This window comes from Leptidea sinapis, chromosome 2 (genome assembly GCF_905404315.1).
Source record: "Leptidea sinapis chromosome 2, ilLepSina1.1, whole genome shotgun sequence".
NCBI lineage: Eukaryota > Metazoa > Arthropoda > Insecta > Lepidoptera > Pieridae > Leptidea > Leptidea sinapis.
This window is the reverse complement of record NC_066266.1, coordinates 20,581,903-20,653,991: the sequence shown is the minus strand read 5'-3', so window position 1 is coordinate 20,653,991 and position 72,089 is coordinate 20,581,903. Positions and strand designations below refer to the sequence as shown.

Sequence of the window (72,089 nt, the reverse complement as noted above, 5' to 3'; positions counted from 1 at the left end):
ATATTCAGACGAGATATTATTGTTCGGAGACGAGACAAAGTTAAGTTAGAAAACATTAAGAGTCAGACAAAATTCAAAAACGCACACAAGCTCTGTCAAAAGCAAAAGTGGAAATGGACTGGACACATTCTAAGGGGAAATGAAAGAGAAATGGACAAAAACCGTTACAGAATGGTATCCAAGAGACGGGAAACGAAGGAAAGGTAGACAGATTAGAAGGTGGGGGGACGATTTTAAAAGGATAGCAGGACCCGACTGGATGAGAGTATCTAAAGACCGAATAGGAACACCAGGAACAGACAAACTGATGATACTCGGCTAAGTCCAGTTAGTAAGTCTTTTGTGGGGCGATGTATATGCTTTTACAACAAGATCCCAGAAAATGTTCAAAACAAAAGTATTACGTTATTCAAAAGAATTGTTAAAAAACGTTTGTGTGGTAAAGGTTACTATAACATAAATAACTTTCTTAATGATACCACAGATTAGGAATGGAGTGACCGCCCTCAGGCTATTAAATAATAAGTTTAATTGTACAAAATATTGTGTTATAAGTAATAACTTTGTAAACATATTTGTTCGATGAAAAAAAAAAGCCCGCTGAGTTTGTTGCGCCCATTCTTCTCAGGTCTGAGGCATTCATTTTGGAATGGGTGGTAGTTTTTTGACTTTCAATAAGTGATGTCACATCCTATTTTGAATAAAAATATTTGAATTTGAATAAGGTGGAAGTCTTTAGAGGAAGCCTTTGTGGAGAGACAAATTACTAGTTAAGCTAATCTAAACTTTAAGTCACTAGTAATAATAAAGGCTATTTTATTTTATATTATGTATATTCATTTCAACTTTTAAAAATTCAAATTATTTTATTTACGGTACGTGTGGATTGATGCAGTGGGAGGCTACTTTGCACAGGATGCCGGCTAGATTATGGGTACCACAACGGCACCTATTTCCGCCGTGAAGCAGTAATGTGTAAGCATTACTGTGTTTCGGTCAAACTAGTCAAATTACTGGGCAAATGAGACCTTAACATCTTATGTCTCAAGGTGACGAGCGTAGTTGTTGTGCCGCTCAGAATTCTTGGGGTTTTTCAAGAATCCTGAGTGGCGCTGCATTGTAATAATAATAATATTGACACACTTTTTACACAAATTATCTGCCCCAAGTTAAGCATATATAGCCTGTGTTATGGGTTACCAGACAATGATATATTTAATACAATATACTTACTTAAACAAACATAAATTCATATAAACATACATAAATACATTTAAACATCCATGACTCGGAAACAAACATCCATATTCATCATATAAATGATTGCACCTACCGGGATTCGAACCCGGAACCTCTAGCTTAGTAGGTAGGATCGCTAACCAACCACTCGGCTATACAGGTAATGGGTAGGACGTATCAATTACCATCAGCTGAACGTCCCGATCGTCTCGTCCCATATTTTCATTAAAAATAAACGAATATTATAATATAAATGGGTTGTTTTGACATGTTTTCTTTTCGGGCTGGCCTCTTAGTGTTACAAAGTCATGGCCTATTGCCCAACACACATTACAACAGCCAAGGTGAAATGAAAACATTAGGCAACTGTTTTATATTTAGCCATGTCTTTGACCTGTCCGTTTCAGCCATTTTCTACTTACACGTTAACGGATTCAGGTCAACTTTTAAATATTTATTGTTAAGACGCTTTAGTTATGGATAGGTTACGTTATAACTAAACTATTAAACCTGGCCTGTTATCATCGGTTGGCTTACAGCCGTTCTCTTATCTACAGATAGAGATAAATTACTACCTTCTACTGTCAGAAATTAACTGTCAATAATCTGAAGCTGTCCCAATATACCCGAGAAGTCATTCTTATCGCCTTATATTGGAACGCGTGAATTGCAATTTCCATACAAACTTCTATCGCTGGTAAAGCTGTACGTCGTCCCATTGACATACAGCGTGTACGGATAAGGTGAGTTACCGTCGATAAGTTTATTGGGACAGAAAAGTCAACGATAGTTACGATTTTTATCTCAAGTGATAGACAGACTGAATATTGGGAACGGCCGTAACAGACACACTATCTAGACGTATAAACTATCAAAGCTTTTAAATTACGTTTCTCAGCGCCTACCGTTCAGAATTTTATCAGATCTACAAAATTTCAACTAAATCGGGCCGTTTAAAGTGAGTCAAAATCGCGCCCAAATGAGTCGGTTACAAACAAATATACATATATATTCACCTGTGTGAAAAAAAAGAAGCCCTCTGAATTCTTGCGCCCGTTCTTCTCTGGTCTGAGGCATAGTTTTTCTAATGCGTGGGAGTTTTTGACTTTCAATAAGTGATATCATATCATATATAATGAAAATGGTCCTTATTTGAGGCTCAATCACCCACTGATCGTTCGACATGAAACTACCACCATTCTATACTTATTTATCGAATTCCAACGTTCCTTCATTTACTTTTAAAATTCACCGAGCGGCTAGTTTTGAATAAAAATATTTGTATTGCATTATAAAGGCAAAATGCGGCGAGGCAACAGTGTTTACAAATACTCAATAAGTACCCACGGATTTTTTCTCCCTTAAATAATCAATATCCGGACGACCGAGCCTTGCTCGGATTTTTAAGAATGTACAAAACTTGAACAAAAAAAAAAACTAATAGGACATCTGGATTCGAACCGGGGTCTTCTGCTTTCCGGATCACCCAATGTCCCATCTGAGCTATAATAGTCTTGTATATAGTGGCGAAATTTACCTTTGTATTCTAATGTTATTGTAGCTGTCTCTCATTCAAACATTGATAAAACCATTTTTATTAAATTGAAACCTAGCTAGATCGATTTATCACCCCCGAAATCCCCTGCATACTTAATTTTATGAAAATCGTTGGAGCCGTTTCCGAGATTCAGATTATATATATATATATATATATATATATATATACACAAGAATTGCTCGTTTAAAGATATAAGATATATGGCCACTAATACTTATATAGTACCGTTTTTACACTTTTTCACAACGCACGACGGCATTTTTAAAATATTTTATTGAGACGCAAACTGATCTGTCACGGACGATGACAATAATTCTCATAATGGCCGCCTATCGTCCTGTAGTAGTGTAAGTGTGCGTGGGGCTATGTATTTACACGTTAATCGGCTTGTTTTGGTGCTACACTGTTATGTAAGGTGACACGGAGTCCTTATTTTTTTATCTGTACTATTTGCCCGTACCTCGTCAATTACTTAGCTATTCTTGATACAGGTATCAAAGAGAAGCGAGGTTATAAGCGAGGTTATTCGTTTATGAATTTGTCAATAATAAATCATAACATCAAAAATTACTTCGTAAAATATGCACCCTGCTGTCGTAATGAAATTGTTTCACAGCAGAACTGTCAAACCGTGCGTCAATTAATTCTCTCATAGAAATTATGTATGGACACATCAAAGGAAAAACAAATTTATTATTTATATTTAATTTAGCAGCATTTTCCTATTTATTCACCTTTTAAACCTTCTCTGGACTTCCACAAATAATTCAAGACCAAAATTAGCCAAATCGGCCCAGCCGTTCTTGAGTTTTAGCGAGACTAACGAACAGCAATTCATTTTTATATATATATATATATATAGATTGTACTTATACAGGGTGGTGTTTTAAGAAGGGATCGGTGATGGCCAAGTCGGAATCTGCGAGACTTGGAGAAAAGTCGTGAAAGGAGTCATGCCCTCGATTTATAAGAAACTGATAACTGCATATTTAGTTTTTTAAAATTTCTTGAAATTTTGACGATCCTCGACCCGGAAGATTTTCCAAAAGAATTACAACTTGTATTATTGGATCAATTGACTCTATTGCTGATAAGGATCAATCATTGCAAAGATATGTATTACTAAAAATGAAAAGAAAAAAAAAATCCGTTATTGGTTTCATAAAAATCGAGGGCATAGGAGTCATCCTTTCCCGACTTTCCTCTAAGTCTCGTAGTTTCCGACTTGGCCATCACCGCCCTTCTCAAATAACCACCTTGTATAATATCATTTATTGAAAACTAGTCTACGGCTGGTAGGTTGGGCCCATGACGTCAGATTTATATTATTAAGGTATACTCGCGTCATACATAAGACTCTTCTTCAAATATGATCGCCTGGTACCGAAACACTGTATAATGCTTCCTATCTCATTCTCTCGCTGGCTGAATCCTATAAGTTACCTAGTTTGTGTTTCTTTCGTCTCGCTTTTTCGTTTCATCGAGTTTCAAATAACAATAATTCTAAAGAAGTTTCACTTCAAAAAGTAAAAATAAACCGAACCAATTTTAACCCTCCACTTTGAGGATGTAGTTGTTTTACACCCTGTGTATAACTGCGCCCCGGTTCAAGAACTTTAAACACAATATTATGACACTAACTTAGATTAAGGATTGGTCTCTGCTGCGCTCCAACTAGATACCGCACTACGTAAGAAGAATAGCTTTTCTATTCCGGCAACTATTAGACGCTTGTGTGCGTGGCATCTTGACACTCACTGGCATCTTTCAAATTTTGTAACATACGCTTCGTGTTATTTTACATTGATATTAATAAAATACAAAATACTTACTGATAATATGTGATCCCAGTGTCTTTCTTATTTCTTGTAGTATTATTTATACAAACTTATACAAAGTAACCCGGCATTTTAGTTAAATTATTATTATCAAAGTTTAACAGAACATGTGGAACGTCGACGTCACACAGTATTAGTTGCCGCACTTTGCGACTACGCCTGCGGTATCTAGTTGGAGCGCAGCGGAGACCAATACTTAATCTAAGCCTTACTTTGACTTCCTCGTGTAAGGCGTCTGAGTATTTGACGTTTTAGTATTATTTTTTTGCATCACTTTAATTACAATATTATCTATATATATAATGAAAATGGTCTTCGTTTGAGGCTCTTTCACGCCTAAACCACTGATCGTATCGACATGAAACTACCACCATTCGATGCGAAATTTATCCTAGATGATTTGTGGCTACTTTTTTCCTTATTTATTTATTGTTGTTTATATATTTTCTATATAGAAAGAGACAATCCAATATATTCCTCCTATCAGAAAGTGTGTGCATCTTAAAATGTCGCAAACGTTATGAATATAGCGACACTTTACAAGGAAAGGATAAACGAATAACCTCGCTTCTCTTTGATACCTGTATCAAGAATAGCTAAGTAATTGACGAGGTACGGGCAAATAGTACAGATAAAAAAATAAGGACTCCGTGTCACCTTACATAACAGTGTAGCACCAAAACAAGCCGATTAACGTGTAAATACATAGCCCCACGCACACTTACACTACTACAGGACGATAGGCGGCCATTATGAGAATTATTGTCATCGTCCGTGACAGATCAGTTTGCGTCTCAATAAAATATTTTAAAAATGCCGTCGTGCGTTGTGAAAAAGTGTAAAAACGGTACTATATAAGTATTAGTGGCCATATATCTTATATCTTTAAACGAGCAATTCTTGTGTGTGTATATATATATATATATATATATACTTTTTCACAACGCACGACGGCATTTTTAAAATATTTTATTGAGACGCAAACTGATCTGTCACGGACGATGACAATAATTCTCATAATGGCCGCCTATCGTCCTGTAGTAGTGTAAGTGTGCGTGGGGCTATGTATTTACACGTTAATCGGCTTGTTTTGGTGCTACACTGTTATGTAAGGTGACACGGAGTCCTTATTTTTTTATCTGTACTATTTGCCCGTACCTCGTCAATTACTTAGCTATTCTTGATACAGGTATCAAAGAGAAGCGAGGTTATTCGTTTATCCTTTCCTTGTAAAGTGTCGCTATATTCATAACGTTTGCGACATTTTAAGATGCACACACTGTCTGATAGGAGGAATATATTGGATTGTCTCTTTCTATATAGAAAATATATAAACAACAATAAATAAATAAGGAAAAAAGTAGCCACAAATCATCTAGGATAAATTTCGCATCGAATGGTGGTAGTTTCATGTCGATACGATCAGTGGTTTAGGCGTGAAAGAGCCTCAAACGAAGACCATTTTCATTATATATATAGATAATATTGTAATTAAAGTGATGCAAAAAAATAATACTAAAACGTCAAATACTCAGACGCCTTACACGAGGAAGTCAAAGTAAGGCTTAGATTAAGTATTGGTCTCCGCTGCGCTCCAACTAGATACCGCAGGCGTAGTCGCAAAGTGCGGCAACTAATACTGTGCGACGTCGACGTTCCACATGTTCTGTTAAACTTTGATAATAATAATTTAACTAAAATGCCGGGTTACTTTGTATAAGTTTGTATAAATAATACTACAAGAAATAAGAAAGACACTGGGATCACATATCATTAGTAAGTATTTTGTATTTTATTAATATCAATGTAAAATAACACGAAGCGTATGTTACAAAATTTGAAAGATGCCAGTGAGTGTCAAGATGCCACGCACACAAGCGTCTAATAGTTGCCGTAATAAAAAAGCTATTCTTCTTACGTAGTGCGGTATCTAGTTGGAGCGCAGCGGAGACCAATCCTTAATCTAAGTTAGTGTCATAATATTGTGTTTAAAGTTCTTGAACCGGGGCGCAGTTATACACAGGGTGTAAAACAACTACATCCTCAAAGTGGAGGGTTAAAATTGGACCACCACGATTCTGCACTGAAAATCTCTAAAAAATTGTGGTTCGGTTTATTTTTACTTTTTGAAGTGAAACTTCTTTAGAATTATTGTTATTTGAAACTCGATGAAACGAAAAAGCGAGACGAAAGAAACACAAACTAGGTAACTTATAGGATTCAGCCAGCGAGAGAATGAGATAGGAAGCATTATACAGTGTTTCGGTACCAGGCGATCATATTTGAAGAAGAGTCTTATGTATGACGCGAGTATACCTTAATAATATAAATCTGACGTCATGGGCCCAACCTACCAGCCGTAGACTAGTTTTCAATAAATGATATTATACAAGGTGGTTATTTGAGAAGGGCGGTGATGGCCAAGTCGGAAACTACGAGACTTAGAGGAAAGTCGGGAAAGGATGACTCCTATGCCCTCGATTTTTATGAAACCAATAACGGATTTTTTTTTTTCTTTTCATTTTTAGTAATACATATCTTTGCAATGATTGATCCTTATCAGCAATAGAGTCAATTGATCCAATAATACAAGTTGTAATTCTTTTGGAAAATCTTCCGGGTCGAGGATCGTCAAAATTTCAAGAAATTTTAAAAAACTAAATATGCAGTTATCAGTTTCTTATAAATCGAGGGCATGACTCCTTTCACGACTTTTCTCCAAGTCTCGCAGATTCCGACTTGGCCATCACCGATCCCTTCTTAAAACACCACCCTGTATAAGTACAATCTATATATATATATATATAAAAATGAATTGCTGTTCGTTAGTCTCGCTAAAACTCAAGAACGGCTGGGCCGATTTGGCTAATTTTGGTCTTGAATTATTTGTGGAAGTCCAGAGAAGGTTTAAAAGGTGAATAAATAGGAAAATGCTGCTAAATTAAATAAAAATAATAAATTTGTTTTTCCTTTGATGTGTCCATACATAATTTCTATGAGAGAATTAATTGACGCACGGTTTGACAGTTCTGCTGTGAAACAATTTCATTACGACAGCATGCATATTTTACGAAGTAATTTTTGATGTTATGATTTATTATTGACAAATTCATATAAAAACATAATTTTATTTATTATATACAGAACAAAGTCTGCCGGGTCAGCTAGTTTTATATAAAAATATTTGTATTTGCATAGTTCTAGAAACGTCTAAAACACTCGTACACAACCAGTCGCCTCATAGCTATTGGCAAAAACTTATCAATGACTACGTAACTTCCTATTTCGCACTCATTCAAACAATATTATATTTTAATACAACAGAGATATGATACAAAATCTATCGCCGGCTATTCTTGTATGTAGGGCCTCCGAACGAAGGTTGACTGGTTTTTAAGAACCAACGGACTTCATTCAATAAGTCATATTAAAATCCAGAAAAAAACTGGGCGACGTAGAATTTTATAATAATAATAATAATATTGACACAGTTTTTACACAAATTATCTTGACCCATTAAGCATATTATATAGCCTGTGTTACGGGTTACAAGACAATGATATATTTAATACAATATACTTACTTAAACATACATAAATTCATATAAACATACATAAATACATTTAAACATCCATGACTCGGAAACAAACATCCATATTCATCATATAAATGCTTGCACCTACCGGGATTCGAACCCGGGACCTCTAGCTTAGTAGGTAGGATTGCTAACCACTCGGCTATACAGGTCGTCGTTTTTTTGCACTGAAAACCACAGAACTATAAAATAACTAGAATTTTCTTTTATTAATGCGATTGTTACGCATTTAAATAAAACACTTTTTAAGGGATTAAAACGCGTGTAGTTGTAACTTGTGATTTTACCTTGTTCCCTTGAAAACGTGATCTGAAAAGTCCTCGAAACTTTAACTAATCTATTCATATTAAATGTAAATAAAATTGTAGTGACTGTTCGTAATATTGAAATAACCGTTTTTTACTACATGTAAATGAACATATATACAGTACATATACCAAAATAATTTTTTTTCACAATTTTTGTCTGTCTGTCTGTCTGTTTGTTCCGGCTAATCTCTGAAATGGTTGGACAGTTCCGCTGTGAAACAATTTCATTATAACAACAGGGAGCATTTTTTACGAATTAATTCTTGATGTTTTGAAATATTATTGGCAAATTCCTATAAAACGCTTTTTTTTATAATGTACAGAACAATGTCTATCGGGTCAGCTAGTCTATATATATAAAAATGAATTGCTGTTCCTTAGTCTCGCTAAACATCGAGAACGGCTGAACCAATTTGGCTAATTTTGGTCTTGATTTGTTTGTGGAAGTCCAGAGCAGGTTTAAAAGGTTTGAATAAATATGAAAATGCTCGGAATTGAATAAAAACAACGATTTTGATTTTCCTTCGCTGTGTCCCCCGTCGTTCAGAAATCAATTTAAAATAATAGTTTAAAATGAATAACTAATTAGAATTTTTATATATTTCTAACATTCTCAGGAGGTGAAAATAAACTTAATTTTAGGCAAATTTATTGAAGTAGGCGTAACTTTGCGCAAATCCATAATTATACAAATGATTTGAGTTTTCTTTAGTGTTAATTCCGCCAATATTTGTTTTTAAACAATTCGACACGTGTTTCGCCTCTACACAAGGCAACCTCAGGACGTGTTGTCTCTGGCACAACACTCGTGCCAGATTTTGGCGAAATTAACACTAAAGAAAACTTAAATCATTTGTTTAATTTTAGGCAACTATAGTAGATTATTTTTATGTAGTAGTGTATTGATAAATCTTAAGTTTTGCCAAAACATAAAATTCTGAACCTAACCACACCAGTTTATTTTATACAAAAGTAAAGGTCTTTTATTTATCGATTGAGGCAGTACGCAGTCTGCCGGGTCAGCTAGTTTGAGATAAAAATCGTAACTATCGTTGACTTTTCTGTCCCAATAAACTTATCGACGGTAACTCACCTTATCCGTACACGCTGTCTGTCAATGGGACGACGTATAGCTTACCAGCGATAGAAGTTTGTATGGAAATTGCAATTCACGCGTCCCAATATAAGGCGATAAGAATGACTTATCGGGTATATTGGGACAGCTTCAGATTATTGACAGCTAATTACTGACAGTAGAAGGTAGTAATTTATCTCGATTTAGATCGGTTCAGTAGTTTTCGCAGCATAACCGAACGAAAAAAGTCTCCAATTATTAATATATATTTCACGATCAATAGGCAACAAACAACAAAGGAGAGAAACAATTGATAACGTAAATTATTGAACTGCACAATACAATAAAATGTTTACAAAGGTGTTCGCGAATATTACGCGCACAAGACTTTTTAATATAGAAGTACCGGAAGAGCTTAAAATCGCAACATAGTAAAAACTGTACGTTGAATATTCTTTTAACGCCGTTCCCAATATACTATCTACAGATAGAAATAAATTACTACCTTCTACTGTCAATAATCTAAAACGGTCCCAATATACCCGATAAGTCATTCTTATCGTCTTATATTGGGACGTGCGAATTGAATTGACAGACAGTGTGTACGGATAAGGTGAGTTACCGTCGATAAGTTTATTGGGACAGAAAAGTCGACGATAGTTACGATTTTTATCTCAAGTAAGAGACAGATTGAATATTGAGAACGGCCGTTAGAGAATACTTGTTGTACATATTATTTTCTTATGGAAAACGAGGACAAACGATCGTACGGGTCACCTGGTGTTAAGTGATCACCGCCGCCCACATTCTATTGCAACACCAGAGGAATCATAGGAGCGTTGTCGGCGACAGAGAACACATACATGTGCGTATCGTCCCGGAAACACCGCACACTCGCAGTAAAAACGCTGTGATCACTCGCTACGCGCGTGATTCAATTCTAGACTACTTCGCCAATTCGTGATTTAAAGCCAGCACTCGCAGCAAAATATAACTTTGCTCACTTGTTGAACAAATAACTATTTCATTTCATTTTTCTTATATTCTCTTCCGCTACCAATGAGATACATCCTTACTATTTATTTTTTCAATTATTAACATTTTCAAATGCTTCATTCAGCACTGGTCTACGACCAAACAACTGAATAGTGCAATGAATATCCGGAAATCCAATAGAATGCTAATAAATTTAAATACCGCGGTGTAAAAAAGAGATAAGTCGTTAGTACGCCATCTAGGGGCTTGCATAGGAAATAAATGACACAAAACTTACGTTATTGCAAATTAAAATTTTATTGAAGAGAAAACATAGTGTTCTTAATATTTGTATTTCATTTTTAACATATTCAGATGGAGCATATACCGATAAGCAAATTAGGGTGTTGATAAGCAACTGGGTCAAACGTTGGCGTTCTAATCAAAGGATTTCTCAATTTGGACATTTTTAATATTAATAATGTTGTAAATTGATAAGAAATCAGACTACACAATCCACTTCCAATAATGTAAAACTAATATAAATGAAGGTTTTCGCAAGCATACAAGATTTTATAACAAAACATTACTCGAACGGTTGGCTCGGTTGGTTAGAGCACCGGTACAGAACGCCGAAGGTCGTGGGTTCGAGCCACGCATCGTTCATAAAATTTTGTTTTTCATATTTTTATTTGGGTCACCTGATGTCAAACGATCACCCACACTCTACTAGTGTTACACAGTTAGTTCTACAAGAAAGGTGTACAATTTTTAAACTCATTCAAGTGTGCCCTGTCACCTTAACACATAATAATGTAAAGTATCAAATTTCACTAGCTACGGCACCCTCATGGCAACCGAAACACAACACATGCACATTATTGCTTCACGACAGAAATACGAGCCAACATCTTGTTCCAAGAAGCCTCACAAGTGAAATACATATGTACATCAAAACGCAGCTTCAACAAACTTTAATACAGTTGAAAATTTATTGAAGTAGGCGTTACTTTGCGGAAATCCATAATTATAACAAAACAAATGATTTAAGTTTTCTTTAGTGTTAATTCCGCCAATATTTGTTTCACGTGACTCCTTTTTAGTCTTTTTAGACTAAAAAGGAGTCTCGTGCCAGATTGTGGCGAGACAACACGTCCTGAGGATGCCTCGTGTAGAGGCAAAACACGTGTTGAATTGATTAAAAACAAATATTGGCGGAATTTACACTAAAGAAAACTTAAATCATTTGTTTAATACAGTTGGAGAAATTCAAATACAATTTCAAATATTTTTACGCAAAATATGGTATTATCACTTATTGAAAGACAAAAAACCCATACCAAAAAGTATGTACACCTTCCACCATGTTGCCATTTAAAAGAATGGCCTCAATAAAACAATAATTAATTGAAAAACATTACAGTTTATATATTATGGATATCAAAATGTTGCAAATTGGATCACACAGGGGGTACAGCAGATGTTGTACAGTCACTGAACTGTAAATAATTGCCAAAAATACACTGACCCACCAGCTGTTATGACAAACATCTGCTATTTTTTAAGTATGATAAATAAGTAAGTTGGCTTGTTTAGTAAAAGTCTGACAATTGCTTACTATTAATTAATTCGACAACCTGTATAGCCGAGTGGTTAGAGATCCTACCTACTAAGCTAGAGGTCCCGGGTTCGAATCCCGGTATGTGCAAGCATTTATATGATGAATATGGATGTTTGTTTCCGAGTCATGGATGTTTAAGTAAGTATATTGTATTAAATATATCGTTGTCTTGCAACCCATAACACAGGCTATATATGCCTAATTTGGGGCAAGATAATTTGTGTAAAAAGTGTGTGAATATTATTATTATATTATTATTAACACAGTCTGGTACCTATTATGTGGTACAATACTGGTAGAACCATAATATTCAAATTCAAATATTTATAATATAACTTATCGAAAGTAAAAAATTACTAACCATTCCAAAAGGTATGCCTCAGAACTGAGGAGAATGCGCGCATTAAATTCAGCAGGCTTGTTTTTTTACAAAAATATGATTACAATGTAAAATCATACAATAAAATTTAATATTTGATAGCCTCAGGGCAGTCGCTCCATTTCCAATCTGAGGTATCATTAAGAAAGTAATTAATGCTATAGTAACCTTTACCACACAAAAATTTTAAAAACTTCTTTTGAATTTTATAATACATTTGTTTTGAACAGTTTCTGGGATCTTGTTGTAAAAGCATATACAACACTCCACATAAGACTAGCTCGACTTAGCCAAGTAGTAGGCATTATACGTTTATGTTTGTTCCTGGTGTTAACATTATGGTTATGACAGTTTCTATCAAATTCACTTATGTGCCTATATTACATTATCAAGAATATATTGAGAGGCAACAGTCAAGATGTTTGCAAGGTAACAGTCATTTGTGTGTGATTTGATTGAATAATTTATTGAGCAATCACTGTTAAGGTGCGGCCTAAATAGGATTGTAAACGCTACAACCAACCCTACAATATTTGTGTTGATCATGTGGCTAAAAGCTGCAAATGGGCATTTATTTTACTGGTTTTCTTTTGTTTATTCGAAATTCACATATGAAATTGAAAAATTGTTCGGTTTAAGTTTTAGAAACGTACTAATTCTATTAATTTCTTCACCGAAAATTCGGAGATGTTTGACACCAAGGTTTATTTTTGGGAAGCAATTTCTAAATTTTTTATTGGATATTTCAAATTATATAGTCCACATATTACCCATCTAGCAGATAGACTCAGCTCTGCGGCATATGCAGTTAGAAAGATTAGAGAGTACACGAATGTTGCGACCGCTAGATTAGTGTACTTTAGTTATTTTCACAGCATCATGACGTACGGTATATTACTATGGGGTCATGCTGCTGACATTGATATAGTGTTTGCTCTGCAAAAGAGAGCTGTTCGTGCTATATATCAGCTTGGTTATAGACAGTCTCTCAAAGAAAAATTTAAAGAAATAAATATTATGACTGTTTATTGTCAGTACATTTATGAAAATTTAATATATGTTCACAAAAATCGTCACCTTTTTGCTCTTAATAGTGATTTTCATTATTATAACACTAGAAATAAGGGATTGCTTGTAACTAATTCTAGTAGGCTTCATAAGATACATAATAGCTTTAAGGGTAAATGTATACACTTCTACAATAAAGTCCCACCCACTGTTCAGGCATTGTCTGTAAATAAATTTAAATGTTTTATAAAAAAATGGCTCTGTCGTAAATCCTATTACTCCACTGCTGAATATCTAAATGATCGGACAGCCTGGGACTAGATTGTGATTATTTTATAGCAACTGTACAATATTGTATATTTTTATTGAAAAGAGCGCAAAAAAAAAAGAATGCTGGGAGAGTTTCTTGCGCCGCTTCTTCTCTCTCAGAGCGCCATTTGTTTCCGAAGCGGTAGTAGTATCTAGTAGTATAAGAAATGACATCAAAAAGAATTCTAAAGGAATCAATTTTGAGAAAATAAATGCCTTTTATGCCTTTTTATGCCTTTTATATATAAATATTCTATTCAGTTCAAAAATTTTCTTTAAGTCCTTCTTTGTGTACTGTACTTTTTTGAGTCGGAATATTTTCATTGCATTATGTTGTAAAGGATTCTCTAAGAAACCAATTTTTAGTGAATATTGAGGTATGACCGCGCCTTGACAGTTTTTAAGATATTTACATGTTTATTAGCACACATTGCTTAGGGGCAAATATTTTATGCAGTATTATATTTTTAGTATGTCCTACTATCCTAACAAATAGTATGTTGTCTCATACATTATAGATTCAAATTTATTCCACACAAAAAAGCAATGATAATGTTGAAAATCAACAAAAGTCTCAAGTTGTTGCTTCATCTACAGGATCTACTTTACAGTTGATAACCTGCTCAGCTCCAATATTTGCATATTAGGAAATTGACTTGAGATGTCGCTCGTGAAAATCTATACAATTTGTTATGTTTTTTAAGGTGATAACAATCACTTCTGCGATTAATTACACAAAAAAAATTTTGAAAACAAACTTAATGAACGATGCAGGACTCAAACCCGCAACCTCTCGCTTTCCTTGCGACAGTTGAACAAAGTATACAAAATTTATCAACAATATATCAATTGACATAAGGTTATTCAGAGAGTAAATTTGTTTTCTGATATTCTTATGAGAATAAATTTTTAATTGAAATGTAGTCAGTTTAAAATATCAGTGCTACATACAACAACTTAAAAACCATCTGTGAAATAATAGAATCGAAAGACATCTACTTTCATCAATCATCGTGATAACCCTGGGGTGAACCAAGTCTTTACACACACTTTGATCTATTCGTACTTAATGTAAACCCTCTGAGGGCTGACACTTCTTCTTCTTTGTTGTTACACTCTTGACAGAGCGATCATGGTCATCACCAAGTGAAATCTTTTGGGGCAGATGTGATGCGCCCCAGGAGACTTTGCCACTTTTCCCTGCTGGCCGAAAGTCTGGTGCACTCATTCAATGGATCGCCCACAGCAGATTTAATTTGGTTGGTCCATCTGTGACCATCCCTGCCCTCTAGTGCCCTCCACTTTGCGACACTGAACAACAAGGTGCTCAATGCACTCACTCTTGCGCCAGGAGTCGTGTCTGAAGAGTTTAAGGGCTGACACTAGCATCATTTTAATGCTACTTGTGGCTGTATCAACATAAATGTTGACGCAAAGTACCTTACAACTTGCACAATGACAGAAGAAAGAAATGTCTTCTATCCTAACAGCAACCTATTTCTAATGTTTTGTTTACATAAAACTTGTCTTATGCTTTCATAATTCGGGTTCGAATCCCGGTAGGTACAAGCATTTATATGAAGTATATTTATGTTTCTTTCCGAGTCATGGATGTTTATATGTATTTATGTATGTTTATGTGTATGTATATATGTATGTTTAAATAAGTATATTGTATTAAATATATTGTTGTCTTGTAACCCATAACACAGGCAATATGCTTAATTTGGGGCAAGATAATTTGTGTAAAGGTGTGTCAATATTATTATAATATGCATTTTATGGTAGACTATTATTCAGTTAATTAATACAGAAAGGAAAATATTATTGGAATAAAAGTGATTGATAATAGACTGCACGTTGAAGTTCGAGCTTGCTGGTACCTATTGTGAAATTGCACAACTCGCACTGGGATTACAAGTGATACAGTATTTGTCACCTCCACATTTCAATAACTAACCCTAAATCACATTTGAATAAATATCTTTATAATTTAGTAAATTCTTAAACAATTTTAAGTGTATTGGGTAGATAATAATTAATAAATTATATAGTTGTTACAAAACCAATACCTAACCATATCTAATTCTTCAAGCAACTCAATTACTCTCAAACGAATATTTAGGACTATTTAAACATCAAATTAATCCATGGTGTGACACATGACATGTAGTAGTAGCACAAGAATCTTCTAGAAAGGAAACCAATTAAAATATTGTATTGATAAACTTTTTTGGTGGATGGATTGAAATACATATTCGCAATTGCAACTAAAAACAACAAAATTTATCTTTTATTAAATAGATATTTAAAATATTCATGTTACAGAACATACCATACATATATAGGTACATATACCAACCTAAGAACTATGATGAATGTAGCATTAACTGTATCCTATAAGATTGTTAGAGTATTTATATATTATGCAAATGAACAACAACGGTAAATCACAACAAGGATGGCACTGGTTGACCTAAAATCTCAATTAAAACAAGTCGGAAAAATTTAGTAACAAGGTTATGAGTTTACAAGCAAACATTTTCGCAAACTCCAAAATTTCATAAAGGCAGATATATTTGTTAGCAATAAAACACTCACCCGGATGCCCCTAAGGTGGTTTAAGTCCTTCTTATATTTTTTTGTGATATATTCGGTTTAAAAAACTGCTCTACAGCACTTTCGAGATTCGACAAGAACAGATGACCAATTGTCAAACTCTCAAAAGAAAAAGAACAAAGATGGCGGTATTAGACAAGTTGACATTGGATTCCGCATTACGTCATCGCGCGGGAATTTTAAAGTGCTAACAAATATTTGCTTTCTCTAAAACTCTTTTTGAACACAAAATAATAATTAACCTTACCTCATGAAGCTGTGGAAAATCTGAAACTTGTTGGTTCCAATAGGATTTTCAATACATCGGGATAGGCGTATTTACTCGGACTCCGTGCGCTGTTGCCAAACCGTTATTGCGTCAGAAACTAAAAACTGTTGTAGGCTACACATTTCACGAAACTGGATCATAATTTAATAACTTTCCGAAATCAATATATATTCGAATTAAGCTCAAACAATAATTGCACAATTCAATGGCTGCTACAGATAATACCGTCCCACAACAAAAATTAAGTGTGAAGAGGGGCAACGTCGCTTTCTATAACAAAGGAGGTCTGAGGACTATCACAAAATTCCAAATATTTGTTAAATATTATTTTGATTAAAATAAAATTAATACGTAATGTAAACTATTGATTATTATTTGTATAACTATAGCTCTATAAAAACGGAGTGAAAATTAAAATATCAATACTTGAAGACGTTTGCTTTTAAAGTAAACAAAAATTGTTTGATACGCCGTCGCTGAGTCGCTGTCGCAGCAAAAGAGAATATAATCACTATGTTCAAGCCGCAGCTATGTCGTCACTTCAAACAAAGAGGACAAAATTACTATATAATAAGATTCGAACATCAATTTTAATTTTTACGCAGCCTAAGTAAAAATTGTATTTAAATTAAAGCTGAGTCTATTGATACGGATACTGGACAAATAATTTATTATTATTCGTACAGAAGTCGGACGAATAATTTTATTTAAGGCTGTTGCTATTCGTCCGGCAACTGGACGAATGAATTTATAGAGAGAAAAAAGACATCATTGAATGAAATTTGGGTTACAACTTAGTATCCCGTAGTACGAATTATTAGGTAATAAATATTTAAATTTATAGATCGAGATAGTTTTAGTCCACGATTATAATGCTACCACTCTAATTACAAGGTAATGCACCGTTCCAGAGAAAAAATCATTATAACCTAACCACAAATTATGACATTTTTATGGGGAGGAAAGAAAGGGAAACGTCTAGAATTCGTTTCTGGCACTCGCCGGCCGCTACCGCGGCCCCCTACTATCGGCTCGTGCGTTGTTTTAACTGTTCTAACATAACCTAACCTAACCAATTTTTATAAATCATAATGATAGACATTTGGTCCACGTTTATAGTGCTACTAATCTTATTACAATACACAATTTTCAAGAAATAACGAAACAAAATTACAACCTCTGAACGGGTAAACACGTAAATAAAACACAGATCATACATTTGAATAGGTAATTAAAAAATCAGGCAAATGTGTTATGATAAGTTTCTTTATGCATAAAAAAGGAATCATAATATTAAACAAAAAACACTTTACGACTAAGCAAGGTCATGAAATAAGTAAATAAAAATTCACAGAAATGTTGAAAAAGGTTTAGGTTTTAATTAAAAAAAAAATTAATAAATGTACGAATAATTATAATTTATTCGTCCAGTACCTGTACAAATAGTCACTTCGTTAAATTAAATAGATATCCATTCCTAGTTTACTGGCATAAACATTGGCAAAAGTTTGAAATAGTAGATAATTATAATATGGCGACGAATGATAAAGGATTTCGGCTATCTCCGCTTTTTACAAGATTATAGCCGTCAATAATTATTGTCCATCACTGCACGTTTCATACAATCGCTTTTTTTTAATTTCTCTAGGCTGACTCCAAAGATAATTTAACCATTACGTTCAAACTTCACGTTACGAAGTCAGAACTTCTGAAAACATTTCTCAATAACTTGTTTTACCCTTGTAACGTCCGGCTGGCCTCAGGTTTTAAACGAAAAAATACATCATACTGTGCTGTTGCCAAATTGATCATTTTGTCAAAAAGGAATAACAGTAATACTCTGACGGCCTTAAAAATAAATTTGGTATATAGTTAGTAAATAAATAAACCAAGAATATTCAAAATGTTTAAAAATAAACTGAAAATAGTATTTTACAACACGGCCACATTATCTCCGGACCTCGCTGGAACGTGAAGCCCCCTCCGGTTTCCCTTCCACCCCCTCACGCTCGTCCTGCTGCGTCAGTACAGTTTGCAGTTTCATTACCGTTAGGTACATGTCGTGATATTATCGTGTTATCACTGCTTTATTTTAGAAGTTTTGTCTTTTGTTATTAATAGTTTCTGTTGTTCTGTGTCGAACATTTCAAAAAATAATATCCTTTTTTACTTAACTCAGATTCTTACATTGATTTTTATCAATTTAATAATGCTGTAGGTGCCAATTATTTAGTAGTCATGTTAACGCGGGCATAGCTAAGTCTTTATTTGTCGTATCTCTTCGATGTTAGAACATTTTCCTATTTACCACTGCCGGTATTGGCATAATGAAGCAGTAATGTGTAAGCATTACCGTGTTCCGATCGGAAGGGCGCCGCAGCTAGTGAAATTACAGTGCAAATAAGACTTCATCTTATGTCTCAAGGTGACGAGCGCAATTGTAGTGCCGCTCAGAATTTTTGGGTTTCTCAAGAATCCTGAGCAGCACTGCATTGTAATGGGCAGAGCGTATCAATTACCTTCAGTTGAACGTCCTGCTCGTCTCGTCCCTTACTGTCATAAAAAAAATGTCGCTGTTAGCTATGTAGCCAGAGTCTGCGGTACTAAAACTAGTGGACAACATAGATCGCTTCAAATAGGCACAAAAATTTTGCTGTCAAACATATGGAACAGCCTGTCCAGTGGTATTTATACCGGTGACTGTGAGACTATCAAAGAGAAATTACTTTTATTAGGAAATATTAAATTTATAAGCTGCCCAACATAAAATTGAGCGACAATTTAATCAAATTTTAATAATCAACCAGAGAGAAAGCAAAAACCTAACCCAAGTGAAACATTTTTAACAAAGTAATTATTTTATAGCTGGAATGTATATATATATTGGACGCCATTTTAATTATTTGCTATTTGAAAACACTTCAAACAAATAACTGAGCAAACCAAACAATCTTATTTAAGTGATTATCCTTACTTTTGTGATTAATTACACAAATAAAATTAGAAAAATAAATTTATGTACGATGCGGGACTCGAACGAAATAATGTTCATCCACTGACCTAACTTCGACTGACCTCACTTTCATTATTCTTGATAATTATGTATTGTTGACTTCATCTACAGGATCTACTTTACAGTCGATAACCTACTTAACCACAATAATTGCATATTTGGAAATTGATTTAGTGCTCTCTCAAATCTAAACAATTTGTTATTTTTTTTTCTAGATTCCCCCACTTATAGGATTAATTACACAAATAAAATTTATAAACAAAATTTATGTAATCTCGCACTCGAACTCGCGACCTTTCTCGTTCCGTGCGACCGCTCTCCCACTGGGCCATCCATACGAGTGAAATATTTTTATCTATATTCAATTTCAATTTATTTATTCCAATATTATTAAATTACAAAGTAATGTAATTTTACAGAAGTCTTGCTAAAAGCTAATCAATTTTGTGCCAGAAAGTAGGTAATCCTGTTAGTACATACGAAGAGATTGACGAAACGGACGACGCGGCGCAGTTAATTTAATTCGAACAGCGACCAGTCTCGGCGGTGTACGGCGTGGCATTCAATAGTTTTGTCTTCCCAAGATTGCTTAGCGGCCGTATTAATCATGTGTATATGTGCGTGCGTCGATTCGGCCGCTCTAGTATTAAGTTATACAACTTCTATTACTTTATTTAAATTATTTATTGATACGGCTTTACTCACGTTTTGACTGGACACCAATAGTGATACAGTGTCAGTGATAACGTGCTCGTCATCACCGGCGCACTCCGCGCCCCCCTCCCTGTCCAGCCGCGCACTACGAGCCCAAGTCCGCAGTAAGAGGTGGGACGTTATCGCGAACCCATCACACTCACCCTGATTAAGAACTTCCGAATGGTCCGAAACTAGTCGGTGCCGACACCGACAAAAACGTGAGTAAAGCCGTATTAATAAATAATTTATTAATGATTTACGGAAGTTTTACTAATTTAACTTCTATTACTGTATGTCTAATAATGCTAATGCCGTCACTCGAATCTCCAACGAATCTCGAAGCTCCAACCACGTGGTCAATGTCAAATAAAAAAATATTTCAACACTAAAATAAAACACAAAAATACACCATTCTTATTTATTCAACCAATACACCATACATATAATTGAGACAATTATTACAGTAAAATCTAAAATCTTTACCTATTTTTAATTATTACAACATGTAAGTTATATACACTTGGCTAAGCGACAATGCAAAATAATTACTTACAAACAAATGCTTTAGATTTTCCTACCACCAACAACTTGCCCGTTTTTTTTCTTGATTTAAAATGGCACGGAATGCAGATCCACAGACCAAAAATATATAGATAAAAAATTAAGTGGTGTTGCCATTACGAAAAATTACAAATTTGTTTGTTAGTTCGTTTTTTTTGGACGAAAAAGGCAAAGGCCAGTACACCATACAGCCTAGTTTTCAATTACATAGGTATAACATTAGCAATCCCTTAAATACTGTGAGTGTGACTTGCTTTTATAGGATATAGATCATATTATCGTCTGCCCGCGCCGCTTTGGAAGTTGATCAAACACCAATTACCCGTATTTTAATCCTTTAAAAAGTATTTATTTTAAATAAATCGAATCAAGCACTGTATCGATACATTTAATGAAAGAGAGTATTGCAAATTATTGGTACGGCTTATACAGGGTGAGATTTGTTTTAATTCTAATTATTGACCATTTTTGTTTATTACATATTGTGATAAGCGTTTTAAAAAATATATTAAAAGTTAAAAAATGTATAAATGCAGTTTTTTTAATATATTTTTTTATGTGAATATGTGGTACAGTCTGCTCTTATTAAGGAGCACAATAAGTTATTTAAACACAATTAAAAAGATTGTAAACGTCATTACTTTTTTTTTTGTTGAAAATAAGGGACGAGACGAGCAGAAAGTCCAGTTGATAGTAATTGATACGCCCTACCAATAACAATTTTATGACTATAGAAAAAAACAATACATTTCGCATTATTAATCTACCCTTGAAGTTTTTCACTTCTAACGCGTGGTCGCACATACACCCTGCTATTCAAAGAAATAAATAATTACTTTGGCTATTAAAATATCACCCTGTATAGCAAATTAGACGTCTGCGTTGCACTAGAATTCATTTTTTTTTGTTATAGTTATGCAATTGTCTTATCTGCAGCCTTCTCTGTAATGCCGCAAAGCGTCTTGTAGAACTCCTTCGAGGACTGACATCTTGGGCTGACACAGTGCGGACATCTGTAACAATAATAATATTGACACATATTGACTCTTCAATCAAATCGAAATCACTTCATTCATCTAGGTCAAGGAGATGACACTTATGAAATTACTAGCTGACCCGGCAAACGTTGTTTTGCCATATAATTGTATAATTCACGCGATAGTTTTATAAGTAATAAAATATTGCCTATATTATAGCCTGTACATCATTTTGTTCTATTGTCAAAAGTTTTTGCAGCGCATGCAAAAATAGGTTTTCGATTTTACACCTTGTGTTACAAAATAGCAATTTTATTACGGATCCCTAATTTTGAAAAAAAAACATTGCCTATAGCCTTCCTCGATAAATGGACTACCCAACACTGAAAGAATCATTCAAATCGGACCAGTAGTACCAGAGATTAGCGCGTTCAAACAAACAAACAAACAAACAAACAAACACTGCAGCTTTATAATATTAGTATAGATGAAAACCAAAAGTTTTAAAATTTCTTTTTAAGAGCGAATAGTAGGGCCGCTCACAGTTTTTGGGTTTCTTAAGAATCCTTAGCGTTCGTTCCCAAACTCTTCCGAAACGGCTGGAGCGGTTTGTATGAAGTTTTTATGTGTTAATCGGGTAGGTCTGAGAATCGGCCAACATCTATTTTTCATACCCCTAAATGAAAAGGGTCACTCACCCCTAAATCACGGACTAGTATAAATAAGGACTCCGTGTCACCTTACATAACAGTGTAGCACCAAAACAAGCCGATTAACGTGTAAATACATAGCCCCACGCACTTAGGCGGCCATTATGAGAATTGTTATCGTATGTGACTGATCAGTTTGCGTCTCAACAAAATATTTTAAAAATGCCGTCGTGCGTTGTGAAAAAGTGTAAAAACGATACTTTATAAGTATTTGTGGCAATATATGATTATTTAAGGGAGAAAAAATTGTGTAACTAGTATCCCCCGTAACCGCACACACACTAGCATAACGGTGCTTCACTTGCTAATATCACGGTGCGGAGTCCTGCTTTTTTTACTCGTCCGTGCCCTAAATATATTTTTTTAATTTTTTGACAATTATTTTATTTTATTATGTTTCATCATTAAAAAATACACACAACTTCAAATTATCACTTTTCTGCGATCAACCCCTGTTTTTGTATCGCGATTTTTATATTATTATCTTCCATCCACCGATCCGCAATAGGGTTGCAAGATGGCAATCGAATATAATGATTATTGTTGTACGATAAATTGTATATACGATATATTTGGTAGGTCTGACAATCGGTCGTCATCTATTTTTTATACCCCAGAAATTTTGATTATCGAATTTTTTTTATTACTTTATAATATGGCAATACAGCGTCTGCTGTGTCAGCTAATTATTATTATATGAGTATAAAACGTCATTGGTTTACAAACCTGGAGAGGAACTGCCTTGATACAGCTGGTCCAACACTCAGGTGCCTCTGCACCACATCGGCCAGGGCTGCTATGAAGGTCGGGTGGTCATTCGGGGCTGCGGCCCTTTCAATTTGAGTCACGCCCGCCTGTGGCAAAAAAAGTCAATACTGTAATAGTTATTTATACAACTGTTGTCTAGTAATGGGTATTAAATAATAGTATCACATGAGTTAAATTATTAAAACATTCGCGTGTCATTATTAAATTATTTATTAATACGGCTTTACTCACGTTTTTGTCGGTTTTGGGTACCGACTGGTTTCGGACCATTCGGAGGTGCTTCATCAGGCTGAGTGTAAGACCCATAGTGCCGATGATCACGCAGTGGACATTGTGAGTAAAATCTGTGCACCAGTGGACACCAATAGTGATACAGTGTCAGTGATACCCTGCTCGTCATCACCATCAATGGCGCACCCCGCCCTGTCCAGCCGCGCACTACGAGCCCAAGTCCGCAGTAAGAGGTGGGACGTTATCGCGAACCCTCCACACTCACCCTGATGAGGAACTTCCGAATGGTCCGAAACTTGTCTGTCTCGACACCGACAGAAACGTAAGTAAAGCCGTATTAATAAATAATTTATCACATGAGTGTTTTAATAACTAATGACCAACAGTTGAATACAAGATTTTATCTACCATAATATGAATACTCTATAAAAAAAATCTGAAACAGTTAGCTTATTACCAACATTAAAACACCCAATGTCGTAATAACCATTACATCATCCAAACGAGTGTTGTAATGTTGTACTGAATTTCATAACAACACTCCTTTTATCGATCCCTTCACGTGCAAAGACTTTCAACAGACAGCCACATTCTTATTGCTTGAGGCGTTCTCTATATAAATTTCAAAATAAGAACATTTTCGTTTACGCGCGTTCCACACTACCAGAACGTCGCGCGGCGTAAAAAAAAAGTAGGTTATTCGAATCCCCGCCATTTTTCACCGATATTTTTATTGTGTTATTTACATAAAATGAGCGATTCAAATTTTGACAGCACATCGCTAGATATTTTAAACGCTGCAAAAGAACATAATATTCAAGTGAATTTTAATAATTGCACTATACGAAATGTAAATTACTACTAAAATAAATAATTCTTTTATTAATACTTAGTTTAATTGTATATAATCAGTAATGGATGATATTAGGTTACTACTAGGACTGGCTGTTTTAATGTTAGCAGTAAGCTAACTGTTTCAGAATCTTTAAGAGGATTCATATTCTGGGTGTAGATAAAGTCTTGTATGCAACTGTTGATAATTAGGTATTAAAATACTCATGTGATACTATTATAAACCCACATTTGTGTTTTAATACCCCTTATTACACAACAGTTACATAAATAACTATATAACACTCACCTCTTTAGCGACCTCGTCACAATACTCGATGTCCAGTTCATGCAATGTCTCTATGTGCTCGTTGACAAACGCGATCGGGACCAGTATCATATGCTTGCAGCCTTTCTTCGCATAAGCCTAAAATTATTTCAACAATACCAATTAGAGCATAAATTAAAAATGGAATGGAAAAAGAAATATAGGGAGACAAACGATACGAACTGGTTGGGCGACTGTTCTTTTTTTTGTATATGTAATCTTTGAAATAAAGGAAAAAAAACGATACGATGGGAAGGTGCCTGGGCGACTGTTCTTTGTTTCCATCGCGTGATCCTACTAGACTTCAAGTACCCCACATTAGAACAACCGACTTCAAAACAATAGATATAATGTGCACTAAAAAGTATAAAAATAATTGCGTTATTTTATGCAATCTAATTAATTAATCTGATTCTAGTTACGATTATCGTTATTTTTGGAATCGGTGTCCTCCTCCTTCTTTGAAGTCGGTTCAAAAAACTGTCATGATATGTGTGTAAAAAAATTTAATAAATTACAAAAAGAAATAAGAGAGGAGACAGTGTTAAATAGATTAAAATTTAAATTATTAACACTATTAAAGAATAATTGTTTTTTTGTCAATAAAAGATTACATACGAAGTGGTAACTGGCACCAATACTATTTTTACTAATCTTAATATATATAAATTACGTGACAAGTTGTTTGTCCGCGATGGACTCCTAAACTAATGAACGGATTTAATGGGGTTTCATGGAGTGCAGTTTAGTCCAACTTGAGAGATAGGATAGTTTTTATTTCGATTTGGGATCCATAATTATTTTTATTTTCAATATTTGTTTTGCATGGACATATTTTCTATGAGAGAATTTAGTGACGTACGGTTTGACAGTTCCGCTGTGAAACAATTTCATTATAACAAGAGGGAGCGTATTGTACGAAATAATTCTTGATGTTATGAAATATTGTTGACAAATTCAGTCAGTATTTTATTTTTTATGTACAGAACAACGTCTGTCGAGTCAGCTAGTAATATTATATTTTTTTGTGATTATTTTTACTACATTATCTCTTAGCATTTCATTTATTTTTGTAATTGTGTATTGTAAGGTCATTTAGTAGGCTTTACGTTGGTCAAATTAAATGTAGCAGTTAATTATTGATTGTATTAGGTTTATAATATTGTGAAGTGAAACCACAAAAATATTTGCATGTCTGTCAAGACGAAACATGTGCCCCCTCTTGAATTTGTAACAACTTTACTTGTGAATGTTTCAGGCTAATAAAGAACTTTGACTTTGAAGATGATTTCAATAAGATCGCTGGACCAAAATGGAGAAGAACTATGTCGGCGGACAAGCGAGCAATGGTTTACATAAGATATAGTTTATATTACTTATTTAGTATATATTATAATTTATACAGTAAAATAAACGACTAACATAATTTGAACACTAGAAATAACTACAAGCTTATAGTGCCCCCTACTAGGCTCTGTAAAATAAACAATTCTTTTGCATGCGATAGCATTAAATTCTACAATAAATTACCAGAAAGTGTATCTGAATTATCAATAAATAAATTTAAATCTTTTATTAAACGCAGACTTATGTCGAAGGCTTATTACAGTATTGAAGATTACGTAAACGATATTACAATATGGAATTAAACAGTATTATAGTTGGTTTTTATGGATTATATGGTTCAGCCTTGTTTTGTTTCACTGGTTTGCATTGTTTTGAAAATATGTTTAATCTTTTATGTAATTAATATATATGTATCTGAATTGTATTTTGTGTGATTGACGTTGACGAGCAGTCTTTTGATTTTATGTCAATAGAATATTTTGACTTTGACTTTAGGTGAAATATAATTATAATCATTTAGTATATTAAGTTGTAGCATAAGTTAAAAATGTACCATTTCAGTTTGCTTGCAATAAATGCTTCATTCATTCATTCATTCAATAGTAATCAAATAACTTAAACTGATGCTTTTGAATCGTCACTATAAATATTTCATTTAAATTACTGAAACAACCATATGTTCAAAAAAGTTGAGCTCGTGAGAAGAACATACATGAAACTCAACAGCCACTCTTTCCAATCAATAGAGTGTTATACAATGCCTGTAATATACGTAACAAAAGGCATAAAAGGCATTTATTTTCTCAAAATTGATTCCCTTAGAATTCTTTTTGATGTCATTTCTAATATACTAGATACTACCACCGCTACGGAAACAAATGGCGCTCTGAGAGAGAAGAAGCGGCGCAAGAAACTCTCCCAGCATTCTTTTTTTTTGCGCTCTTTCCAATAAAAATATACAATATTGTACTTTCATTGCAATTGCTATAAAATAATCATAATCTAGTCCCAGGCTGTCCGATCACTTAGATATTTAGCTGTGGAGTAATAGGATTTACGACAGAGGCATTTTTTTATAAAACATTTAAATTTATATATAGATAATGCCTGAACAGTGGCTGGGACTTTATTATAAAAGTGTATACATTTACCCTTAAAGCTATTATGTATCATATGAAGCCTACTAGAATTAGTTGCAAGCAATCCCTTATTTCTAGTGCTGTTAGTGTGTGTTACAAATTAGTTTGTAAGGTGCTGCATCCAATATATGAGTCGTGTTCAAAATTAAAAGCGTTTAACATATCAAATAATAAAGTATACCAATTTAAATATATTTAATCAAAATAGGATATGATTTCATTTATTGAAAGTCAATAAGTACCGCCGATTTAAACTAGTATGCCTCAGGCCTGAGAATAATGGTAGCAAGAAACCAAAACATTAAAATATGGTTACTATGTAATATCGTTCAAAAAAACTTATTATAATATAGCCTGAGGGCGGTCACTCCATTCCCAATCGATATTTACATTAAAAAAGTAATTTATGTTATAGTAACCTTTTCCATGCAAAAAAAAATCTGAGATCTTGTTGTAAAATCATATACATTGCCCAACAAAAGACTTACTAACTCAATTTAACCGGGTAGTAGGCATTATAAGTTTATGTCTGTTCCTGGTGTTAACATTATTTACATTATGTGCCTTCTTTATGACAATAAAAAACGAGGCGAAGAGGACGTTCAGCTGATGGTAATTGATACGCCCTGCCCTTAACAATGCAGTGCCGCTGAGGATTCCTGAAAAACCCAAAATTTCAGAGCGGCATTACAATTGCGCTCGTCACCTTGAGACATAAGATTTTAAGTCTCATTTGCCCAGTAACTTCACTAGCTACGGCGCCCTTCAGACCGAAACACAGTAATGTTTACACATTACTATTTCACGGCAGAAGTAAGCGCCGTTGTGGTACCCATAATCTAGCCGGCATCCTGTGCAAAGGAGCCTCCCACTGGTACCTATGTACATACAAAATCAAGAATATATTGAGATGCAACAGTTAAGATGTTAATTTATTTATATACGGTATAGCCGAGTGGTTAGCAATCCTACCTACTAAGCTAGAGGTCCCGGGTTCGAATCCCGGTAGGTGCAAGCATTTATATGATGAATATGGATGTTTGTTTCCGAGACATGGATGTTTAAATGTATTTATGTATGTTTAAGTAAGTATATTGTATTAAATATATCATTATCTTGTAACCCATAACACAGACTATATATGCTTAACTTGAGGCAAGATAAAAAGTGTGTCAATATTATATTATCATATTACCTTGATAGCGTCATCTGTGTATGGCTGAAGCCAAGGCAGTGGTCCCACTTTGCTCTGCCAGACCAGTCTGTGGGGATTGGGCACCTGCAGCTTGCTCATGGTGGCAGACACCGAAGCGGCAACCTCGTGAGGGTATGTGTCACCTCTGGACACCGCCTGTAACAAAATAAAATAATGTTACAAACAATAGCCGCTAGATGTTAAAAAAAAAAAAGAGCGCGTACACCTTTCTTAAAGGCCGACAACGCTCTTGTGATTCCTCTGGTGTTGCAAGAGAATGTGGGCGGCGGTGATCACTTAACACCAGGTGACCCGTACGCTCGTTTGTCCTCCTATTCCATAAAAAAGAAATAAAAAAATAAAAGATGTCGTTATTTCAAGGGCGACAAATGCTGTTTCCTTCAGAAATGGCGACTGAGTGAGCTCTGTGTCCAGTTCCGCACAATAAGTCATGTGTGAAGTCGTCTACAGGGACAAGTGGACAGGGTGAAGTGACGTCTAACAGCCGTTCCCAATATTCGGTCTATCTCTTACTTGAGATAAAAATCACTTTACATTTATAAATAGATTTAATTAATTGTCGACACGACACGCCACAAATTAGGATATCATCCCCCACCATCTGGTTTTGTGGCGGTCCTCCACAGTGCGGTTTTCAAATAGCCTTCTACCACGTACTCCTCTGGTGTTGCAAGAGAATGTGGGCGGCGGTGATCACTTAACACCAGGTGACCCGTACGATCGTTTGTCCTCCTTTTCCTAAAAAAAAAGAATATGTACAACAAGTATTCTCTAACGGCCATTCCCAATATTCAGTCTGTCTCTTACTTGAGATAAGAATCGTAACTATCGTTGAATTTTCTGTCCCAATAAACTTATCGACGGTAACTCACCTTATCCGTACACGCTGTCTGTCAATGGGACGACGTATAGCTTACCAGCGATAGAAGTTTGTATGGAAATTGCAATTCACGCGTCCCAATATAAGGCGATAAGAATGACGACTTATCGGGTATATTGCGACAGCTTCAGATTAATGACAGCTAATTACTGACAGTAGTAATTTATCTCTATCTGTAGATAGTATATTGGGAACGGCCGTAAATAAGGCGACGTCTCCCTAGCGTCGACACACTTCGACTGCAACCGTTGACTAGTTAGGACTATTAGTCATTGTGTTGTTTGAAATTTATTCTCAGAAGCTTAATCAAAATGAGCTATTTCATTTAAAAGTTAATTATTTCGATGTTAGCTTGTTTGCGAATTTTTAGTAGGTGGTATTAAAATTTGTCACATCTTATAAAAAAAAACCCATTTCCTAGAATAGATTCTCCAACACCTTCTACAGTAGCCCGTGAGTTGAATGCAGTCGGGCGCCATTTTAATACTCCTAACAAATCATTATTTATTAGTTACATCTGGTCAACACTTCTATACGGAAGATGTGACGCTTGGACTATTAAAGAAGACCTCAGGAAACGTATAGAAGCTTTTGAAATGTGGGCATATATATTGGCCATTAGTTGGACTCACAAGATCACGAATGTGGAAGTTAACCATCGAGACGAGGAAAGTCGAATATTTGTGTCACTTGCTTAGGCGCGAGAGATACGAACTCATGATGGGAAAAGTTGCCGGAAAAATAGGCGTAGGTCGCAGAAAAAAGTCTTGGCTTTTTACGTACTCGTCAACAATTGCGAGAGTATAGTTCCCAACTGTTACGGAAGTAGGTGCGGCATGGGCATTAGACATTATCTTCGTCTTGTCCGTGTTCATTTTGTGACCTACTCCTTGGGAAGCTGTATTGAGGCTATTAAGCATTATATGGCTTAAGTCTTCCATGGTTTCTGCCATTATTACCATATCGTCTGCAAATCGAAGGTGAGTGATGTATTCGCCGTTGATGTGGATACCCAGTCCGTTCCAGTCCAAAAGCTTAAAGACATCTATCTTCCAACGCAGCGGTGAACAGCTTGGGCGATTTGACATCGCCTTGTCTGACTCCCAGATCACTTCGAGATCTGATCCTGGAGACGGACCGACATGGTGGCGTTTCGATACAAACACTTCACCGCTTCGATATATCGGTAATCACACATTGATTATATCTATATGATCTGGCGAGACTGAAGCACCCAAGTCTTGATCGAATCAAAGGCTTTCTCATAGTCCACGAACGCCCAGCTTATTTGCTGGTTATACTCCTGCGTCTTCTGTATAACCTGCCGCAGCGTATGTATGTGGCTTGTTCGGAAGGCTGGAAGTCGTCGAAACTGCGCACGAGACGATTCGTGCTAACACTAGAAAACAGCTTATATACATGGCTCAGAAGTGATATGGGCCTATAGTTCTTCAAATGCGTTTTATCGCCCTTTTTGAAGAATAGCGCCACTATACTTCTGTGCCATGCTTGCGGCGTTTTGCCCTCGAGGATGACGGAATTGAATAGCTTCTGGAGGGTCTCCAGCACAGGAGTACCACCAGCCCTCAGAAGCTCAGCTGTAACTCCATCATCACCCGGCGCCTTGTTCTTTTTAAGCTGTTTTAGGGCGATATTTATGTGTGTCTGTCTCTGACGTCTGGGATATCTTCGGTATAGTGTCGGGTTAGTTTGGCTCTTGGTTCTTCAGCCTTGTTTGTTATAACTGCACGAGCACCTATTACAAACATAACATTTATCCTCCTAAAATATATTACTTTGTTCCAGACTGACCTTGAGCGGTAGACTGTGTGCGGTGAACATGATGAGCACCTGGTCTCTCACGCTCTCGTCGAATAACGACAGCTTCTCCCGGACCCGCTCTGCGAATACCTCGGCCAGCAGCTCGTTGGAACCCCACCGTTCAATCAGACTGAACTTTATGTTTGGCAGTTCTCTGAAAAAATCAAATTATCTATTCATGTAGATCAAGGATATGACACTTATGTCAAACGCTTTCTTTTCTTTGAAATTATATTTACGAGGGCGGCACTAAAAATGTCGGGAATCAAGGAAGTGACACAACATTACTATTTAAAAAGGTATTTATTACTTTTCGAAGTATTCTCCGCGAAATTTGACACATTTTTCCATACGATGCAACCAATCATTGAAGCAACCATTCCATTCGGAAGTTGGGGTCTCCAAAACGGCCGTTTTGTAGGCGTCCACAGCTTCTTCAGGTGATGAAAATCTCTGACCACCGGTCAACACACTGTTTTTGTGTTAAACCACTTCGAAAGTCATAATAAATCATCGCTCTAGAATTTTCTCGAGTCAATTCCATTTTCTCAACGACTAAACAAGTTTAACAAGACCGATAATCTTTTTTTAAATAAATAAATGGTATTCGATTTTTAAAAACAAGGAGTTTTCAATAAAAAAGATTTTAATATGACAGGAACAGTGGAAATATTCCATTCCCGATACTTTTAGTGCAGCCTATGTATGTAGATTTAATAGTAATAATAAATATTATGTATTTCAGGCCAAAGCACATGAAATGTTAGTAAAATCTTATTCTAGGCTTAGTAACACATTAAATACATTTATTTGAACACCTAATTCAAACAGCCAATGTCTATTTATTACATTTTCAAAACTAAGCATAAAATCATTTACATAGCGTTAAACAGTAAAACTACTCAAAGAACAAATTCCCTACTCAATACTAAATGGCGTTAGAGAAACTACTGTGGAACCATATAGAAGTATTGTCTCAAAAACCACATGCGCGAACTTTAGAGAATCGGCCAGACGTTCGCGCGAGTCGGGTACGTTCCAGAAATGAACTTTCTGGAACGGTCTGGGACTCGTCTCGGCTCATATAAATAGCCACAATAGACGCGAGTCAGGGCAGTTCAGTTTGAGCTACCTTCGAGGCGACTTCGAAGTGAAAACTAGTGAACAAGAGTGTTAACAGTGAAACCTATGACTTGGCTACGACCTAGGACATCGTTAGTACTTAGTGTTTGGACCTAGTGATTTTCGTTGGACCCAGTGCTAGTAAATAAAGTCTTCAAAAGAATCAGCAGGTCTTTCTTTCCACATCCTTCGAACCCTAACACGTAACAACTGGTTCCAGTGCAAACATTAACGAAGCCCTACAATAACTCGGTAGGTCCATAAACATTAATGAAAAGAAGTGGAAAGAAAGTCATTGTCACTCTTTTAAATCAACATTTACGGCTTCATAGTTTTACAAATCATTACAATTACAACATATATAGTGACGCAACAAAAATATCCAATCCACTCTAAAAGATTCTGAAACATCTGTAACCATTACATCATCCAAACGAGTGATGTAATGTTGTACTGAATTTCATTACAACACTCGTTTGGATGATGTAATGGTTATTAGGACATTGGGTGTTTTAATGTTGTCAATAAGCTAACTGTTTTAGAATCTTTAATAGAGGATTTAATGCATGGGTGTTGATAAATAAATAAAAAATATACAATATTGTACGGTTATCGTTAAATTTATGCTATAAAATAATCATAATCTAGTCCCAGGCTGTCCGATCAGTTAAATATTCAGTTGTGGAGTATTTTTAAATAAAAAAATTAAATTTGTTCATAGACAATGCCTGAACATTCATAGATAGTGGCTGGGACTTTATTATAAATGTGCATACATTTACATGTAAATCTATTATGTATCTTATGAATTTTGGTGGGAAGATTCTGGTGCATCTGGAATCTGAATAATTCAAATTATTAAAACTTTCGTGAGTCATTATTAAATTATCTATTAAAACGGCTTTACTCACGTTTTTGTCGGTGTCGGTACGGACTAGTTTCGGCCCATTCGGAGGTCTTTCATCAGGGTGAGTGTGGTCGGTTCGCGATAACGTCCCACCTCTTACTGCGGACTTGAGCTCGTAGTGCGTGGCTGGACAGGGCGGGGAGTGCGGGGTAGTCTAACTAGTCGGTACCGACACCGACAAAAACGTGAGTTAAGCCGTTTTATAGAAAATTCAAATTAGTTAAGATATTTGTGTAAAAGTGGAAAGTAGTAGTAGTATACCTGTCCTTGTAGAAGTCTGCAATCGAGTTGAGGCTTGAACCAGTTGTGGCGCAGCTGTATTGCGGGTATTGTGAGAAAATAATCGCTCGCTCAACGCCGTCGCTGAAACATAATTTTATTTAATACTACTAATTAATTACCAGTGGGAGGCTCCTTTGCACAGGATGCCGGCTAGATTATGGGTACCATAACAGCGCTTATTTCTGCCGTGAAGCAGTAATGTGTAAGCATTACTGTGTTTCGGTCTGAAGGGCGCCGTAGCTAGTGAAATTACTGGGCAAATGAGACTTAACATCTTTTGCCTCAAGGTGACGAGTGCAATTCTAGCGCCGCTCAGAATTTTTGGGGTTTTTCAAGAATCCTGAGCGGCACTGCATTTTAATGGGCAGGGCGTTTCAATTACCATCAACTGAATATCCTGCTCGTCTTGTCTATTATTTTCATATATAAAAAAAGCTAAATACAACAGTCAAATACTTTTAAAGTTATAAAAAAAATCTTACTAAGGGAAATATTATCAGGATATTTTCTAACACCGACAAGCCATTTCGAAAACTGACGATGCTTATTATTAGAAAATTTATTGAGTCTCGTGCCAGATTTTGGCGAGACAACACGTCCTGAGGATGCCTCGTGTAGAGGCGAAACACGAGTCGAATTGTTTTAAAAACAAATATTGGCGGAATTAACACTAAAGAAAACTTAAATCATTTGTATATTACTTGGAGATGGTGGCTATTTAGCTAGTCCTAGTGAATCGTAGTAACACCGCGTCCAGAATTGAACTATTGTGTTCGCCACTCATACTTATAGCTCGTCGCCAAGCCCTGCAGCCTTTACGAACCGCAGTAACTTCTTGACGCGAGTATTACAAACAGTATCTGGGAGCAGGGTATAATCGCCAAGGATGGTGTTAAGCTTATGCATTAGTGGACCGCAATTGTAGAGGATATGAAGAGGCGTTTCATCGGCCTCAAGGCAAAATCTGCAAGATCTTTCGTTTTTTATTCCGACCACACTGAGGTGCTTGTTTAGGCGACAGTGCCCAGTTAGCATCCTGGTGAGTATGCATAGGATTTTCCTGCTCAATGATAGGCCGTCATTCGAGTTTCTGTTATTGATTGCTTTTATCATGGTTTAAACCTGCTGACTGGTCAATTTTTGTTTATTTAAGAAAGGACAAACGGGCAAGAGGTTCACTGGATGGGAGTGGTGTGGCAACCGCCCATGGACATCCATGACAACAGGTGTCAGGAAGGTGGGAGTATACTCTTTCCTTGAATGTCCCTAAGTTTGGGAAAACAGCAGCCGGTAATTGATTCCACTAAGTGGCTGTGCGTAGAACTAGACCGTTTGGTTTTATTATACATCTTAGGTCGACAGCGACCTAACCTTAATAAATACATAGTTTGGTCTCTGCCATCGAGGCCTATTTCTACCGTGAAGCCGTGTTTAGTGTAACTAGTGAAATTACCGGGCAAATGAGATTTAATTACATCTTATGTCTCAAGGTGATGAGAGCACTTGTAGTACCGCTCAGAATTTTTGGGTTTTTCAATAATCCTAAGCGGCACTGCATTGTAACGGGCAGGGCGTATCAATTACCATCAGCTGAACGTCCTCTTCGCCTCGTCTTTTATTGTCATAAAAAAGGCACATTAGTGAATTTGTTAGAAACTGTCATAACCAACGACGACGACGTCGAACGTGAACGACCTGCTCATCTCGTCCCTTAGTTTCATTAAAAAAATCTACTTGTAATCCTATGCTGTTAAACGCATCTCGTAGACCCATTGTGGTGATGATTACGTAGTGGATATTGTGGGTAAATTTTGTGCACCCGTGAACACCAATAGTGACACAATAGTTTCAATAATGCACCCCACGTTTCTCGCCCTGGCAAACCGCGCACTGTAAGCGAAAATCCTCTTTATGAGACTGAACATTATCGCTAACCCAGTACACTCACCCTGATGAAGAACCACCGAATGGTCCGAAACTAATCGGTACCCACTCCGATAAACCGCGAGTAATTCCATTTTAGACTATAACATTAACAAACTTGTTATAAATTGATACCCGAGAATAAACCATGAATATGCAAAATGTTTACCAATAGACATTTTGGCTATGATTGGTTTTCGTACGTACAATGTTTCCCGCGTTTATTCGCAAGTCTGCTTGACACTCGGAAAACTTTAGAATTATTTATTAACTAGCTGACCCGGCAAACGTTGTTTTGCCATATAAATTGTATTAATCTTTTCCTTGCTAGTTGATAAGAGATGGCGTTAGTTGTATTCATTAGTAACAATCACACTTCTTTTATATTTTGTATAATTCACACTATAGTTTTATAAATTATAGCCTATTTGTTATTCTGGTATGTAAGCTATATTATTGTAAAGTTTCATAAAAATCTCTTCAGTAGATTTTGCGTTAAAGAAGTTCAAACATACATCCAGACATACAAACTTTCACATTTATAATATTAGTAGGATTTGTTTAGGAAACAAACAGATACATCACTAAAGTAAAGAATGAAGTTATATAAACTATAAAATCAAATTCAAATATTTTTATACAAAACAGGATGTGACATCACTTATTGAAGAAGTCAAAACTACCAACCCTTACAAAAAGATTGCCTCAGACCTGAGAAGAATGGGCGCATCAAACTCAGCGGGCTTTTTTTTATTCATTAAAAAAATATGTTTACAAAGTAATATTGTACAATTAAACTTATTATTTAATTTAATAGCCTGAGGGCGGTCCCTTCATTCCCAATCTGTAGCATCATTAAGAGAGTCATTATGTTATATATTATATATTAAACTTTACCACACAAACGTTTTTAACAATTCTTTTGAATATCGTAATACTTTTGTTTTGAATATTTTCTGGGACCTTGTTGTAAAAGCATATACATACAAAAGACTTACTAACGTCCGTTTTCAATAACGTATCTCTAGTTACGGATACATTGCTGTCACCGTTTAGTGAGAAGATCTTATCTATCCATAGTTATGTCCAATATAGTTATAGTCCAATGATTTATGTCGATAGGTAATTGAAATGTTAGTATGAGTAGAAGACTAGATTTTTCTTACCACTAGTATATTAAATTAAGGATAGATAGGTTATTGAAAACGGCCGTTAATCGACTTAGCCGAGTAGTAGGCATTGTAAGTTTATGTCTGTTCCTGGTGTCAACATTATGGTTATGACAGTTTCTAGCAAATTCACTTACGTGCCTATATACATACATTACATTATCAAGAATATATTGAGAAGCAACAGTCAAAATTAGTTAGTTAATTTCTTTAAATTTTGCTTTCAAGGATTCTTTAGGACCTAGGTTATAAAACAATTACAAAATTGGATATATCCTAGAATAGTTTCAACACAATTATCATTGTTTTGACAGTGTTGTCAGCGATATGTTAAACTTTTTGTGTATTCTTGTTTTATATATAGTAATTGTTTTACATAGATTGCATTTTTTTATTAGGCTCTTATAACGATATCGCTACAAAAAATGGCAATATAGATATTTTTCATATGACTAAGGGCCGATGTTTCAATCCTCAGTTATACAACTAGATAAGAGAAAGTCGACGGATAGCGCAATTTCGAATTTTTCAACAGGCAGATAGAAGTTATCGAATGAATTAAGACTATATCGGGTGATTATATTTATCGGCCCCTTTGGGAGCCGGTTAAGAGCTATCGGTGGGATAATTAGGACGTGTTTTTAAGTTTTTTAGGCTATATTTGTAGATAGCTAATAAGTATATTATCTATTCTTAATTCTATGTTCTCTTAAGTATCATCTTTTGACAACTACACACGTAGTTTTTGTTATAAGTATCTAATATAGTAGAAATTATAATATTATAATGGATATTTTTGAGACAATTGACGACTTCGCGATTGAAGAAGAAATCTATTTCCTCAAGAAGTAAGTGCCACGAAACCAAATCGAAATTGAAATAAAGTGAACAAATAAACGACTGAATTAGAGGTTTGTTGTTATTAATCGTTGTGATAAATGTCTAATGTCAAACAAGCATCCTTTCTCTGTCTTATGCGTTAAATAATATATACGTCCATCTCGCTTCCACGTATGAAGTGTGAAGTTGCTTCGACAATACCACAGACAACTATTCTTTGGATAAAAAGCGATTGAAAAATTCAAAACTTTTAATCGTAAGATAAACAGTAAGTTAATTTTATTCTCTCGATAGTTATCTGGTGATTTATCTGAGGATTGAAAAATCGGCCCTTATATTAATAAATATAAACCGACTGCATTAAAATATTAAAACCTTAGTTATGTAATTTAAATATAAGAAGTAAATTATTTTATTGTTGTAAAGTTATATATAAATTTTATAAATTTCTTTTTTAAAGTAGAAATGTATTTAAGTCATTTAATATCATAATTGTTTTTTAACTTTTCATTTCTTTAATTTTATTATGTTTAATTGTTCAACTTTGTTATTCTTTCCGCACTTTTGTAAATGTTGTTTACACAAAAAAAAACATGTCATATTGTACTATCCCTTGTGTACTTGCTAAGATTTTAATTGTATTTTAGTGTTGTTGGTGTAACTATCTAAATAAATAAATTTAGAAATTATTGATAACCTCCAGTTAAAACTGTATAAATCTTATTATGAGCTCACCTCTCCAACTGTCTAAGTGCTTCATCAGTAAATGGTGGGACGTATCTGAAGGCGATGTAATGCTTGTGAGGCGCCGACTGTGGCAGCATCTTATCTAGAGTCTGGGTCAGTAGCTTGCCTGGAAGAAATATCAAATAAAATCAAAATCATTTCATTCATGTAGGTCACGGAAATGACACTTATGAATGTCAAAAAATATTTTTTCGTATTGAATCTACCGCTACTTCGTAAAGGGTTGAGCTAATGAGAAGACGTAGCAAGAAACTCATTGCCACTCTATTAAGTAACGATTTACATTTTCATCGTTTTACAGATCATTTCAATCACAATATAATATGCAAAGTGATGCAGCAAACACACTCAAACGTCAAATAGTCAATGACTTACACGAGTAAGTCAAAAAAGTAAATGTAAATTAATACAAAAGTTATTGAGTACAGTAGCTGCATCATCCACATACACCATAAATAAATAAAGGTATTCTGTGAGCATTTTATAAGGGATTACATATAATGTATATATATCTATACTAGCTGACCCAGCAAACGTTGTATTGCCGATATTAAAATAGCGATACAAAAGTAACTGTTGATCGTAGATGGGTGAAAATTTAAAGTTGTGTGTATTTTTTAATGCTGACTCGTAATCAAACAAATTTAAAATTTGTGTGGACCACCCTTAACATTTAGGGGGATGAAAAATAGATATTGTCTGATTCTCAGACCTACCCAATATGCACTCAAAATTTCATGAGAAGCCGTTTCGCAGGAGTTCAATGTTTAACACCATCGCACGAGAATTTTATATATTAGAATATATATCGTTCACAGGCATGACGCATGAGCCAGCCATCGCCTCCCTTAACCATATTTTAGGGAAGGGAACGACCCGTCCCATGTCGCCGCCACAAGCAAGTGACATTTAAGCGAGCATGACGAATGCTTTAATGCAAGTTATAATTTCTTGGCAAGACATGCCAAAGATGGACTTTGAAAGCCACAAGAGTGAGGTCCCTCAGGCAGGCCTGTCTCACTCCCCGTGTAGGTATCGAAATCGTAAGTACGTGCGGCGGCCTCTACAGAGTAGGCCAGTCAGTAAGGGACTCACGAGTAGTGACGCACGCACGAGCTTCGCTGTCGCCTACTTCACAGATCCGACTGATATTTTAAAAATGGAGAAACATAAAAAAAGGAAAGCATATTAAAGGTCATTGCGATCCAAATTTAATGTGTTTATTGTTATAATGAAATTACCATTCATGATAGCTATCTATTTATTTCATATACTAAGTAGGTTTGACTATGTCATGGTCTTCCAACGCATACAATACTATCTGCAACTAATGTAGGTTTGACAACGAAAGAATATTGATTTAAAATTACGATTACATACCAATTTATGTTGTAGATAAAATTGAGCTATTTTTTAAGATGACCTTATACTTGGTAGGTACTTTTACGTAAATCAACCATAATTAGGGCTTCCAATCCCGCGGCCCGAATTCAATATCGGTATACGCAGGATTACGAGTTCTCAATCCCGCGGGATCTCGGTATTTGCGGGATCCCGCATATTGATAATAAGCGCACTTAAGGCAAATAAAGCAACGATTTAATTAACTCTACATTAATTTCCGTACATATTACTATTATAATGAGATACAATCGATGTTGTTATCGTCATAATATGCACACGTTTCCACGCCACCTATGAGGTAGCGTACTTAGAGCGTTTTTTGACAACTTTTATAACTTTTTGAATCGTTATATCTCAGAAACGGTGGCTTGTAGGCAAAAAAGTATTGATACATTTTTATAGATAATTTTACGATCTACAAGTTTTACCCAAAAATTATGAGCAGCACTTCAATTGGGCACGTCACCTTGAGACATAAGATGTTGAGTCTCATTTGCCCAGTAATTTCACTAGCTACGGCGCCCTTCAGACCGAAGCACAGTAATTCTTACACATTATTGCTTCACGGCAGAAATAGGCACTGCATCCTGTGCAAAGGTGCCTTTCACTGGTAAAAAGGCTCGAGAAAGCAAAAATAGGGAGTCTTGGAAGAAGATGGAGGAGGCATATACCCGGATGAAATCAAGATTATAGTATAAGGAATAACATAAGTTTAAGGTATAAATTTTAAGAAACCAACATATTTATATATGTAATCTGTATTCTTGAATAAACATATTATTATGATATCGTTCCATGAATGAACTTGTGTATAAACTGTCGTTTGCGAAAGCAGAGGAATCACAGTTGCCAGCAACATCAAATATTATTATACAAAAAAGGATATAATCACTAATTATAGAAAGTCAAAAACTGCCACCTATTCGATTTATGCCTCAGACTTGAGAAGAACGGGCGCAAGAAAGTCAGCGGCCTTCTCTTGTTCACAATTGAAAATATAAATGAATATAATAAGAATAATACATATAATATTGACACACTTCAAAACAAATTCTTTTTTTTTTTTTATGGAATAGGAGGACAAACGAGCGTACGGGTCACCTGGTGTTAAGTGATCACCGCCGCTCACATTCTCTTGCAATACCAGAGGAATCACAAGAGCGTTGCCGGCCTTTAAGGAAGGTTTACGCGCTTTTTTTGAAGGTACCCATGTCGTATCGTCCCGGAAACACCGCACAAGGAAGCTCATTCCACAGCTTTGTAGTACGTGGAAGAAAGCTTCTTGAAAACCGCACTGTGGAGGACCGCCACACATCCAGATGGTGGGGATGATATCCTAACTTGTGGCGTGTCGTGCGATGGTGAAATTCGGCGGCAGGAATCAGGTTAAACAGCTCTTCGGAACACTCCCCGTGATAAATGCGGTAGAGTCCCCGACAATTCGAGCTGCTCTACGTTGCACGCGGTCAAATGGATCGAGCAGATACTGTGGTGCACCAGACCAGAGATGACAGCAATACTCCATGTGTGGCCGGACCTGCGCTTTGTAGAGCGCTAGAATGTGGGAATCCTAATAATGCAAACTAGGCATTGCCTGTACTATGGGACAAGACAACGATATATTTAATACAATATACATACATACTGCAACATACATAAATACATATAAACATCCATGACTGGGAAACAAACATCCATATTCATCATGTACATTATTGCACCTACCGGGCTTTGAACACGGGACCTGCAGCTCAGTAGGCGGCAGCAGGGTCACTAACCACTGAGCTGTATAGGTTATATAATTTCGTACACTAAAATTTATAATTTAAATTGCCTGGTATAAACCTGTGGTATCATTAGGAAGGATGAGGAAGGTGTAAGAGCATTTTTTGAAGGCACCCATGTCGTATCATCCTGGAAATACCGCACAAGGAAGCTCATTCCACAGCTTGGTAGTATGTCAAAGAAAGTTCAAGTAATCCCCAAAAAAAAACGATTCACTTTCCGCTAATAAATACTAACTGTTTTTGAATCGCTCACTTTGACACATAGCCTATCCAGTTTAGGTTGAAATAGTTGTTCATGGTACGAATGAATGAACGAACTAAAACAGTTTGCGATTCACTTCCCGACTTGATCTGACGTCAACCTAATTAAAATAGCTCTAATCACGTCGTGGTACGAAATAGCAAAGCAGTTCATTTTAGGACGTCAATTGAATCGCAATAAGAGGTTCATGGTAGGCCCGCAGGTGACAGCTCTAACCATAGATTAAATAAAAAAGACAATATATCATAGAGTAAATGATTAAGTCTGTTTTTAGCATACAGATATAAAAGTACTTATTTAAATTAATAGATTTAATGGAGTAGATGTATCAAAAGACTTCGCTGTAGATATTCGCACATTATTATATATACATTATACATTATTATTGGTACATTAAATATAACGCTGTAATTTTGTACTGAATTTCATTACAACACTCGTTTGGATGTTATAATGGTTAATAGGACATTGGGTGTTTTAATGTTGGCAATAAGCTTAATGTTTTAGTATCTTTAAAGCATGGGTGTAGGTAATAAGTAATATTAAGCTATGTAAGAGCGGAGTCTTCTAACACAGGCGCTGTAGTGCTTAAAAGGAGGCTACAATCATGAATATTGATTTATGTGCATACTTGATAAATAAAATAAATATTTTAAATTTGTTAACATTCTTGTATTAACAAGTTCTAAACCGTGTTAGTTCTATAATATAGAAAGATAGAATTGCAATTGTTTATTAGACAGTCTCTCAAAGAAAAATTTAAAGAAATAAATATTATGACTGTTTATTGTCAGTACATTTATGAAAATTTAATATATGTTCACAAAAATCGTCACCTTTTTGCTCTTAATAGTGATTTTCATTATTATAACACTAGAAATAAGGGATTGCTTGTAACTAATTCTAGTAGGCTTCATTAGATACATAATAGCTTTAAGGGTAAATGTATACACTTCTACAATAAAGTCAAAAAAGCAAAGACAATAAAGCGCCATTTGTTTCCGAAGCGGTAGTAGTATCTAGTAGTATAAGAAATGACATCGAAAAGAATTCTAAAGGAATCAATTTTGAGAACATAAATGCCTTTTATGCCTTTATTAACAAATGAAGATATACGAGTCGGACTCGCTCACCTTGGGTTCCGTACATTTTTTTTACAAAAACTGCTTATTTAAATTAATATATATAATGGTGTAGATGTATCAATAGACTTCGCTGTGGATATTCGCACATAGGTACATTAAATATTATTGATATTAAAAACGATAATAAGTTATGGCAAAAGTTCGAGGAGGAGATGGTCTGCAGTTGGGGCCTGGGGTTAGCGGGGCTAATCCTCTAGGAACTGGTGCGAACTGGTTTGCTTTGTGTCCTCTCGGCGTATGTAGAATGAAATTTTTTTTATTACTTTTTACACAAATTATCTTGCCCCAAAGTAAGCATATATAGCCTGTGTTACGGGTTGCAAGACAACGATATATATAATACAATATACTTACTTAAACATACATATAAACATCCATGACTCGGAAACAAACATCCATATTCATCATATAAATGCTTGCACCTACCGGGATTCGAACCTGGGTATAACAATTTTATGTTTATCAGAGTTATTCTATTCACACTTTTTAACATATTTATGCATATTTTGCCTAGTATACATAATATTTTAATGGCATTGTAAGTATATTTATTTATTTAAACAGATTCCGTAATGAGTTAATAATATTAGAGTTCGTAATGTTTCGTAATTAGATTAGCCAATCAGATACCATGCGTCTGTTGTCTATAGGCATCTCACTATTACTACAGGAAGCATCTCCACTATAGTTTGCCATAACAAAAAATATTAACAAAGATAATTAACAATTGCGGCGCAGCCAGAACCTTTGTGTGTAAAAATATATAATGTAGCATCACCTTGTAGATCTGTCCATTTGTATATTGGCGATCCACCACCAATTTCCTGGTACTTCTTCTTCACCTCGTCAGACCGGCGCCGCGCTATCCAGGGTCCCAGTCTGCTCTGCACCGGCAGTTGGATCATGTCTCGGTCTGTCATTATACGCAGAAGATACTCTGGCACCTGAAACGATGCAATGGTCATAATTACAGAATTTAAAAAAAAATAAAGAATCTATGGTTTTAAGTACACCACGACTGCTCTGCTTGACAGAGCAGTCCTGGTCACGTCACCCGACGAAGAAGAATAATCCTTCAAATATCTGGTTTTTTTTAGATGATGCAGTTTCGCCGAACTGATACAACTTGTAAAGCAGATGTCCATGGGTCAACAGTTCCCATCACTTTCCATCATATATTCTAATCAAAATCTATTTGAAATACCACTATTCATTGCAGATTAGCAGAAATCTTTAATAAAATCTTATTTGAGGGTACTTGTAAATTTCACCTGGTCTACAGTCTGTGGTCCGCCCATATTCAACATTACAATCGCTGTTTTTGGCTTTTCTACATCTTGCGATGCCCTTCGCACGGCGCTTAACATCTGTTCCGCCAACTTCCTATTCTGCCGGTCTGAAAGGAAAGAATAAGAATTAAAATGGCAGCCGTCACGGCAGAAAATAATAAAAATCGATCGACACTTTGCCACTACGCCTACGTATCTAATTGGAGCGCAGCGGAGACCAATCCTTAATCTAAGGGTATATATAACATTGAAAACACTAAGTAGCCAATGCCAAGCATGGCTTATTTATCAATCAAAATCAATTTAGTCACAATGGATTCGCTTTCCTTTTCTCTCTTGCTGTATCCCCGTTAAACATGTTGTTCCTCTCTCTCTCTCGCATTGTACGCATACTAATATGTTTATTGTTTAAAACATTATTCAAAAAAAGATGGCGGGGAATAATAGATCACCCCGGCGGCATGACGGCAAAGACGTACAGTTTACCGTGATAGACAACTGGTCGATTTTAGTGGTAGTCAAAAAGGTTTCTGTAGATGACATTCTTCTTAAGCCTATCGCAGATGACACACTTTTTGTCGATCGAGTCTGCGGCACACAAAAAGTCACCATTGCCCGCAAAATGTCTTTGGCAGATATTACACAGACTCAACGTACACTTTCGGTCATTTTGTTGGCAGAACTGTAGGGATGTACACGCAATAGAAGTACAGTGATTGCGGTGTATTATTTTGTACTTGAGAAATAAAAAAGAATAAAAAGAAATAGAGAATTTTGGGTTCATCCTATTCTTTCCGAACGATTATTAAAGGGACTGTTTCATATTAAAAACATTCAGTTTTAAAACTATATCCAAATAAAATTGCACACTTCATCCTCAATTTTCTTTTTAAATTTCTCTCTAAGATACTCTGCCAAAGATGTATCATACAGTGCTGGTCTGTTTTCTATTACATATGTATCAACATCGATGTCTAGCGCCATGATATATATAGGTATACCTATTGACAAAGCCGTGATATTATCATCACACATTTTAATGTCACAATTTTACTGGTCGTCAGTTTATAAGGCCGTCTCTGATTGGTCTCCTTTTGTGTTTATTGTATAGTCATTATTTTTTAGTTATACATTAGTGTAATCAACTAATTGATATCTAAGCGAATCGGCCTTTGGTGCACTAGTAGGTCTCAACAACATAGTTAGACTATACCACAACGCATGAGCCGAGCGTAGCGTGCCGCGGCAGCGGCCTATGAATGTCAGAACCGAACCGGCCCTAGTTCACTAGTAGGTCTTCAAAACAAAAGATCGACCATCTTCACTCTATTGCAGTCTGTTCTATGTGTGTGTGCAGTAAATGTGGATTAAAGTGTATTAATATTAATATGGCGTTACTATGGCGACATCCACAAAGAATGGTTCTACATGATGTTCCCAAAATTACTAAGGCAGAAATAGGCGCCGTTGTGGTACCCATAATCTAGCCGGCATCTTGTGCAAAGAAGCCTCCCACTGGTATATGCCCTTAGTCGACTTACGACACCACTAGGCTTGGGACTTCCCTTTTCTTTTATACGCCAGGGAAGCACAGGGCAAATTTTTAGTGCAATGCATTAATCTTACTTACAAAGACTTTTCTTATGTAAAACTTAGCTGTGTGTTAGCTTAGCATATTCTTTGATTTCGTTTTAATAGTCATTTGACAACTGAATTTATGCGGAACTTAATCTAAGACAGCCCAATGCAAAAGTCAAGTTTGCGTTTTATGGCACTCGTCTAAGCTTTTGGTAAGTAAAGTCATTCACTCAAATACAACATTCACAACAAAACACAAAACCAACAAATATACATTACGTAGCACCAGTCACCTTATATTACCTAGTATTAGAACCAACTATGGTAAAAATAATATATCATTTGCAGGAGCGCAGCTATGTAATAAGCTTAGCTGTAAGGAAAGCGACTTTGCTCAGCATCTTTAAAAAAAGACTGCTATATAATATACAAATCAATGAATAAAAGCATCTTATTAATATAATAATAATAAACCATATCTTGTAACTTGGACCACCACCTTAAAACCGGAATGCGAAATTTCAAAAATTCGTCTCTCATTCGCTGATTTTATGTTCTCATGATAACATCGTAACTAATGAGAAATAAAGCTCTTTAAACTGAAGATTATATTTTTATTTAATTCTAATTTACTGTATTTTAAAAGTATACCATGTTTTGGTATTGTTATTTTTTAACCAACTTCAAACAGGAGGAGGTTATCAATTCGATTGTTATATTTTTTTATATATGTACACCGATTACTCTTAGATTTCTGATCCGATTTACGTAATTCTTCTTTAGTTCGATGCAGAGCAGATGTTATTTCGTCCTATAAAAACTTTATATAGTTTGGCCCAGTAGTTTTCATTTCATGAACATTTTTTATGAAAAGTTTTGTTTATCTCGATGATATAATTGTTTCTTGTGTACTGCTTTTTTATGAGTTTTCATTAAAACATTACGGTTTTTTTACAATTATTATTTGCTTAGTTAATTAATGGTATGGTACACATTTATATGTTAATCACACTTGCTTAAGCTATCTTGGTTGGCTTATTTTTAAATATGTCTGAATTATATAAACCGGCTAATCACAAATTCTTATCAATTCCAAACACAAAAAATATGTTAGTGTTATCTATAGGGTCATAGCTACTTGCTTATAATAGATATTAGAATAAGGTAAAAACATTTAAACTATATAGATCTCACGCAGTGTCACTCAGGATTCTTGAACACAAAAAACAATCACCTTTTTGCTCTAAAGTGATTATCATTATTATAACCCTAGAAATAAGGGATTGCTTGTAACTAATTCTAGTAAGCTTCATAAGATACATAATAGCTTTTAAATGTATACACTTTTATAATAGAGTCCCAGCCACTGTTCAGGCATTATCTATAAATAAATTTAAATGTTTTGTTAAAATATGGCTCTGTCGTAAATCCTACTACTCCACAGCTGAATATCTAAGTGATCGAACAGCCGGGGACTAGATTATGATTATTTTATAGCAATAGCAATGACAGTACAATATTGTATATTTTATTAAAAATAATGCAAAAAAAAATGCTGAGAGAGTTTTTTGCGCAGCTTCTTCTATCTCCGAGTGCCATTGCCAGTTAATGAAGCTGTTGTAATGCTAGAAGTGACATCAAAAAGAATTTTAAAGGAATCTATTTTGAGAAAATAAATGCCTTTTATGACAAACCAAAACAGGAATAGTGTTTGAACACTACTGTTTGGGGCAGAATAGTGCAACTGTAGGGAAGTAGTACCCGGCTGGCACCTTTGTAACGAAGCTTTCCACTACTGCAATGAACTAACTTCTTTTAAATGTTCATAAATCTAAAAGGAGTAGACTGCATAGATAGCTCTAAGATCTAAAATGATCTAACCCAAACAAAGTTGTTTAAATGGAAAAGGACAAACAAGTGTATGTAACCTGATGTGAAGTGATAACCGCCACTCACACTCTCCTGCCACACCAGAGGAATCACAGTAGCGATGCCGGCGTTTTGTGGAGGTGTATGCACTTTTTTTGAAGGTAGGTCACCCATGTCATATTGTCTTGGAAACACAGCACAAGGAAGCTCATTGCATATGGAAGAAAGTTCCTTGAAAATCACATATATACAAAACTAGCTGATACCCAGCGACATCGTTCTCATGCATATTTTTACATCTTGGGTTACATTATTGGACTTTTAGTAGGCATCCCTAATTTTTTAGAAAATGTAATGTACACTATATCAGCCGGGGATAATAAAGCTTCCCAACAGTGAATGAATAATTCAAATCGGTTCAGTAGTTGCGGAGCCTATTCAATACAAACAAACAATCAAATCTTTCCTCTTTATAATATTAGTATAGATAAAAGCCAACATGTAACTCTATCAACACGACCAGTGCACAGAATAGTGGCAGCTTATAGGTTAACAATTTATATGCGGTTATTAATTGGTCGCATGCAATGATAAATTCGCGAATGTTATATAATAAATTAGACTAATACTTACATATTGTAGATATCATTTTACTGTAAGTTATAGTCAACAAATACTTAAAACTTCGTAAATACCCTTAGCGGTATTGAAATAGAATCAAAAATAATTTTTGGACTTCAGTGATTAATCAATTTTTAGGCTTATTTTTTAATAAATTCTAATGAAACAACAGTTAGAAAAAACACATGTTTAAACAAAATTAGTACTAATTTAAATATTACACAATGAATTCGAGTGGATATCGGTAATTAATTCTTAAAATTGCAACATATGATTTTGACAGCAAATAGAATCGAAAGAGTATTGAGTAATGCACCTCCTAATGTCAGCTGTCAAATATTTATTGTTTTATTTATTTTTACCATTGGTAACAATACCCTCAGCTCAAACTAAAATACAATAAAAGAAGAATATTTAAATAATTTTTATATATACTCGATTACATAAAAAACCCCTGAGGTTAGGTGTATGGGCACAAAATAATCTTTATGTGGGTAAGCCCCAATGATATTATAGTATTAAAAGAGGTAGATATGTCACTAGCGCGCCGAAGATGAATCGCCTAAATGGAGGCAATTGGCCTCTTTGGTCGTAGTCGCTCTCTCGATACGAAAACAGTACGCACGCGTTTGTTGTTGACAGAGTTGCTTACAATTTGATAAAGGTTACATTAAAATGCCATCTTGTGTTATGGGAAGATGCACTAATTACGATAGTGAAAAAAATTCGCAGAATTACATATCATAGTTAAGAAATCTTGAATTATAACATTTTATTTGATTTGATTAAATCTTTAACAAAATAAATATAACGCCATGACATCGCTGCCGAACGTAAGCCGATCCAAGCCGAGCGCTACTCGAGTGGCAGTGCGGACATACATTAACGTACAGAAATGACGAAATATTGATGTTGCGGAATGATCGAAGTAGTATATTTTAGAAAATGATGTAAAAAAGGCTTTACAGTGAATGTTATACGAAATGTAATAATTTTTAATAAACAAGTGCGTATATAAGTAGCTGAATTATCAAACTACAAAAACAAGTTTTAGGGCCTACCGGACGTAGACAGAGAGTGTTATTTTACTTATGTAGGTGTTTTTTCAGTAACACTGTCCACTTTACAGTATATCCCTTGCTAACTGCAGAAGAATAATTTTCTTCTTCTTCCATTATATAAGCCCCCAACAAAAAAGACATTCATAAATAATATAACACGCAATAAATAATTATTGTAAGCTTAAAACTTTTTGGCAGCTGTCGTTAGTAAAATTGTAAAATGGGACCCTCATTGTAAATATATTTCGCTTTTGTATTATTATGTCTGTATGTTTTTTATTATTTTATGTACAAATAATTGATTTCATCAATGTGGTTATACAGTCAAACCTGGGTAAGTGAGAAAACTCTATAAGTGAGAGTAATAGCTCGGACCCGTCATTTTAAGTTCCCAAAATCTCTATTAGCGAGACACAGAAACCTTTGTAAGAGAGAGTCGTTTTTCCCTCATGAACCTCCGTAAGTGAGACTGCTACTCATCTATTCCTCTATAAGCGACAGTCGAGCTTTATTTATTTATATTATTTAGGAGGAACAAATGATAAAATTTAACATCTGCTATTTTATGACTCATTCTTAACTTTCGTGGGACTTCCTACCATTGTTTTTGTATTGTTTCCTCGTCAATATTGTACCTATTATATTTCGTGGGACTAAATAACGTTGTTATTTTATCGCATTCTTTTCGAATGGACACGTGTGCCATCCTGTTTGCCGGACTTACTCAGTTCATCGCTAATCAATTGGGAAGAAAAGTTCTGTTCTGCATCAATCTTGTCAAAACGGAAAATTAAAGTACTGTCAATAAGTGATAAACTTAACCTTAAAATAGCGAATGCGTTTGACATTGAAATATCATTGGGTAAAAGGGGTAAGCCCTCCAATTTGACTTCTGTCAAAGTTTTATCAGTTTTCCTGTGGATTCATCCACAAACTGCAGTATGTTTCAGCATTATTTTAAGAATAAACAGATCTGGTGCATTCAAACAAGTGAATATATTGTCTATGGATTTAAATTCTCAGAGTGCGATTGAAAACAGTCGCAAATGCACTTGCGAGTGGTTCTTCGAAATTTATATCACTTGTGAGATAGATTCGTCGGTTTACCAACCATCAATTTTGATGGTTAAAAAATTCAAAACTCTTCAAGGTCAGGAACGAGTGAATCACATTCGGAGCGTAGGTCGTGAACGCACCTAGGTTTTCTAAATTCAAGACAATTATCATGAAACAGACTCGAATCTGAAGTGAAGAAATAATGAGAGGAATATATATATATACATACATATAATCACGTCTCTTTCCCGTAGGGGTAGGCAGAGAGCTTCGTCCACTTTCATTATTCGTTTCATACATGCTCTTCGGTTTAGGGTACTCTTGACCTGGCCTTTTTCAAGACGTCCCTGATTTGATCTCGAAACGTCCGCCTAGGTCTACCCCTTCCAACACTTTCATTCATACTGGCCTTATACACTTTTCTTCGTCAATCGTTCTTCATTCATTCTCTCGACATGTACAAATCATCTTAATCAGCATACCTTTCTTAGTTTTTGTCACAACATCTTCTTTCAGACCACAAGGTTTTATATTTACAACTTATTTACTTAAACTTTATTTATCATTTAAAAAAATACACTATTTCGTGTAGAACTTAAATTTAACCACCAACCAGTACACACTATAATAGCATATAGGTACTTGTATTACATTATATTAATTATAAAATTAAATTATCATATCTGCCGCTAGATGGCGGTAGATGTGTGAAATCTGCTCTATAAAACTTAGTGAAATAAAATACTGGTATAGTTTTACACATTTTTTAAAAGACTTTCTTTCTCTCAGATAAAATAACACCTATACACCTTATAATAAGTAATATATTCGAATGGTAACAATATATCTAGTAGTCCGCCGCGGTATTCGCCAGATAGTCCCTCCTGCCAATATTCGAAGCCTGCTTGTTTTGTACTGCCTCCAGTTTTGGACATTCTGCGAAAAATTAATCGTATTAAAAAATTGTTAAGTTTTGGCCAATAGAAGCACTTTTATAACAATGATTTATTAACAAAATCAGTTTACCGGTGGGAGGCTCCTTTGCACAGCATGCCGGCTAGATTATGGGGTACCACAACGGCGCCTATTTCTGCCGTGAAGCAGTAATGTGTAAGCATTACTGTGTTTCGGTCTGGAGGGCGCCGTAGCTAGTGAAATTACTGGGGCAAATGAGACTTAACATCTTATGTCTCAAGGTGACGAGCGGAGTAGAAGTACCACTTAGATTTTTTTTTTATATAAAAACGAGCAAACGGTCAACAAGTTTCATGGGATGGGGAGTGGTGAGGAAACCGCCTATGGACATCCGCAACAACAGCTGAGGGGAGAGTTAGGAGGTGAGAGTGAGATCTAACCCAATTATTGTGAAACTGAAGTGGCAGTGGGCAAAGCACAAAATTCAACGGACAGATGGCCGTTGGGACATTACCCTTCCCATGGACTTGCCAACCTTTCGGTCATCAAGATCTACATTCCATTTGCGCCAAGCCACTACGACTCCGACACCAATGGAGGGGCACTGATACCCAGTGAGCTCCATGGCCGTTGGGACAGTAATGTCCTCTAATTGCAACCACGTACCGGAAGACGCAGGGTTGGTAGGCCCTCACAAGATGGACCGACGATCTGGTCAAGATCACCGGAATACATTGGATGAGGGCAGCGCAGGACAGATCGTCATGGCGATATTTGGGGGAGGCCTTTTTCCAGCACTGGACGTCTTTTGGCTGATATGATGATGATGCTCTAAAGTCTAATCTAACCCTGAGTCGTATCGGTTCGGGAAACTGCAGCCGGTAATTTATAACACAAAGAGGCGGGTGGAATTTTGTCAGCAATTTATGAGGTTCAACAGTTTGCAACACTAAGGAAGTGTAGAGAAGATACATACCGGTAATCCGATGGCCCAGACCCCCGCAGTAGGAACAGCCCTGGCCATCTGCAGTGGGCGCAGTAGGGACCTCGGGTTCTCCTATCATCTCAAGCAGGAACGATGGTACCTGCAATTTATTTAATAAAATCACTGACCTATCTGGTATAAAGTCATACGCCCCACCCACATAGGTAAGGGTCATCTGGTTAAGTGATCACCGCCGCCCATATTTTCTTGTAACACCAGAGAAATCACAGGAGCGTTGCCGGCCTTTGTAAAAGTAATACTTGGAAACACCGCACAAAAAAGCTCATTCCACAGCTTTGTAGTACATGGAAGAAAGTTCCTTGAAAACCGCACTGGAGAGGAACGCCACACATCCAGATGGTGGAAATGATAACCTTATTTGTGGCGTGTCTTATCAAGGTTTCAAGTCAAATAGCTCTTCGGAACACTCGCTGTAAAAAAATGCGTTAGAAAGGCACAAAAAAATGTTCTACTCAACGGCAAATTTTTCGAGCTGATAATGAAGGACACCAGACCTGAGACTTGAGCAATACTAAGCTTAGAGTACGAAAGAACATCATCAAGAAGTCATACCTTCTGGCCAGCCTCTCGCAGCAGATGAGCCAGATCTCTGAGCACGCTATCGTCCTGTTGTCTTCCAAGGAGCGTGGTTGCCACGCCCATACCCCCTGCTCGACCTGTCCTTCCAATCCTATGCACGTAGTTCTCTATATCTTCTGGCATGTCGTAGTTAATTACGTGCTGTATATTCTGAAAGTCGAGCCCTGTTGATAATAGATAATAGTACATTATGCTAACCCGACAGACATTGTTCTGTAGATAATAAAAAAATACTGTTTTAAATAGTGATTTGCCAATAATATTTCAAAACATCAAGACTTATTTCGTAAACAATGCTCCCTGTTGTTATAATGAAATTGTTTCACAGTGTAACTGCCAAACCGTGTGTCACTAATTAATTCTCTAACAGAAATTATGACCATACAAAACAAACATTGGAAATAAAACTAATTACGGGTCCCAAATCGAAATAAAAACTATCCTATCTCTGTAGTTGAACTAAACTGCACTCCATGAAGTAATCCCCATTAAAATCCGTTCATTAGTTTAGGAGTCCATCACGGACAAACAACGTGACAACGTGACGTTTATACTTTACTAATGATTGAATACCTTTGCTGGCCACGTCAGTTGCGACGAGAACGTCCTTCTCTCCCTTTCTGAACGCCTCCACAGCACGAGATCTCTCCTCCTGGTCTTTCCCACCATGAATAGCAACTGCTTCTACACCTGAGAGAACAATTCTTTTTAAGAAAAAGAAGCTCAGGTCGCCTCGTGATTTCTTTTTATGATACTTTAGTTGGCCTTTTTTCTCTTTGAATACAAGTGGACCTTTTTTTGTATTTAAAACATTTAAAAAAATAGGGAAATAAAAAACCGTCAGTTTAGTCTACACAAGTAATTAGAGCCCGAGGTTGAAATACTGGCCACTGTAACATTTTTGACATTTTCTAGCATTTTACAAATTCGGAAAGCGCAAAAAACATAACTGTTGAACAAAACACGATAATTAAAGAAGTTTAATTTTAATATGAAACATTGACATTAGTTAAACAATTAAAAGACTTTTAAATGTAAAGAGCATAAAACAATTGTGTTTCATATTTATTAGAACCTTGGGGTGTCCCTATACTGAATGGTATCCGAAAATAACTCTGGCATTAACAGAAACCTTCTGAATAATATTATTTAAATATGAAATCAGAAAACCAAAATCAGCGTTCTTAATATGCATTAATAACATAGATTCCTGACCAGAGTTGTATGATAAAAACAATCAAAAGCTTTTTGTAAATCCAAGAAAATTCCAATTTTTCTCTGAGATTTCTGTCAGACTTCAAAGTATCAAAGTAAGTCAAACTTGTATAGCTTACAAGCAAATATTTATAAAGTACTAGCTGACCCGACAGACGTTGTTCTGTATATAATAAATAAAATAATGTTTTTATATGAAATTGTCAATAATATATCATAACATCAAAAATTACTTCGTAAAATATGCACCCTGCTGTCGTGATGAAATTGTTTCACAGCAGAACTGTCAAACCGTGCGTCAATAAATTATCTAATAGAAATTATATATGGACACATCAAAGGAAAATTATATTTGTTGTTTTCATTTAATTTAGCAGCATTTTCCTATTTATTAACCTTTTAAACCTTCTCTGGACTTCCACAAATAATTCAAGACCAAAATTAGCCAAATCGGTCCAGCCGTTCTCGAGTTTTAGCGAGACTAACGAACAGCAACTCATTTTTATATATATAGATAGGTAGGGGTTTCACTAGTTTTATCTTGTATTAGTCTCTGAAGATATACTATAATTTACTCTACGGCATCTGATGTTCATGTCTACCGTTCACATATTTCCTCACCCTTTATAAATTAAGGACAACGAATTTTCCAAATTTTATCTAAAGGTGTTTTCATCAAAAGCTTTTTATAACTCCCAGCAAATTCCAACTGCAATCCTATATTTGTCTGACGCATCAACTATAGCTAGGAAAGCAGGCATTTATAAATTAGAGGTAGGAACTCCACTAGCATTTTCCTGAAACTACAACATAATATAACAACAGTGAGGAATAGACTAATTTTCTAATTTTATTTCGTTAGCTCCTTGAGTACATTATAGTTAAAGAGCCAACTCTAAGTTTAAAAACAAGCATTTATAAAAGGATGTCTCTTAAAGAACAACATAGAACAAGAGCTAAGTCTAAAATACCTTTCAGCAGGAGATACTCGTGTATAGCGTCCACATGTTGCTTTCTCTCAGCGAAAACTAGTACAGGAGGTGGCGTTTTTTGTAGACAATGCAATAAATGGACAGTTCTCGCTTCAGCTTTGACAAGTTCGAGCTCCTGGCGTACGTTGAGAGACGCAGCTCCAGCTCGTCCCACGTTCACAGTAACTGGCTTTACTAAAGCGGACCTGGTCAGAAATAGTTTTAGTTCGAGGGTAGTTTTAAAAAATATCAAGTCGAATACTCTGTATAGAATGCATCTCTGTCGCACTAAGTGCTTCTTTACGTTGCCTGGCGTAGAAAGAATAGGACATACGAGGGTACCGTACGCTGCGTACGGGTCACCTTGTGTTAAGTGATCACCGCCCCCCACATTCTCTTGCAACACCAGAGGAACCACAGGAGCATTGCCAGCCTAATAAAAAAAGTGAATCGTCCCGGAAACACCGCACATTCATTCACTCTTTCAACAGCTTGGTCGTACGTGGAAGGAAGTTCCTTGAAAACCGCACTGTGGAGGAACGCCACACATCCAGATGGTGGGGATGATATCGAAATTTGTTGCGTGTAGTTCTAAGATGGAATACGGCAGCAGGAACCAGGTGAAACTTTCTTAAATTAAAAGTCAAAGTCAAACAAACTTTATTCAATTAGGCTTAAGCCTTAAACAAAGCGCTTTCGAATCGTCCCTACAAATATTACATTTAAATTATTGAATCTACCATATGTGCGGAAAAAGTAGAGCTCGTGAGAAGAACATACAAGAAACTCAACGACCACTCTTTTCAATCAAATAGAGTATTTTACAATATTTGTTATATACATAACAAATTAGTCTGTAAGGTGCTGCATCCAATATATGAATCGTGTTTTAATAATATCCAATAATTTCATAAAAAATTAATAAAAAATAAACTGCTAATATAAATTATCATATATTGGATGCATCAACTTTTAGAGCGTCATATTTAGATCGGGAGAGGTGCCTCGGAATATCCCCGTAGTTTGCATTAACGAACAACCTGTCAAGATAATGGACAGCTTCAAGTACCTTGGCCACATTGTTTCGTCCTGTCGCAAGGGCTCTTTGTGTGGTGGGCAATATGATTGCGAGAAAGTTTAACCGTTACGCCTGACGTGAGAATTACTCTCTTTAAGTCATTCTGCCAGTAGTTTTACACGTGTCAGCTTTGGACTAATTATTCTAAGAAGTCGCATGATGGCATACGAGTCGCCTACAATAACATTTTTAGATTCCTCATGGGCCTGAAACATTGCTGTAGCGCTTCAGAAATGTACGCGAAGGCTAGGATTGTTTCGTTTAATTCTATCCAGCGTAAAAGAATTGCATCGTTCATGTCCAGGGTTGAGACGTGTAATACCGGCATTATCAGAAGTCAGTCTGACAGGCTGATGCTTTCAGCAATGTATCGACGCTGGGTAAATATTGCAACCTAGTTTCTATTTGTAATTGGAACGAAGTTCCTTAAGGCAGGCTTGGAGGAGATAGGGATTTTGCTGCGGGACCGAACTGATAAAAACGTGATATTAAAACCGTAAAAAAAAGTCCGTGGAATAAAACCGTTAAATGAGACGTGCGCAGGCGCGACAGTCGTTTCTATTTCTATGTTGTCAAACAAAAATAAAGAGACATATTTTGTTATTTTAATTGATAATTTGGATTACGACTTTTTTTTTATTTTACGTAATTTATTATTTCCTAAAATACTGAATTTACTAAATACTTTCGTGTAGTTAAATAAAAACTAATCTGCAAAATTTAAGAGAAATCAAGAAAACCTACATAAAATTGAACACGATTTTTTTTTACAAATTGTGTCGATTCTACATTAGCCGAAGTAACTTCGTTCCTACCAGGTGTCCCACGACACCACATATTTTTTTATATTTTTGACTTTATTTTAATTACATATATTATACTGTGTCTGTACTATGGATCAATAAAGTCTGTCTTCCTGAAAATATGTCTGAAATAAAGTACAGGCTGGACCAAAAGTCCGTTTATAATTGAAATGATGATTTAAAAAAACTAATTACAGTAGATCAAAACTGTTTATTGTTTTCGATAGTAAACAAAAGGGGAATTTATTTCTTAAAAATCACATCATCCATATGCAATCCTTCATTATTCTGGCATTGCTACAATCTAGAGTGGAAATTTTCGATGACAGCTTTACATGTTTCTGTTGAGATGTTTGGATTTCTGTGCGAATACGATCCTTAAATTCGTCAAGAGTTACTGGGTTGGTTGGCTGGAATGCAGGGGTTTTTGATCACCATGACATAGTGTCCCTCCAATAACGACAATTTTGTCTATTAACATGCCCATTTAGGTGGAAGTGTGCCTTGTTGAGAAAAAAATGTTTGTAAAACTGGTGAATCGCTCTACCATTTCGTTCGCAAACTGCAACCTAGTGGCATGGTCCTGAGGCCTTAATTCCTGCACCATTTGGATTTTTATAGGAATGTAGACTTAAATCTTTCTTGAGAATGCGGTTTAATATATCATTATCTTGGCACGTTAAGGACAGCAGACCGCTTTCGAGTTGATAGTCCAGGTTGGTCACGAACAGACGATTTTACTCGCTCCACGTTTTCGGGGTCCCTCGACGTTCTAGGCCGGCCAGATCGAGGTAAATCCATTGTTGAACCCGTCTTCTCAAACTTGAGCACCCATTATTTAATTAACACACCTGATGGAGCTTGATTTTTGTGTCGTATCTTGTAATGATTGCAAAACTTTCGTTGAGCTAAGGTCGCAGAATCGTTGTTTCGATAGTACTCGCGTACACAAAATGCACGTTGACTACCGCTAAACGACGCCATGGTACTAAATTCCCATTGGCCGCTCTTGCAATGCGTAACCCCTCCACCCCCCTCCGCCGCCGCTGCTAGACGCGGCAACCGATTCAAATGTAAACGGACTTTTGGTCCACCCTGTATTATTATTATTATTGTTTGTGTAAGGATGCTTTGTGAACATAATGGTAGTGATTACTGTCATAATTGAGGCTATCAGCGCAAAAGTAGTGTAACCCCAGATTACTTATTATAAGATAACTATCTGACCCGGCAAACGTTGTTTTGCCATATAAAGTATAATTCACGCGATAGTTTTATAAGTAATAAAATATTGCCTATATTATAGCCTGTACATCATTTTGTTCTATTGTCAATAGTTTTTGCAGCGCACGCAAAAATAGGTTTTCGATTTTACACCTTGTGTTACAAAATAGCAATTTTATTACGGATCACTAATTTTGAAAAAAAAACATAGCCTATAGCCTTCCTCGATAAATGGACTACCCAACACTGAAAGAATCATTCAAATCGGACCTGTAGACCCAGAGATTAGCGCGTTCAAACAAACAAACAAACAAACACTGCAGCTTTATAATATTAGTATAGATTTGTAGAATAATGAAAATTGATGGAATTTCAACCACTGAATTTTCAACCATTCTACATTGTTATTGTCAAGCGAAATTTTTCGGTTTGTTATATTTTTTTCCCAGTGATTTAGCGGTAAAAAAAATCCCTACCTGTCATTCTTATTATTTTAAATGGTTGTTTTTTGCGAGCCGTTTTGATTACATCGAGCCAGTTCTCTGGAATGTATATTTCATTGAAAAATTTTTTATTCTTCTCTATTTGGCCAAAATCTTGTTCGCAGTAATTGCATCCAACAAATACATTGATTTGCCAAGGTCGCTCTGGCGCCACAAGCAACACACAAATTGTATCCATAAATAGTATTTCATGGTCTCACCTCGCGAAATTTTGGATCTTTCTCGGCATTGTCGCGCTAAACAGCAGCGTCTGACGCTGCCCGGTAAAGTATGAGAATATCGTTCGCACGTCCTCCTCGAACCCCATGTCTATCATACGGTCAGCCTCATCCATGCAAAGATACCGGCACACATTGAGACGTACCTGGAACATTGACGTAAAGTAAACAAACAGACTCACAATCACGCTTAAGGCAGATTTTCGTTCAGTTGTTGCGACCGCGCTTTGTTTACAACGCCACGCAACGACAATGTGTTCAGTGAAAAACTGTCCAAATAACAACATATCCAAATGAGTCGCATTTCAGGTAATTACCACTTTAAATTAACAAAATTGTGTAACTTGGTGTTTTAAATCGATTTGCTAAATAATTACATTTCAATTGCTAAAACAAAATGTCTAATAATCAATCATCAATCAAAAATCTAATAGTATACAATAGACTATTAACATTACTGCCACGAAATAATTTGAATGTTGTTAATTTGAACGAATGTTTAATGTTATGTATAGTAATATATATATATATATATATATTAGCGAGCCTGCCTACTAAGCTAGAGTTCCCGGGTTCGAATCCCGGTAGGTGCAAGCATTTATATGATGAATATGGATGTTTGTTTACGAGTCATGGATGTTTAAATGTATTTATGTATGTTTATATGAATTTATGTATGTTTAAGTAAGTATATTGCATTAAATATATCATTGTCTTGTAACCCATAACATAGGCTATATATGCTTAACTTGGGGCAAGATAATATGTGTAAAAAGTGTGTCAATATTATTATTATTATCTGTATATAAGCTAAAGTATAGGTATATACAACGTCGCTCGGACATTTTTAACGACCTTTTAATAGGCGATTGGGAGTATAGTATTTTATAAAAAGGCATAAAAGGCATTTATTTTCTCAAAATTGATTCCTTTAGAATTCTTTTTGATGTCATTTCTTATACTACTAGATACTACTACCGCTTCGGAAACAAATGGCGCTCTGAGAGAGAAGAAGCGGCGCAAGAAACTCTCCCAGCATTCTTTTTTTTTGCGCTCTTTTCAATAAAAATATACAATATTGTACAGTTGCTATAAAATAATCACAATCTAGTCCCAGGCTGTCCGATCATTTAGATATTCAGCAGTGGAGTAATAGGATTTACGACAGAGCCATTTTTTTATAAAACATTTAAATTTATTTATAGACAATGCCTGAACAGTGGCTGGGACTTTATTGTAGAAGTGTATACATTTACCCTTAAAGCTATTATGTATCTTATGAAGCCTACTAGAATTAGTTACAAGCAATCCCTTATTTCTAGTGTTATAATAATGAAAATCACTATTAAGAGCAAAAAGGTGACGATTTTTGTGAACATATATTAAATTTTCATAAATGTACTGACAATAAACAGTCATAATATTTATTTCTTTAAATTTTTCTTTGAGAGACTGTCTATAACCAAGCTGATATATAGCACGAACAGCTCTCTTTTGCAGAGCAAACACTATATCAATGTCAGCAGCATGACCCCATAGTAATATACCGTACGTCATGATGCTGTGAAAATAACTAAAGTACACTAATCTAGCGGTCGCAACATTCGTGTACTCTCTAAAATAGTATGTCATTACAGGTCCCGAATCAATATTTATAGCTGTGATCAAATATGTAGTAGATACAGATATGCATACTTATGCATTAACACAGCACACCAATGACGTTCTATATATTATATTGACATATCAGTCGCGTTCTGATAACGGAACGGCAAAAGTGTGCTTAACGACAATGTAAGCACACTTTTCTCTTTAGTCGTGTGTCAGCTGAGTGTCAATCAACAAGCCTAAGTGTGCTATAAAAAAAGTTTAAATAATCCGACTAATATGCGACTAAAAAAAAAGATGGTGTGAGTTATTTTATTTATATAAGATTGATGTGTAAAATGCGGAAGTAATTTAATAAAAGGAATATTTTTTCCCCAGTCCCCAGACAAGACCCGCTTGTCAGAATGGGACAATCGGGTTCTAAATTCAAAATACGCAGCTGAAACTGAAGTAGTGTTTACATTGCTGCCCATTGACCGATAATATTTTAAACAACTGAGTAAACGCAGAAACAGACATAGCTGTCGAAGGTTATTATGGTGTCATTTGTGGCGTGTGCCATATTTCAGCTTTGATTTTGTATGAGGTGCATTGTCTATATGTATAGAACGACATTGCAGAAGGAATATAAAGTAAGAAATTTCAGTTATGTATAGAAATACAATATTATCGATATGTCATAAGAAACAATTCATCAAGTGATTTCATATCTTAATTGTCTATGGTTGACTCCTAAACTAATGAACGGATTTAAGTGGGGATTACTTCATGGAGTGCAGTTTAGTCCAACTTGAGAGATAGGATACTTTTTATTTCGATTTGGGACCCATAATTATTTTTATTTCCAATATTTGTTTTGTATGGACATATTTTCTGTGAGAGAATTTATTGACGCACGGTTTGACAGTTCTGCTGTGAAACAATTTCATTATAACAACAGGGAGCATTTTTTTACGAAATAATTCTTTATGTTTTGAAATAATGTTGGCAAATTCCTATAAAACAGTATTTTTTTATTATCTACAGAACAACGTCTGTAGGGTCAGCTAGTTGTACTATAAATAAAAAAAATTGAATCAATATTGACTTTTTTCAACAATTTGTTATATTTTTAAAGTGATAACCCTCACTTCTATGATTAAGACACACAACATGAGAGTTGAACAAAGCAGCATACAAGATTTTATGACGATACGTCACTCGTACGGTTAGTTCAGTTGGTTAGAGCAATGGCACGGAACGCCAGAGGTCGTGGGTTCGAGTCCCGCATCGTTCATAAAATTTTGTTTTCAAATTTTATTTACTTACTAGCTGACCCAGCAAACGTTGTATTATCGATATTAAAATCGCTATACAAAAGTATCTGTTGATCGTAGATGGGTGTATTTTTTAATGCTTACTCATAATTTATTTTATTTAAAATTAAAATAAAATAAAATAACAAAAAAATTAAAAAAAAGATTTGGCGTGGACCACCCTTAACATTTAGGGGGATGAAAAATAGATGTTGTCCGATTCTCAGACCTACCCAATATGCACTCAAAATTTCATGAGAATCGGTCAAGCCGTTCCGAAGGAGTTTAACTACAAATACCGCGACATGAGAATTTTATATATTAGATTTCATTTAGGAATCATATGACAAACATTAGCAAATAAATAAATTTGTCGTCTTATTCTGTCGACCCCTGTTGGTCTACCTTGAAAACTTTGGGTACTTATAACCCTTTCTTTTTCGTTTTATGTTCGTGCTATATATCAGCTAGGTTATAGACAGTCTCTCAAAGAAAAATTTAAAGATATAAATATTATGACTGTTCATTGTCAGTATATTTATGAAAATTTAATATACGTCCCCAAAAATCGTCACCTTTTTGCTCTTAATAGTGATTTTCATTATTATAACACTAGAAATAAGGGATTGTTTGTAACTAATTCTAGTAGGCTTCATAAGATACATAATAGCTTTAAGGGTAAATGTATACACTTTTATAATAAACTCCCAGCCACTGTTCAGGCATTATCTAAATATAAATTTAAATGTTTTATAAAAAAATGGCTCTGTCGTAAATCCTATTACTCCACAGTGACCGGACAGCCTGGGACTAGATTATGATTAATATTGTACATTTTTATTGAATATAGCGCAAAAAAATTAATGCTGGGAGAGTTTCTTGCGCCGCTCCTTCTCTCTCAGAGCGCCATTTGTTTCCGAAGCGGTATTAGTATCTAGTATAGTAGAAATGACATCAAAAAGAATTCTAAAGGAATCAATTTTGAGAAAATAAATGCCTTTTTAAGCCATTTTTTTATCATAAATACCATTTTCTTATCAAGCATGTCCATAAGGCGTCCCGGCGTCGCCACCATGATGTGAACCCCGCGCTGCACTGTCTCCATACACTCCGACACAGCAACACCTGTATAAACATAAACGTTTATAAAAAACACATCCTGATGAAAGAGTCGTAGATAATAATTAAACCAGTGGGAGGCTCCATTGCACAGGATGCCCACTAGATTATGGGTACCACAACGGCGCCTATTTCTGGCGTGAAGCAGTACTGCAGTAATGTGTAAATATTACTGTGTATCACCTTATGTCTCAAGGTGAGAAAAAATTTGGGGTTTTTCAAGAAGCCTGAGCGGCACTTCATTATAATGGGCAGGGCGTATCAAATACCATCAGCTGAACGTCCTGCTCGTCTCATCCCTTATTTTCATTAAAAAAAAATTATACCTATAAATAGAACCTTGCTGCTAGACAACCGATGAAAACAGGCCAGGTTAATTACTTTAGTGTGCGTGACAAGCTACGTCTTACACTCGCGATTTGTATGACTCTTTGTGTTAGTGTGCGTGCATTGCTCGAAATAAAGGCTAATTCACAACCTCAATTTTTTATGAAAATAAAGGACGAGACGCGCAGGACGTTCAGCGGATGGTAATTGATACGCCCTGTCCATAACAATGCAGTGCCGCTCAGAATTGTTGAAAAATCCCCAAAAACTCTTAGCGGCACTACAACTGCTCTCGTCACCTTGATACATAATATGTTAAGTATCATTTGCCCAATAATTTCACTAGCTACGGCGCCCTTCAGACCGAAACACAATAATGCTTACACATTACTGCTTCACGGCAGAAATAGGCGCCGTTGTGGTACCCATACTGTAGCCGGCATCCTGTGCAAAGGAGCCTCCCACTGTTATAAGAATACTGACCACCAATTGCTAAGCAGCTCCTGATCTCCGGGAAGCCGGTCATCTTCATGTGTTTTATAAAGTGCAGTATGATGTCGTGCGTTTGTTTGGCGAGTTCACGTGACGGGCAAATAATTAACCCATAGGGGCCTTCATTCCTGTAAACATTTAACAAAACTGGTAAAGATCAACAATGGCACACACCATCGTTCAAGACATAACAGTATAATCTCTTATCTAAACCCATGCTTTAAATCCTCTATTAAAGATTCTAAATTTATATAATAGCTTATTGCCAACATTAAAACACCCAATGTGCTTGTAACCATTACATCATCCAAACGAGTGTTGTTATGAAATTCAGTACAACATTACAACACTCGTTTGGATGATGTAATTGTAATGACTGGCTTTTTTATTGTTAGCAGTAAGCTAACTGTTTCAGAATCTCTTATAGAGGATTCATATTATGGCGGTAGATAAAGTATTGTATGCAACTGTTGATAATTAGGTATTAAAACACTCATGTGATACTATTATCAACATTCGTGTTTTACTACCCCTTATTAGACAACAGTTGCATAAATAACTATTTAAATACTTTTGTAAAAGTTTTGCTTTGGCAGAAAGCAATAAAGTTGTCAACCGAGGTTAGCGGGCACGAGGGGGTACTGAACGGTCATTTATAGATTATAATAATAATATTTTATCATATAATATTTGACTCACTTTCACATATTATATATAAACAAACTTAATTTAATATAATGTGTATTACTTGTATACCTTCCGGTTTAGAAAATAATAAACAAGTAAATAAGTTGTTTACGCAACAGCTATTTATGATATACTCGACTTTAACTTGTGAGATATAAGGTCGAGACTCCCTTACGTAGACGTTCGCAACAATAAATATGCTTAAACAAAATATTGGACGTCTCTGGGTTGTCACTCACTTTATGAAAGGCATCTGGACTTCCTGTTCCAAGCACATCATGATAAGTGGCAATGCGAACACCAGGGTCTTGCCGGAGCCAGTGAAGGCAATTCCAATCATGTCTCTGCCGCTCAGCACAGCTGGGATCCCCTGGACTTGGATTGGTGTCGGCTTCTTGATACCCTTCTCCTCCAATCCTCGCAGAACACCTGGAAATTGAATGTTCTTTGCGTGCGGATAATCCGAGTCGTATAGCGAGCGCTTGCTTTCATGCCATCTTACAAAATAATGTAACATATTATTTTTAATATACTTTTGTAAGAGCAACTTATTGAAGTGAAAACTTCAATAGCCGCGTTGGGCACTTTTTGGTAGGGTTCTTATGGGTTCGCGTCACCGACATGCTCGTAATTGGCGCCCGCGATATAAATAATATATATATATATATATAGTTAGACTCTTTTTGAATGGGTGAAATCTCGTGAGTTCGCGTCACCGAAATGCTTATAGCAGTACATCTGTAGCTATACAGCTGACGTATTGTGCAACATTAGTGCTGTGTATATCTTATAAGTGAAATTGAGTGGATTTAGTAAATAGTTGAATATGTATATAGTATATACTGTGCATTGTTGAAATTGCATTTTTGTTATATTATAATTAATAATTGAATTGTTTTTAAACATTATGAAATTAAACTTTTAACTAAAGTTCTAAGTTCTCCCTTCTATCGGCTGTGTCTACAACTGCCAATTCTTTTTAATTGCATGGCGGCAAACTGTTATGTTAATTGATAGAATACACCGAAATTTACGTGACCAAAGTCGCGGGCGCTCGCTACTATTATAGTAAATTCGCAATCGTGTCAAATTGATGTATGACGGTAATTATTTTATTGAGCCACAACCTGAGAGTTCAACAGCACATACCTACCAATACCGATTTACGAACCATCCTCACTAGAACCATTGGCTCAGTTTGAGAGCGCTCGGACGGAACTCAAGAGGTCGCGGACTCGAGTCTCGCAACATTCATAAATTTTGGTTACAAATTTAATTTAATTAATCCCAGAACTGAGTGAGTTATTAATGGGTTAAATCGGTTTATACCTATTTGGTTCCTAGTTTTACCGTTAAGGGGTGTTTTAAAACCTTCATTAAGGGATTGACTCTGAGAGAGTAAAATTGAGAGTATCCCCGAAATTGTACACCGTACCGTCGTCACGTGGGGTAAAGGTCTGTTCCTCTCCGGGGCGCAAGTGAGTGGCGACTAAGGGCTTTTCGAAGTGGGAGAGTCACGCTGCCTGCCCATGACGACAGCACGAACGGGCCAGTCTCGTCCTGATTACTTAATCGTGGTACTTACGTGGTACTTACCACGCTCGCACAGAAAACCGGCGTACAGAAGGGGCCTGGGATCTTTAGGTTACGTATAGGTAAAGGTCGAGGATCGGAGTCTATCCCCTCGTATCTATCACAATACGGTATTAATCCTGAAAGGATTTTTTCAAAGGGGGTGATGTCATGCTGGGGGGAGATGTCATGATGGAGTGAGGGAGGCCATACGAACCCCGAGTTGTTGAAAGATAAATATTTGGTAAGCAAAGTTTTAATCTGTCAAATGACACATCAATAAGGTAGGTAGGAAAAAACAGTTCTAAGCTGAATAAAATGAACATTACTAATTATGTTAAGAAACCAAAAAGTTGTAATGGTTTTGCTAAGTATAGAACAAAAGCGAATCTCTTAAAAAGAAAACTTAAACATGAACGGCTTTACAAATAAACTTGGTATAAAGTTATAACTGATGATTAGACACCGGATTATATGCTACAAAAAATTCCCAAAATATGCATGCAAATATGAAAGTAAAATAACTAAAATATGCACGAAAATCCATGAAAAGGCTCAAAATATGCATACAATTAAACATGAAAAAATAAATAGTCATATTTTTATTTTATTTTATAAAGGCTTGTACTGACAATCGTATTTGTGAAAGAAACTATTACAAGATATACCTACTTAGGTAACAATGAAATTTAAGATTTACCTTTAAAAATATGTACTACTAAGTACTGTTCTAAATGTTCTGTAGACAAATTGTGTATCGTGATCGCGATTGTGTATCGATATTGTGATCGCTTAGTAAATTCTTGTAAGCAGAAAAGGAGCGTTCTACGTCAACTGAGATTACTGGGCAGAATTTATCTGAGTGCAATGTTTGGGCGTACTATGAAAAGCGTCGAACGATGGGCGAGATCGAGCGTATATTTACGCATTACGCATAATAATATTTTTTTTTTTCTAAAATATGCAACTACCGCTGAAAAGGTACTAAATATTCAAAAGCATATGCAATATGCATTTGCATATAATCCGGTCTCTACTGATGAAATAACAAAGAAAATGCGAAATGTTTACAATATCGTTGACAACACTGTCAATACAATGATAATTCTGAAGTTTTCCGAATGACAAGCTGCCTTGCAAATAAACGCGGGAAACGTTATACGTCCGAACAAACCATTCGTAAGCAAAATGTCTATTTGTAAACATTTTTATACTCTTAGTTTATGCTTAGTTATAACTCTATGCCAATTTTATTTGTAAGGCCGGAATAGTTTAAGTTTTCTTCATCATATCAGCATAAAGACGTCCACTGCTGGACAAAGGCCTCCCCTAAATATCTCCATGACGATGGGTCCTGCTCTGCCCTCCAGCTATCTCCATATTCCAGCCATCTTGACCAGATGGTCCCCATTTGAGGACTTTACTGCCCATCATCTTTCCGCTGACCTTTTTTTTTCGAGAGGAGGCAAATACATTTAAGTATTGAAGAATGTCCGGCTCGGGTGTAAACACCCACTACAGACTTAAAACCTCCTCTGTGCTGATAGCCCTAAAGGCTATTACAGCGAAGCTGGGCGGGGCCTTGGAGGCCGAAAATGCAGCTAACAGGCGCGTGGCGTCTCGAACTCTAGGTTTTTTGTTCCGTTGACCTGTGCCCTGCCCACTGCCACTCCCGTTTTGCAATCATGTCGGTGACGAGTACCACTTCTAATTTATTTTCGATTTTGAAGCCTTGATCACATGGTTGGATTGAAATAATTCCATACCTTTAGGGAACTTCATGTGTTGGAATGTCTGTATCGGTGGTGGAACATCATCCCCTTCCACAAGGATCATCAACTTGTTTCTGACCATTTCGTGCCTTTCCTCTGGCAGCTCCAGGATACACCGAGGAGGCCTCCATGATGTTTTAATTGGCTCAAAGTACTGGATACCTGTGGATTATTAAGAATGGATTGTAATACAAAATTTATCTATACATCAAAAAAAAAAAAAAAGGAAACAGGCAGAGATATACAGGCCAAGTCGGTGAAGCATGCATGCCAAATCTTAGCAATATATTGCATACTAAATATAAACTCATTATGCATCGAGTTATTAGCCTAAACAGACACGACATCCGAATTATGTTCGGCACCCTAACGGGTCACACATCACTGAACAAACACCTATTTACAATCGGCGTTACGGACAGTCCTAGGTGCAGGTGCTGTCTAACCGAAGATGAAACGGTCACTCATGTAATCCTGGAATGTGCTGGGGTGGCCAACCAACGGTCAAAAACCAATATAGGGTTGCTCCAGGAAGTCTGGGAACACCCCAGGAGTGTTCTGAACTTCTGGAAGGAGCTGGGCTGATTGGAATGACCGGCCAACACTGCACGCAAAATGGACCCAAATAAGCGGTCTAATTGCGGAATCAGGAGCCCTTTACCAATTACCAAATTACACTCATTATCAAAACAGATTCAATACATGCAAAACTATTAAAAAATTAGTTAAAATTCCATATTGCTTGGTTGTAACAATTTGTTAAATCAAGTCTTGAAGTTAATATGAACTTAAAGACAGTGTTTAGCTTTACAAAAACTATTAATTAGTGAAATTATTGACGCTCATTCATAGCTGTCGATAATGAAGATTGTTGATGGGAATGCAAAATCGCTTGAAACTTTGTCACAATAAAGTCTATCCCCCTTATTCATAATAGTCTGCTAACTTAAAGCATTGCTAATTCGCACTCTGTCTTCTTCTATTGACCTAAGTCATAATGAGAAAAAACACTCCACAGCGGCTGTTTTAAGTTAGCGGACCATTATGAATAAGGGGGTATATGTATATAAATACACTGGACTTTGTTTCATTACAAATACCAATTACATAAATTATTTATTAATATGGCTTTACTCACGTTTTTGTCAGTGTTGGTACCAACTAGTTTCACACCAATAGTGACACAGTGTGAGTGATATCGTGCTCGTCATCATCATCAACGGCGCACCCCACGCCCCGCGTCCTGTCAAGCCGCGCACTAGGAGCCCGAGTCTGCAGTAACAGGTGGGACGTCATCGCGAACCCACCACACTCACCCCTGATGAAGAACCTCCATTCGGTCCAAAACTAGTCGGTACCAACACCGACAAAAACTTGAGTAAAGCCGTATTAATAAATAATTTAATAAGGACTCACGAAAGTTGTAATAATTTAACCAATTACCGAGTTTAGTTTTATTTAACAGCCGCTGTATAACATCACAGGTCAACACTCACTCCTTTATTTCCATATTTAGTGGTTGTGCTCGTCCATTTCGACACAACACATGACTTTCTTATATTTAAATTAAACATTTCAAACAATCGACAAAGAGACCTACAGACAAGGGACATAGCGGTTCGTTGGGAAATGATGCAGCGGATGAGTTTGCAAGGCCGGCATCGGCAAATATAGTGACTGGTCCATTGCCACTTCTGCCACTGCCCTTCAGAAAATTCGGCTCATGGATACGCTCTCTCACCAACGACCTACACAACACCCTATGGATGAATGTCTCAAGCTGTAGACAGTCGAAGGAGGCGATACCTGCACTATCACCGAAACTGACACGTAGACTTATCAGCCTCAACAGACATGACATCCGTATAATGGTGGGCACCCTAACGGGTCACACATCACTAAACACCTTTTCATAATCGGCGTAACGGACAGTCCTAAGGGCAGAGGCTGTCTGGCCGCAGACGAAACGGTCGCTCACGTAATCCTGGAATGTGCGGGGGTGGCCAACCAACGGGCAAAAACCTGAACCAATACGAGGTTGCTCCAAGAAATCTGCGAACACCCCAGGAATGTTCTGAACTTCTGGAAGGAGCTGGGCTGGTTGGAGTAACTGGCCATTACTGCACGCAAAATGGACCCATGCTAGTGGTTTAATTGCGGAAACAGGAGCCCCTATACCATACCATACATACCGAGACCTTCAGACCGAAATGTGTATGGCAGTTTAACAAAAAAGGTACAAGGACTCATGGGCTATTTCATCAACTTGATGTTTACTTTGATGTGCACCTAGGTTGAAGCCTGTATAACCCCAGTGCTGGTTGGTAAGTTTTACCTTTGAATTCAAGTTAATGTGTGTCAAATATATGGTCATATTAATTCACATGTGAAAACAATAAATAATTCACATTAGTTAAACAACAGTTGGACGTAGTTCCTGTAAAACATTCCAAGCCACAAACATCACATTTTATGGAATTCGTGTTTGAAGTTTAATAAATATTAGTGTATTCCACAAATGTGGGTTGGGCTTCTAAGTCATAATGTCATTTAAAGAGTGACCATAGGGCTGCCACTTTTTGTCAGTCTGTTAATATAAATCATCTGACCAGTTTTGTGTTCTTAACAAACTAACTTAATTTCAACATGAGTGTGGTTTGGAACGTTTTTCTGGAATTACCTCCAGTTAACTACTACAATACTCCAACATTAAATAATTTCACAACACCTTTAGCTAACTCGGCAACACCCATCAAAGCCTTGCTTTGAGCAACACTCTCTAGAATATGCTCTTCTTCTTTTGCCTGTCTTTCAGCTGCAGACAGTGCCCGTGCCTCTGCAATCCTTTTTAGCTCACTATGCTGGTCTAGGAGTGAGACATTGTAGCGACGGCCCCACTCTTCTTGAGAACCTAAAAATAAACACCTTTTTTAGCAATAAATTTTTGAAGTAAAACTTTTTTAGGTGTGACTTGGGGGTAACACAGAATATTTTTCTGACGGAAGTAACGTTAGTACTTCCGACAGAAAAAAGTCAATTAAAACAATTTTGTCTATGAGCTTTCAGATAAGCTAAAAAAGTATATATATATATATATATATACATATATATATGTGTATCTGTTACTTATTCCTAAAGTTAATTGTAATTAGTTTTACTTCAATCACGCATTAAGATTACATGCACTCACTTTATCTATTTGAATCTCACAAGTCACAGATGTGTTCAAGATTTTAACAGTATATAGTAGAGATCCAAGTTGTTTTTATTTACTGTGGGATGATTTATTTAAGGACTATTTTACTTATTTGGTTCTTTATAGAGAAATTCTATTGATGTGTATACTTTTTGTTCTTTTTGTTGAGTTAATTTCACTGTTTGTTCTATTTATTCTCTCACTGTTAATCAATTATTACTGTAAAACATTTACTAACCTTCGTCATCAGGATCATTGTCACTCGAACTCTTTGTTTCAGCTGCAACCTCGTTTGCTACCTGACCTAACCGGCCTAGTTTCAGGAGTTTATCTTTTATACGCTCTTTTATAGGAACGTACGGTGTGTAGTTATCAATATCTTCTTCTGATTCCGAGTCCTTCTCATCGCGTCTGTATCGCTTCTTAGGTGGATCAGACATTGTATTTACAAATATTTATTTGATTATGTTAAAAAATGTTATTGTTTACAATTACACCTTTAAACAATTATGAATTTTCCTCATGGTTAAGAAGGTATATTTACTGAAAAAATTACAATTCGTTGATTAATTATAGATTTTCAAATAATTATATAAATAAACAAGTAGAGAATATTGCTTTTCGCATTATTGTTATGACATTTGACAGTCGACTTTTAGTTTTTTTGGAGTTTATGGCATGGTATCTAGCTTATGGATATCCCACAATAACATTTTTTTGACATTTACTTTTTACGACAAATAATGGCTAATTTTCGAAGGAATTTTAACCAATACAGCTGTATCCTTGTCTTATTAAATACCTTTAATACATTGTTGATTTAATATAGATCTGTATGGCCCTTTACAGCATATGATTTAAATGAATAATTTCGAAGATATTTCACATTTAAAAATTGCGGGACGTAGCGTTTGCGGCGGTTCCAGCTGGCTGGGTCGGCGGGAGCGTGCTTATAAATAGCGCCTTGGAGGCTGCGGTTCTCCCTATAGCACTTTGAATTAAGCAGCGATCGGATGCGTTTATTATCGGAGCTCTCTAGAGAGGAAAATAATAAAAACGTGCTTTTCAGCGCGACAATGTATCAGTATCAGCTTTGAAATGATTAACAGACTGTATCATAACTGTGTATGTCTATAT

General features: G+C 35.8%; 2 protein-coding genes across 2 annotated transcripts; both read right to left on the bottom strand.

The window, feature by feature from the left end:
- Positions 1-20,905: 20,905 nt before the first annotated feature.
- LOC126973519 (ferrochelatase, mitochondrial) lies at positions 20,906-44,730 on the bottom strand. Its single transcript, XM_050820855.1, has 10 exons — positions 44,667-44,730; positions 44,170-44,294; positions 43,677-43,842; positions 38,289-38,406; positions 33,601-33,702; positions 31,302-31,464; positions 28,589-28,744; positions 24,890-25,006; positions 23,476-23,603; positions 20,906-22,075 (listed from the first exon to the last, which is right to left on the bottom strand). The coding sequence occupies exons 1-10, from the start codon at positions 44,728-44,730 to the stop codon at positions 21,976-21,978; spliced, it is 1,239 nt and encodes a 412-aa protein (XP_050676812.1). The 3' UTR covers positions 20,906-21,975.
- A 6,392-nt stretch (positions 44,731-51,122) lies between these two features.
- LOC126978112 (ATP-dependent RNA helicase abstrakt) lies at positions 51,123-71,581 on the bottom strand. Its single transcript, XM_050826846.1, has 12 exons — positions 71,191-71,581; positions 70,485-70,667; positions 67,751-67,918; positions 64,652-64,841; positions 63,717-63,853; positions 62,815-62,912; positions 58,867-59,030; positions 55,059-55,264; positions 53,446-53,562; positions 52,846-53,036; positions 52,264-52,372; positions 51,123-51,308 (listed from the first exon to the last, which is right to left on the bottom strand). The coding sequence occupies exons 1-12, from the start codon at positions 71,390-71,392 to the stop codon at positions 51,220-51,222; spliced, it is 1,854 nt and encodes a 617-aa protein (XP_050682803.1). The 5' UTR covers positions 71,393-71,581; the 3' UTR covers positions 51,123-51,219.
- Between the last annotated feature and the right edge of the window lie 508 nt (positions 71,582-72,089).

What these genes read in the sequence shown, in the direction of transcription:
- LOC126978112 (XM_050826846.1), bottom strand. Translation starts at nt 71,392, where the DNA reads ATGTCTGATCCACCTAAGAAGCGATACAGACGCGATGAGAAGGACTCG. An exon ending in AAGATCCAAAATTTCGCGAG is followed by an intron (nt 55,265 to 58,866) that starts GTGAGACCATGA and finishes ATTTCTGACCAG; the next exon opens with GTCCGCTTTAGTAAAGCCAG. An exon ending in AACTGACGTGGCCAGCAAAG is followed by an intron (nt 53,037 to 53,445) that starts GTATTCAATCAT and finishes TATTATCAACAG; the next exon opens with GGCTCGACTTTCAGAATATA.
- LOC126973519 (XM_050820855.1), bottom strand. Translation starts at nt 44,730, where the DNA reads ATGTCATCTACAGAAACCTTTTTGACTACCACTAAAATCGACCAGTTG. An exon ending in ACACAGATGACGCTATCAAG is followed by an intron (nt 25,007 to 28,588) that starts GTAATATGATAA and finishes AAATAATTTTAG; the next exon opens with GCTTATGCGAAGAAAGGCTG. An exon ending in GTGACGAGGTCGCTAAAGAG is followed by an intron (nt 23,604 to 24,889) that starts GTGAGTGTTATA and finishes TTTTTGCCACAG; the next exon opens with GCGGGCGTGACTCAAATTGA.